Genomic DNA, 72,089 nt, shown 5'->3' on the forward strand with positions numbered 1-72,089 from the left:
TGGGTTGTTTCTATGACTCGTAGGAACTTCGAAGACTCTCAACTTCCCTCGTAGATGTGACCTTCCAGTTCAGAAATTTGACAAAGTATTAGGTGCTTCTAAGAATAGTTTCTATGGGTCGTAGTCATCTCTATAGGGCATCCTGTCAACTCGTAGTCAAGGTACTGAGGCTTGTATTTTTAGAATTTAGGCAAAGACTCTATGACTCATTCCTACGACTCATAGGAATGGTTACGGTTTGTAATGGTAGCTCGTAGGGAGGCTTCTCCAAATCAAAATTTCACAAAGTGTTGGGGAGGTCTACAAACCGTTCCTATGACTCGTAGAACAACCTACGAATCATCGACCTTCATCATAGTTTTTTTTTTAGTCCAATTCATCAATCTTTCTCATTGTTCCCGGACTTAGTCTAGGCTAGAATAACACGGGGTGTTACATTTACTATATTATGGTTGCCTGTTTTATTTTATATAATCAGGTATGAGGTTGTGTATGATCAAGTGGAGAGTAGTTGTTGCATTGTTAAGTTGGGATTTTGTGACTTAGAGTATGATTATGTTGTGGCTCTATTGTTGTAAGTGATAATGAGGTTCTGAGGGATAATGTTAGAGCTTCTGACTCTGTGCAAGACACTATGGCGAGGTAAATCCCGTTATGGTAGGGCCTTTATAGTGGGTTAGGTCCCTCATAGTGGGCTAGTATCAAATTCAATTTAGGGGAGCTTAATCATTCTAGTATAGCAATCTTGAAAGTGGGTTACTAGATAGTCAAGGGTCGGGGTGTTGGCGTGAGAGCTTGAGTAAGAGTGGTAGACCGGTTAAACAAATATAGTGGTGGTGTGTATTCAAAAACTCATCTATGTGATAGAAGGGTTAGGCTATGATCGATGGTAGAGTTGGCAGTGGATTAGGGTAGGATGCTGGATTCAAGTGTACTAGTTACGGTTAAGGTAATCGGGATAGTAATAGTATGTGGATAAGAACTGAGTGGTGCATTTTTTATTGCATGCTTTCTTCTGAATATTTACTTTATATTATGTGATGGGTTTCGGATCGACCAATGATGTCTATCAATACGTGTTATTTGTATTGATACAACTCTTGCTATGTCACATGGCATATTCTGGTTGCAGGATTAGTGATATTTCATTGATGAAGATGATGATGATCTCCGACAGCTTCTACTCTTCTTTTCTTATGGTGGGAGTTGTGTCTTATTTTATTTATAAATTGTACTCTTAGAAACTCTTGTACTTGTTTAGACTAGTTCCTTGGGAGGGTTTTCAGTGTATTTCACAACTATTTTTAATTATCAAAGAGATTTCTTATGTTTTCTTAACTTTCGCATTCACTTGGTTTCAAAATTAGTGTAAGGGTTCTCCTATCTAGGTGTTAGAGTAACTGTCCGCACGGCCAGGTGGGTTGAATCGTGACAGACTTACACCTTGTGTCTCAGGACTTACGCTTTATCCCGTATTACATAAAATGCAACGTCTCGCCTCACTCCTCGTCTTTTAAAACACTGATTAGTATTTATAGTAATGTCATAGCAATATATTATCTTGTCCATAATACATAATAGATTTTTCTTTTTTTCTCTACGAGTATATATCTTTTTTTATTTTTTTAATTAAATTAATCTTTTATTGAATTTTTTTTGTGGATCTTTCTCTTTAAAATTAGCTATAATAGAGAATTTGTGACCAAAAATTAAGTTGTCAATTATTTTATTTTATTTTAAAAAATGGAAGATAACTATTGCTTATGGAAAAAAATAGGAAGAGAGAGAAAAGTTTATACTAATATATTTATGAATAACAAAATATATTTCTACAATTGTTGCATTACTAAATTTTTTTATGAAATATTAACTATCCAAATTATGATTAGAATCTTGATTTAATCAATTACATTTGAGCCATTTATTTATCCATATGTCATGTGCCTTCAATTCAAGCAAGACTTGGAAACAATGGATAGAAAAGAGATATGGAGAGGAGTCGGATCCATCCTATCCTACCCCATTTAGGATTTCCAAATTTTTGCCCTACCCAACTCTATTTTTGTTTTCTATCAATTTTTTCTCTTCATTCTTTTATTTTACAATGTTCTAATTTAACTTTTTGATTTTGTAATTTAATATTTTGGAAATAATCGAAGTAATTGAATAGGAGGATTACTATAACTATAGCCATTAATAAATTTATCAAAGACGAAAATGATTTATTTGATATTATGGATCACTGGTTATCTTTTTTCAATGTAAGGCTTACTATTCATATGTAACTGTAATGAAATCAAAAATTTCTACAAGAATTAAGTTGCCCAATTTAATTGTTACTTATGTACACGAGCAGAAGACAGGCTCTACTATCGAAAAAAATGGCACGGTCATACATACAGATTTAATGTAAAAAAAGAGTAGAAATCATGTAGCTTTTAATATTGAAATAGGATTGGTCATAAGAAACCACAAAGTTCATATAATCTTCAAACCCTAACAATTAGTAGAGAGTCACAATCTTTAATTTCAGCAAGGAAGTAGTAAATCCGAAGATTTAGTCACAAAGACTTTAATCTCAATGACCTATACATAGTTTTAACTTTTAAATATTTGAATCACTGTGAAATTATTAATGATAATAAATTGAGTCCCTATAAAACTTGTTATTATGGTATAATATAATAAGTGGATGTTATTTTTATGTGGGGCCCACTCAAAGTGGGCAAGTTGCCCACTAGTCTTTCTCTTCTTTTTTTTGCTATAAAATGTCATACTTTGGCAATGAAAAAAAGACAAACGAATTCTGATCTTTTTTCCTCATTTGCTCCTTTCTATTTTCTCTTACTCTCTCCTTCTTAGTTTGCTAAGTTAGTTTATTTTATAACACGTTATCAGCACGAGCCTCCATCACCTTGAACAATTTTAACAAGGTAACAAAACGGTAAGATTTTTATTTTCTTAAAATGTTGAATATCTTTAAACTTGAATTTGTTGCTCTTGACATATCTGGAAAAGGCTACTCATCATGGGCACTAGATGCCGAAATACATCTAGAATCAATGGGTCTGATAGACACCATCAAAGATGACAATATGACATCTAGTCAAGACCGTGCCAAAGCCATGATATTTCTCCGCCACCATCTTGACGAGGGGCTAAAATTACAGAATCTCACATTAAAAGACCTTCTTAAACTGTGGAAGAATCTAAAATAAAGATATGACCACCTGAAGTTGGTCATCCTTCCACAGGCACGTCATGATTAGCTTAATCTGAGATTAATGGATTTTAAAAATATAAACTGAATATAGTTCTGCCTTGTTTAGAATTATAACTCAGATAAATTTATACGGAGAAGAAATCACTGAATAAAACAAACTTAAAAAAACAAACTCCACATTTTCACCCGTGAATATGCTCCTGCAGCAGCAATATCATGAAAAAGGGTTTAAAAAATATTCTGAATTACTTTCTCACCATCTTCTTGCTGAACACCACAATGAACTGTTAATGAAAAATCATGATAGTCGGCCCGTTGGTTCTTTGCCACTCCTTGAAGTGAATCAGACAAACTATAATCAATGAGAAAGGGGTCATGACCCCATTCATTATCGTGGTTGAAGAAAAAAAATAATCATGAAGTTTGGCTGGCACCAAAAAATGATCAGTAGTATAAAAAGAAGAGTGAAATGCAAGAACCTATACCAAAGAAAAATTCAGAAAGTATATGTCATAGATATGGAGGTATGGGGCACTGGTCACGGACATGCCGGTCATCAAAATGTCTGGTTAAGCTATATCAGACATCTTTGCAGACGGCAAAAAAAATCCAGAGACAAACTTTATCTCTGAAGATAATATTGAGCTTATGCATCTGAATATAGCTGATTTCTTTAATTTTTGAGAAAAAATATGAATATTGATAAGCCTAATAATATTTAAATAATTTCCCTTTTATTTGTCTATACTAAATGATATGTTTGTATTTTTCTAATCCATGTAAATAAATAAAATTTATATACTGAGCCATGATTTAATTATAATATTTACCTTCTTTTTTTTGAAGAAAAATATGGATATGGCTCAAATTTTATTTGGATCAATGATCAATCATGAGGATATTTGTGTAATTGATAATAGAATGATTCATGCCTTTTTTAAAGACGAGAAATATTTTTTCTACTTGCTTAGAAGAAAAGCAAATGTTACTACAATTTCTGGTAATTCAAAAATTATTGAAGGCTCTGGAAGAGCTATTATATTTCTGCCTAAGGAGACAAAGATTTTTATAAAAGATGCACTATTCTCTTCTAAATCCCTAAGAAACTTGTTAAGTTTTAAAAATATACGCAAAAATGGATATCATGTTGAGACACAAAATGAAATGAACATTGAATACCTTGGTATAACCAAGAGTGTCTCAGGCCAGGAATATATTTTGAAAAAATTACCAACTTTGTCGTCTGACCTATATTATGCAAAATTTAGTGCAATTGAAGTACATTTGATCGTAAACCAGAAGTTTACTGATCTAAATACATTTGTGCTATGGCATGATCGAATAGGTCATCCTTGATCAATAATGATGAGACAAATTGTTGAAAATTCAATTGGACATCCATTAAAGAATTTGAAGATTCTTACGAATCATGAATTTTCATGTGCTGCTTGTTATCAAGGCAAATTAATTGCCAGACCATCAACTCTAAAGGTTGGCATCGAATCTCCTGGCTTTTTAGAGCATATACATGGGGATATATGTGGACCTATTCATCCACCTAGTGGATTGTTTAGATATTTTATGGTCCTAATAGATGCATCATCAAGATGGTCTCATGTGTGCATGTTAGCATCTCGCAACCTAGCGTTTGTGAAGTTGTTGGCACAAATAATAAGATTAAGGGAGCAATTCCCAGATTATTCAATTAAGGCTATTCGCCTTGATAATGCTGGAGAATTTATATCCCAAGATTTTGATGATTATTGCTTATCAATTGGGATAAAAATTGAACATCTTGTTGCTCGTGTTCATACTCAAAATGGCCTTGCAGAGTCATTTATTAAGTGTCTATAATTGATAGAAAGACCTCTACTAATGAAAACAAAATTGTCGATTACTGATTGGGGTCATGCTATCTTACATACAACAACACTTGTACTTCTCAGACCAACAAATTATAATAAATACTCTCCGTCACATTTATTATTTGGTCATAAGTCAAATATAGCCCATCTTCAAATTTTTGGTTCTGCGATATACGTGCATGTAGCACCACCACAACGTACAAAGATGGTCCCTCAACGAAGGTTGGACATATATGTTGGGTTTGCCTCACCCTCCATAATTCGCTACCTTGAATCGTTGACAGGAGACTTATTCACTCCTCGATTTATAGATTGTCGATTTGATGAAACAACTTTCTTGCAATTAGGGGGAGACAAAAAGGAACCCAGAGGAGAAATTGCATGAAAAGTTTCATCACTATCTCATTTTGATCCTGTACCCGCACATGTGAGCAGGAGGTCCAAATGATCATCCACTTACAGAAAATAGAAAATCAAATGTCAGATGCATTTACTGATTTCAAATAGATAACTAAGTCACATATTGCTACAGTGAATGTACCTATCCGGATTGATGTCCCAAAAGGACAATCTACTAGTATCATAGCTTTTGAATCTCAAACACGCCTGAAGCATGGTAGACAATTGGGTTCAAAGGATAAAAATCCTAGACAGAGAAACGTGGGGAATAATAAAGATGATCCTACAAAAGAACCTCCTGAAGAAGGTCAAAATTTGAGTAATTATGATATTCCTGGAGAAATCAGTGAATCTGAGACTCAAGTAAACGAAGAACTTTCAATAAGTTCTACCGCTAATGAGATAAATTTAGATCAATCGAAAATTACGGTGGATAATATTTTTGCATATAATGTTGCACTTAACCTCATGCAAGATAGTGAAAGTCTTGAGCCTAAATCCGTCGAAGAATGTCGACATAGATGTGATTGGCCAGAATAGAAAAAGGCAATTCAATCAGAATTAGACTCACTTGCTAAACGTGAGGTTTTTGGACCAGTAGTACAAACCCCTGAAGATGTAAAACTAGTTGGCTATAAATGCATTTTTGTGAGAAAATAAAATGAGAGAAATGAAATTATAAGATACAAGGCACGCCTTATTGAAAAAGGATTCTCTCAAAGACCCAGGGTTAACTATGAAGAAACACATTCACCTGTTATGGATGGAATAATTTTTCGATATCTCATCAGTTTAGCTATACAAAATAATCTTGAAATACATCTAATGGATGTAGTTACAACTTATATTTATGGTTCACTTGATAATGAAATTTACATGAAAATCCCAGAAGGATTAAAATTGCCTAAAGCATGCACAAAGTCTCGGAGATGTACTTAATCAAATAGCAAAGATCATTATATGGTCTGAAACAAGCAGGGCATATGTGGTATAATCTCCTTAATGAGTACTTGATAAATGAAGGTTATATAAATGATGTCATCTGTCCATGTTGTTTTATTAAGAAAACGGAAACAGAGTTTGTTATACTCACCGTCTATGTTGATGACATAAATCTCATTAGAACCCTTGAAGAGGTCCAAAAGACGATTGAATATCTAAAGAAAAAAATTGAGATGAAAGACCTTGGAAAGACAAAACTTTATTTGGGTCTGCAAATTGAATATTTAGCAGACGGGGTCTTTGTCCACCAATCTGTCTACACTGAGAAAATCTTAAAATGATTTTACATGGACAAAGCATATTCATTAAGTACTTCAATGGTTGTTTGATCACTTGAAGTGGACAAAGATCCATTTCGACCTCCAAAAAAGAATGAAAAACTTTTTGGACCTGAAGTACCATATCTCAGTGCTATTGGTGCACTTATGTATCTTGCTAATGCAACCAGACCTGATATAACATTTTTTGTTAATTTGCTGGCAAGGTATAGTTCATCCCCAACACGAAGACATTGGAACGGTATCAAACATATTTTGTGATACCTAACGGATACTATTGATATGAGTTTGTTTTCTACTAACAAAGGTTGTGCAGACCTTATTAGTTATGCAGATGCAGGTTATTTATCAAATTCACATAAAGCTCGATCACAAACAGGTTATCTATTTACACACGGAGAAACTGCTATATCATGGCGATCTACAAAGTAGTCTATTGTTGCTACTTCTTCAAATTATGATGAAATAATAGTAATTCATGAAGCAAGTAGATAATGTGTGTGGTTGAGATCAATGATAAAGTTTATCAAAGAAAGATGCAGCCTGGACAATGATGTCAAAGTACCCACAGTTATATTCGAAGACAATGCTGCGTGTATAGCTCAATTAAAAGGTGGCTTCATAAAAGGAGACAAAACGAAATATATTTCACCAAAATTATTCTTCACACATGATCTCCAGAAGAATGGTGATATTGATGTACAACAAGTTCGTTCAAGTGATAATCTTGCAGATTTATTCACAAAGGCATTACCAACATCAACTTTTGAGAAGCTAAGATATAAGGTTAGAATGCGTCGTCTCCAAAATATCAAATGAAGTTTTCATCAGAGGGAGTAAAATACGCGCTGTACTCTTTTTTCCTTAATCAAGGTTTTGTCCCACTGGATTTTCATGGTAAGGTTTTTAATGAGGCAGAACTCAAGACGTATTACCAGATGTGTGCACTCTCTTTTTTCTTCACTAGGCTTTTTCTCACTGTTTTTTTTTTAATAAGGTTTTAACGAGGCACAACATCTATGGATATTGAAAATAACTATATATATATTTGTTCTTTCACTAGAATTTTTCTTTTATATAGACATCCAAGGGAGAGTATTATGATATAATATAATAAGCGATGTCATTTTTATATGGGACCCACTCAAAGTGGGCAAGTTGCTCACTAGTCTTTCTCTTCTTCTTTTTTGCTATAAAATGTCATACTTTGGCAATAAAACAAAGACATACGAATTCTGATCTCTCTTTCTCATCTGCTCCTTTCTATTTTCTCTTACTCTCTCCTTTTTATTTTACTAAGTTAGTTTATTTTATAACACTTATCATGTTTTTGTATTACAACAATTAAAAAATTAGCTACAAGCAATAGCTAGTCATAACTTACAAAAATTAAGGCATAGTTGGCAAAACCCACCACCTGCCCTACCCTATATTAAATTTTCAACAAAATTAATATAGCCCCACCCCGCTTCTTTAAGTCTTCCCCTACCCTACCCTTTCCCGTCTGAATATGGGGCGCATCTCCATATACCAATTTACTTGACTCATTTATCTTCTTCTTAATGTCAAAAGTTGGTAAGTTGCAGGTTAACAACAAATGCTGACTAACACAACAATTTGCAATTGCAATTGCAAACTTTTAGTGGCACAATTGTTTGACTAATTGTGGATGGTGCAACGCAAATTTCACCTAAAAAATGAGCTCTTCAGCTCCTCATTTAAACACACCCCACAGAAAAAGAAAAAATATATATAGAGCTGAGAGGTATACCATAAACTATATAAGAAAATAGTCTGTGAAGAAAAAAAATAGAATGAGCGATACTTTTAGTGAGGTGAAAAATCAAAAGAGGGTTATTTTTTTGAGTCTGTAGTAGTCACTTTTAGTACTGTACTCATTATTATACGGTGTAAAATTTATTGTTATAGTAATATCAGTTGCTCCTCTTGACCCATGATTTTTTCTTTATTTAAAAGGGTTTTCACGTAAAAATTCTTAGTGAATATTTTCCTATTTTATTCCCATTATTTTTTACCATATATATTGTGTGTTAGTCCATATTTTTCAACAAAATGGTATCAAAGCTTTGGTTTGCAATACCTATATTTTTTAGAAAAATGATGGAAGTCAACACAAGTAGAATAGTTATTTTGAATGACGTTAATTATGCCATTTGGAAGGGAAATGGAAGATTTGCTTTATGTTAAAAAATTTATTAACCAATCTTTACCATATAAAGCCTAAAAATAAAATAGATGAAGAGTGAAATTAGTTGCATAGACAGGTTAGTAAATTTATTAGGCAATAGGTTGACGATAATGTGTTGAACCATATTTTTGGAGAGACACATGCTCGAACCCTATGGGAGCATCTTGAAAGTTTGTATGCTCGGAAGACTATGAATAACAAAATGTTCTTAATAAAGGAGATGCTAAGTTTAAAATATCATGACGGTTCTCTGATGACAGATCATCTGAATAATTTTTAGGGAATCATGAACTAGTTATTTGCTATGTGCATTAAATTTGATGAAGAAATTCAAGGATTGCTTCTACTTGGTTCCCTATCAGACTCTTGAAAAATATTTAGAACTTTATTATCAAATTCTACTCCGGATGGGATAATTTCTATGGATTTTGTCAAGAGAAGTGTCTTGAACAAAGAAATGAGAAGAAAATCTCAAGATTTTTCTTTGTCGAAAGTCCTGGTGACTGGACCTAAGGGGAGAAACAAAAAATGGTTCTCAAAATAAATAACATAACAAAAGAAAATCTAGAGACAGACTTAAAGATATTGAATGTTATCACTGTGGCATGAAATGGCACACAAATAAGTTTTGTCGAAAGTTGAAGAAGGAGAACAAAGACAAAGAGAACAATAAAGAAGATGATAATGAAAATTGTGTAGCCATCATCACAATCATAGATCTTATTATCATCTTTGATGCAGATCTTATAAATATTTCTTGTGATAAATCAAGCTAAGTTGTGGACACTTGTGTTGCATCTCATGTGACATCAAGAAAATATTTTTTTCTCTTCCTATACTTTTAGTGAATTTAGAACCTTGAGTATGGGTAATGCGACTGTATCTAGGGTGGTTGGTATTGGTACAATTTATTTGGAAACTAGTGTTGAAACTAAATTAGTTTTGTAAAATGTGAAACATGCACCTTATGTTCGTTTGCACCTGATTTCTATTGGTGTTTTGAATGATGAAGAATATGTTAGTACCAATGGTGATGGAAAATAGAAACTCATTAAGGGTTCCTTGATTGTGGCTCATCGTAATAAACATTGGGTCTATACTGGGCTACGACTTCTACTTGTGCTATATGGTGAATATAGTTGAGAGCGATAACTCTTTACTATTATTGCACAAGAGGCTTAGCCACATCAGTGAGAAATGACTTAATGTTCTAGCCAAGAAACAATTATTGTCCAGATTTTCAAAGTGCTAAATTAGAAAAGTGTGAGCACTGCTTGGGTAGAAAACAAAATAGAGTTTCTTTGAAGTCTTAACTTTCCTTCAAGAAAGACAGAGTTGCTTGAGTTGGGGCACTCTGATTTATGTGGTCCAATGAAGACAAGGACTTTGGGTGGTGCACTCTACTTTGTCACTTTCATGATAATTCCTCAAGAAAACTTTGAATCTATGACTTGAAGACTAAAAATGAAGTGTCAGGTGTCTTTAAGTAATTTCAGGCTTCAGTTGAAAGAGAAACTGGAAATAAGTTAAAATGTATTCGTACTAACAATGGGGGTGAATATTGTGGACCGTTTGATGAATACTCTAAGCATCAGAGTATTAGACACTAGAAGACTCCTCCTAAGACTCATCAACTTAATAGTTTGGCAGAGAGGATGAACATGACCTTGATGGAAAGAGTTAGATGTTTGTTTTTTGAAGCAAAGTTGCCGAACTCCTTTGGGGTGAGGCCTTATTGACCGTTGCACATGTTATTAACTTATCTCTTGTTGTTGCTTTACAAAGTGATGTTCCAAATAGAGTTTGGTATGGCAAGAATATATTTTATGATCATTTGAGAGTATTTGGTTGGAAAACTTTTGTACATGTATCGAAAGATGAGAGGTCAAAGTTAGATGCCAATACAAGGCAGTCCATCTTTATTGGTTATGGCCTTGATGAATTATGTTACATGCTATAAGATCTAATTGAGAAGAAGTTTGTGAGAAGTTGTGATATCGTCTTCATAGAGAATCAAACTATTGAAGATATTGACAAAGAGGTGAAGCTAGAATCTTCAAGTTTTGATGGCGTAGTTCATCTTAATCAAGTTCCTCATACAAGTGTGCATGATGTTAGTAGGCTTGATGATCATGGTGATGCCTAAAATCATGTTCTAAATCAACATGTTGATGTTGATAATAACAATGATGTTGTTATTGATGATACTTCTACTCATTAAGTTGTGGACGAATCAAATATTTCTCTTAGGAGGTCCACACGATAACATGTTTTCTCTTCTCGTTATTCACCTGATGAGTATGTGCTACTTGCTGAAGGGGGAGAACATGAATGTTATAAGGAGGCCATGGAAGATGAGCACAAATATCAACGAATTCAAGCCATGCAAGATGAGATGAAATCTCTGCATTTGAACCATACTTATGAATTGGTGAAATTGTATAAGGGCATAATAGATTTGAAGAACAAGTGGGTGTTCAAAGTTGAAGTTGAAGAAAAAAACTTGAAGTCTAGGTACAAAGCTAGATTGATTGTTAATTTGATCAACGGAATGGGATTGACTTTGTCAAAATATTTTCTCCTATCATGAAAATATCCTCCATTTGTGCATTTCTTAATTTGGTTGATAGTCTTAATTTAAAGATTGATCAGATGGATGTGAAGATGGCTTCTCTTCATAGTGACCTAGAATAAGAAATTTATATGGAATAATTTGAGGGATTCAAAATAAATGGTAAAGAAAATTTTGTGTGCAAACTGAAAAAGAGTCTTTATAGCCTAAAGCAAGCTCCTAGATAGAGGTATAAGAAGTTTAATTTTTTTATGAGGGAACAAGGCTACAAGAAGACCTCTTCGGATTATTTTATATTTGTACATAAATTTTTGATGATGACTTATCATCCTCTTACTATATGTGGATGATATGTTGATTGTGGGTAGGAATACTTTCAAGATTGACGAGTTGAAAAAAGTGTTATGTAAATCTTTTTCTATGAAAGACTTAGATCATACCAAGAAAATTTTGGACATGAAAATTACTCATCTCAGAGATGAAAGGGAAGATTTATTTGTCACAAAAGAAGTACATTGAACATGTACTGGAGCACTTCAATATGAATAATGTTAAGCCTATTAGCACACCTCTTTCTGCTCATATGAAATTGAGCAAGAAGATGTGTCCTACAGCTAGAAAGAGAAAAAGATTATGGCCAAAGTTCCATATTCCTCCGTCATTGGAAGTTTAATGTATGTAATGGTATACACTAGATCTGATATTGCTCACACAGTTGGTGTTGTTGGTACGTTTCTCGACAATCCAAAAAGAGCATTCGGAAGATGTGAAGTGGATAATCAGGTATCTAAGAGAAAGCTCAAGTGAATGTGTGTGTTTTGGAGGATCAAATCCAATCTTGAAGGGCTATACAAATGTTGATACGGCGGGTGACCTTGATAACAGAAAATCCACTACTGGATATTTATTTACTTTTTTAGGGTAGAGATATCATTGCAATTGAAGTTGCAAAAGTTTGTTGCATTGTCTACAACTGAATCTGAGTATATTGCGGCTACTAAAGCCGGCAAGGAGATGATATGGCTCAAGCAATTTCTTCGAGAGCTTGACTTGCATCAGAAGGAGTATATTGTCTATTGTGACAATCCAAGTGTAATAGACTTGAGCAAGAACTACATGTACCATGCAACGATAAAATACATACATATGACATCACTGGATTCAAAAAAAGATAGAAGACAAATCTATGTAGGTTGAAAAGATATTTACAAATGAGAATCCTGCAGATATGTTGACCAAGATAATAACAAAGGACAAGTTCGAATTGTGAAAGAACTTGTTGGCGTGCAATCAAACTAGAAGTTCGGTATTATCTCCTTCCAGTGAATGGTGGAGGGGGGGGATTGTGAGGTCCATATCCATATGCCATTTTACTTGGCTCATTTGTCTTTTTTTTAATGTCAAAAGTTGGTAATTTGCAGGTTGGCAACAAATGTTGACTAACAAGCAATTTGCAATTGCAATTGCAAACTTTCAGTGGTACAACTTCTTTTACTAATCGTGGATGATGCAATGCAAATTTTACCTATGAAAGAAGCTCTTCATCTCTTCATTTAAACACATCACACAGAGAAAGAAAAAAATATAGAAAGCTGTGATGTATACCATAAACTATATAAGAAAATAGTTTGTGAAGAAAAAAATAGAATGTGAGCGATATTTTTAGTGAGGTAGTAAATTAGAAAAGGGTTATTTCTTTTGAGTGTGTAGTAGTCACTTTGGGTATTGTACTCGTTATTATATGGTCTAAAATTCATTGTTACAGTAATATCAGTTTGTCTTTTTGGCCTGTGATTTTTTCCCTTATTTAAAATGATTTTCACATAAAAATTCTTGGTGTCATTATTTTCCTATTTTATTTCCATTATTTCTAACCATATATATTGTGCGCTAGTCAGCATTTTCTCAACGTCGGCTCCAATTGTCATCTCTACTTACAAACTTGTCTGTAGTCACAATAACCAATATTTACCTGAACAATATTTATAACTTTTACATCTCAATTTAAACCAACAAAGAAAAAACTAACACTAAATGGAAAATCCTCATTCTATAAAGAAAATAATATGGTAAAAGTTTTACCAAGAAAAGAAAACAAGATGTCCCTTCTTGGAAAAATAAAAATAAACCTTCTTAGGAAAGGAAACAAGAAACAAGAAACAAAAAGTCCTACTTTTAAAAGGAATTAACCTCACCTTGGTCTAAACAAGACACTATTTGCATGAATCATCAAAGACTCTCTAAACATCTCTATTTACAATTATGTTTGTCTCTCTCAAATATGGGGGTCTCTGCAGCTTTGGAGAACATAGCAAACCTCCTTCATTGATGGCCTACCAGAAGGTGATGCTCCAGTACACATCACTCCTAGTTTAAAAACACTTCTCATTTGTTCCAAATTACTTGCTTCCATGACTTCTTCATCGAGGGCCTCGAGAATGGAATTCCCCTCTCTGTAACACTGTTCAGCCCATTGTGCTAGATTCATTTGCTCCTCCCTGACAATGGGTCCTCTCCCTGTTGTCAATTCTAAAAGAACCACTCCGTAGCTATAGATATCAGTCTTTACGTTCACTTTGAATGTCGAGGCATACTCTGTTAGACCAACTATTAAAATTTCGTATATTAGAATTGGATTAAAAAAATTGAAAATAGACAGTTTAGCTGTAATGTACCTGGTGCAATGTAACCAAAAGTTCCAGCAACACCAGAAGCTGTCTCAGGATCGTCATCCCGCCTGGCTAGTATTTTTGCTAGTCCAAAATCTGCTAATTTTGCATTGAATTCGGAGTCCAGAAGGATATTGCTGGACTTAATGTCTCTGTGAATGATGGGTCGTGTGCAATGATGGTGCATATAGCATAGTCCTTGAGCTGCACCAATGGCTATATTTAATCTCTTTCGCCAATCCAGGGACGGGGTACTACTTTGACCTGGTGATGCTGTTCTTTTCTTTCCATGAAGCCATTTGTCGAGGCTTTGTTTCTCAAAGTATTCATAGACTAGAAGCTTTCTGTCTGCACTTGAGATGCAACACATGAGCTTGACAATGTTGTTGTGTCGAATGCTACCAAGTGTTCTAACTTCAGCCAGGAATTCCTTTTGTGGTCTTCCACCTGATTTTTCCCCATGCCCTATGCTTTTAACAGCATAAGTATTGCCTGTTTGGTCGATCACAACTCGATAGACCTTCCCTGATCCTCCATTTCCTATTATGTTTTCGTCTTTCAAGCTAGACAAAATGTCCTCTGTAGTTACTTTCAACTTTTGAAATGAAATGAAGTTCATGTCATCTTTGGCATTCTGCTTCTTTGTTTTTTGCCAATGCTTTCTGACCATGTAAAAGATCCATATTAACTGTATAGCTATACCAACTCCTACAATAGGAATAATGATAATCAAGTGCTTTGGTCTCGAGGAATTTCGAACCTCATGACCAGAGGAGCAGCTTGGTAGGCCGAGAATGGATAAGTTCTTGGCTGTAGAACAAAGATTGGACTCGTCAAAGCAATTCTCTTCGTATGTTAACTTGACATATTCAGCAGAAATTCTTCCTGAGAATTTGTTGGAACAAAGCCTTAAAGTATTTCTTGGCTTAAGATGTTCTATACTTTTTGAAATGTCTCCTGCTAACTGATTATAAGACAAATCCAGAGCATCCAGTCCAGGTAAATACCTAAATCCCTTTGGTATAGAACCAGTCAATTGGTTATGAGAAAGATCCATATCGTACAAACTAAACAAGTCCATTTCATCAGGTATCACACTGGACAAGTAGTTGGAACTTAGCGACAGGTGACGCAAATAATGCAACTGGAACAAATGATTTGTAATTGAACCACTTAGAGAATTATGTGACAAATCCAATTTCACAAGATTTTTCAAGTTTCCAATATCTACTGGTATCGAACCGTTCAAGAAGTTCTCAGAGAGATTAAGAATTTTTAGTTGGGATACTTGTATTTGTTTTGGCATCTCACCAGACAACATGTTACCATTAAGATACAAATTGAGTAATTGTTTCATCCGAAACAACTCACCTGGAATCCGGTCGCTCAAAGAATTATTGGACAAGTCCAAATGTTGTAACATTGAGCAATCCTTCAGGGTTACTGATATAATTCCTGAAATGTTGTTGTTGGAGAGATCAATAAAGGTAAGGTTCTTGAGCTCACATATTATTGTTGATGGAATTGTTCCAGTAATGTTTTTTCCTCCAAGATGTAGCTCTGTCACTACCCTGTCATCGATGCATGAAACTCCTGACCAATTACATGCTGAAGAATTCATATTCCACGATTGGAGAAACTCTGAATCACTCCAGTGTTGTTTCAATTTGAGCAACACGGACTGTTCCAATTGTAAATTTTCTTGGAATGACGGGCTAATTAGGACGAAAAAAATGAGGAAGAACATTTGCATTTTGTTGATTCTTCCCATTGTGTTTCTTTTCATTTGGCAGTTAAGTTACTATGAATGAATTTAATAAAGAGCTCATACTACGACAATAAATAAAGGTGATTCAAGTCAACGTACTTATTTATCTTTCAAGTAACTTCAATTTTAAGTTATTTAGGGTGTAAGCTGCACTGTGCTTTCCTAATAAATTAGTGTGAAAGAGTATCAAGCAGCAATTATTGACTAGTTGTCTCCTTCTGACCAACTCCAGCTGCCAATTAACATTCAGTATGAGTTGTAAATCATTGGTTCATAAACTCTGTTTGGATGGTTCTTAATACTTATTGTATTGTGTTGAATTATATCGTATTATATTGTTTTAATGAATATTATGTTTGGATAAATTGGATTTTTTTTGTCACTACATAACGTAGAACATCAACAATTGAAGAATTAACCTATACGAAAAATAGGATATGCAGTAGAACTACTATAAAGGAAAAAATATGATTATTTCCCTAAATATTATGTAAATAAAAGTGAGAAGAAGAAAAAAAAAGTGACGATACGATGCAAATAAGAATGGACTTAGTAGAGAATAGCAGAAGAAAAGTATAATTGGGAGACCTTCCGCAAACCCAAGATTATTAACTAAGATCGGAAGATTCAACTAAAGAAAGAAAGCTAGAAAGGAGAATGTGTATTTTGGTAAGACAATTTTGTTATGGAAGAAGACTCTTTTATTTTTGTTGTTGGGTTTTGGGTTAAATACAAATGCCTAATGCCACCACTTCCTTAAATTGACATCACGAATGGAATATATTTAGGTTTCAAACCACGAATGATAATTCTTCTCATTCGTGCTTCACAGATAGCCTCTTTCGAATTTAATAAAGATATCTCAGAACATAAGTTCTTGAGAAAATTTGGGGCCAAACGCATAATGCAATTTCACTAAAAAAAAATTCTAAAAATAACTTACCAAGAATATTTGGGAACTTGAGGCCAAACGGGGACTTAGAATTGTTAAGATGGGAAACTAATTTGCCTAAAAAATAAACATAACTGTTAAATCAAAGATGCAAAAATAAAGAACAAGAAATGAAATTTTGGGAGAAATTTCTTCTTCCTTTTCTGTTATTTAATATTCACTATATCACATCCTTATATAGAATCTAGAGGCACAATCAAGATTTGAAGTTTATGGGTTCTAAATTTAGAACAAGACCTCAGGCTAATATACAATAACAATCAAACTAAAGAATGTATCGATATTCAATATAAATGAACCGTAATTTTAATTTGAAAAACTGATTTTGGGAAAAAGTGAAAGAAACCATATTCTCTTTTTTGTTTTAGATTAGAGGTGCTTTTTGCCTTTTTCATTTGTTAATTTTTATGTAAAATCAACCTAAAAGGGTTAAAAAATAGGAGAAAAAAACTGACAAAAGTTGATTCGAACCCACATCTCAAAAAATCTAAGGCTTTGGTAGCCTCTTCGTGACCAAGGAACTATCCACTTGTTTTTGTAAGCGCATTCGCACATAAAGTATCATGTATATTTACTAGAATTTTCTAATGCAAATATAGAATTTAAGCATAAGTTATTGGGTAACGTTGTGGCTTTGATAGAATTCATATTCTCCCTAATTAAGTGTTGGAATAATAATTCAAAGTTGGAATAGAAATCCTAAGTTGATTAGAATTTGTTATTTGCTATTTATTTAATTCACGTCTAGTTAGAATTTGTTTGTCCAAGTTCATATAGAAATAGATTTTCTAGTTCTAGTTTAATTTGATTTCTTACTATTATAAATAGGAATGTTGTTAGATTATTTTCAATACATAGAAATACACAAAAATATATAGAAAATACAAAAGACAAAGAAATACATAGATCTTGAAGTAAGATTCAAGAAATTTTGAATTTATAAATAAAATATTTTCCTTCATTAAGACTTCCTCTTTTCCGATCGTAATAGGATAATATTATTTTATTTTCCTAATTAAATTACAATTACATACATAATTACCATAAATACAATTTTTCATATTTACTTCATTAATAATAATACAAGTGTGAAATACTTGTGCACACACTAGTATTAACCGACAGAAGGTGCAACCTTTTATTCTTAAAAAATTGCTAACAAATCAGATGAACAAATATAATAAAAAGATAAAATGAATTGGTACACATCCTAATACAGGCCTCACTCCCCAATGGCGTCACATTATCCTCTTGTTTTACTTGCTCACAAGAAACGTGCACCACCAATGATTACAAATCTCTTGTTTTCTTTCACGCATGACTTCACATTTTTCTTGTGTGTTTTATCTTCTTTTTTTATTATTCATATTGACTATTGAGGGTTGGGGTTTTGAAAATAGGAGATTTATTATTTCTTTGAATATCACCTCCTATCTTAAAGTAATAACATAAATTAAAAAAATTTAAAATATAAAATAATAAAATAGACTTCTAATAACTATTTATTATAATAGACTTCCAATAATTATTTTTGTTAAGGAGTATATCAAGTCAACGCTATAAAAGGAAGGGAGGGAGTAAATTACTCGCTTGACTTGGTGAAAAGGAGACAACTCTCCCATTATTCTGACTTGATCGTCTTTCGCGTAAATCTAATTTTTGAAAGAGAAATACATTGACTTTGAATGACTATTTTATTTATTGTTGAAATATGAGTGAGTTCTTTATTAAATTCATACTGACTTGACAGCCAAATGAAAAAGAAACACAAGGTAAGCATCAATTAACATGATCCAACCAAGCTCTAACCATTTTTTTCTTCTTAATATGCAAATCTTCTTCCTAATTAGCCTGTCTTTTCAAGAAACCTTACAATTTTCGGGCACGGAACATGTAACACCCCCCAAAATTCATCACTTAGATTCGGACCCTTCTTCGTATACGTGTAGGATCGAACCCGACTATTGTGAAGTGTATGAATGAGTTAGGATGAGTTACCAAGTAATTGGAGAGCGTTAAAGGTGACGTGGGGTCATGTAGGATCCCTAGAACCAAGCTAAGCCCAAAGAATTCGTCTTGGCTAAGTTTTAGAATGAGTTCGTATAAGGGGTTAACTTCTAACGACCCTATCTTTTGAAATATGATGATCTGGGTGGCCCATGACCTATTAAGTTAAAGATCTTCGAGTCTTCTTTTCAACGCCGCCAAGATTGTAATTTTTGGAGTTCGGAGTCAAGAGTTATAATTATCCTGAGACGGACTAGTACTGCAGGAATTTCAGGCCCGGTGGCAACTGTTGGAAACCTGGGCTTGGCGCCGCAACAAGCCTCAATAGTTTGGTCCCTGGCGCGGCGCACCACTATGAGATATGCAGGATTTTCAAGCCTCTTTTCCAGAACCCAGAAAATATAGGCTTGGCACTGTAAGGGCGTGACGCGCCACTATAGCGCCATAAAATAACCTTAGTAGTTTGTTCCTTGGCGCAACGCACCACAATCAGATGTGCAAGTTTTAAGCCTACAATCGACTTGGCGCCGCAGTGGCGCAACGCGCCACTATCGCGCCAAGAGTGTTTTAGCCATTTTTCTAGATTTTCGAAGAAAGGGCAGATTGGGCATTTCCCAAATTATATATACACACTAGCCTTGGATGTTTTGGACCATTTTTTTCAATATCTCTCTCTCTCTCTCTAAAAGCCCTAGAAAATTCCCTCTCTCTAAAAGCCCTAGAAAATTCTCTCTCTTCCCCTTCAAATCCTTTTCCAACAAGGATTGTCTTCAAGAACTTCAAGATTCAAGCTTTCCATTGAAGATCCAATATCAAGGTTTTCTTCAAAGTCTTCACTAAGTTATGTAAGGCTACTCAAAGCATGGGTTGAGTCCACCCATGTTCCCTACATCTTCTTTGAGATTCATTGTTCATAAGAATGAAGTTTATTGATAGAGTTAGGTCCATATATGTAACACCCCCCAAAATTTTTCCCTAAGATTCGGACCTTTCTTGTATTTGTGTAGGGTCAAACTCAATTATTATGAAGTGTGTGCATGAATGAGGATGAGTTCCTAAGTAATTAAAGAGTGTTAGAGATGATGTGCGGTCATAAGGGATTCTTCGAATCAAGCTAAGTCCAAAAGAATTCATCTTGGATAAGTTGTCGAAGGAGTTTGTATAAGGGTCGACCTCTAACGACCATATCATTTGAAATATGATGATCTGGGTGGCCTACGACCTATTAAATTAAAGTTCATCGAGTCTTCTTTCCAACGCCACCAAGAGTGTAATTTTTGGAGTTCGGAGTCAAAAGGTATGACAATCCTATGACGGACGGGTAGTGCAAGAATTTCAGGCCTGGGCTGTGACTACAGGAAACCTGGGCTTGGCACCGCAGTGGCGCGATGCGCCACTATCGCGCCAGGAACAAGCCTTAGTAGTTTGGTCCCTAGCGCGACGTACCACTAGGAGATGTGCAGGGTTCTCAAGCCTATTTTCCAGAACCAAGAAAACTTAGGCTTGGCGCTGTAAAGGCGCGATACGCCACTATCGCGCCACAAAACAACCTCAGTAGTTTGGTCCTTGGCACGACGCACCACTATCAGATGTGCAGGTTTTAAGCCTAATTTCGACTTGGCGCCGTAGTGGCGTGATGCACCACTATCGCGCCAGGAGCATTTATAGCCTGTTTTCCAAATTTTTGGAGAAAGGGCAATTTGGGTTTTTTCCCAAATTATATATACACCATCCTTGAACTTTTTGGGACCATTTTTCAGTCCCCCTCTCTCTCTCTAAAAGCCCTAATATTTTCCCTCTCTTCTTCTTCTTCTCCAAATCCTTCTCCAACAAAGGGAGCCTTCAAGAGTTTCAAGGATTCAAGCCTTCCATTGAACACCTAACATCAAGGTTTCTTCAAAGTCTTCAAGAAAGGTATGTAAGGCTAACCTAAAATATGGATTGAGTTATTCCATATGTCCATGTATGTGTTGGATAGGAGTTGTGAAAGATTTGAACCTTTTAGGATGGTTTTCTTGAAACTTTTCCTAAACCCTAGAATATCTTTATATACTAGAAATTGATGGATGATTTCATGACTTGATTTCTTAAATAGTCAACTTTCATATTATTGACTACAATTGTATCTTTGTACATAGATTTATAGATATTGATGATATTCTTGAGTTGAGTTTTGTTGGGAGTATGGGTTCATGTTTCATTCACATGAATCCAAGTTAAGATTCCTTCGTCATAATTGTCTTGAGGTTGAGATGGGTGGTTTTGTGTATATATGTATTGATTGGAATAAAAAGAATGAATTGGTTAGTTAAGAATGTCCTTTTGCTTCTATAAATTGAACATAGGACTAAAATGAAGATTGTGGAGTAGACGTTTGATATTGATGTGATGATGATAATTGACAATAAGGTGATGATAATAATTGATAATGATGTGGATGATGATGTTGATAATGATGTGAATGGTGATGTTTTGATGATGATGTGAATGATGATGTGAATGGTGATTATATAATATATGTAGAATGATTGATGAAGAGATTATGTTGATGAGGAGGTTGTGTGATGAAATAGATTGGAGTCTAATATGATTATGTGATATGTAATTTACCTAATTTGATGTGGTTGAAGTCTTACGAACATTTTGAAAATAAATAATTTTGAAAACATTTTTGCATAAACTATTTATACATTATTTTGAATTTAAAGAGTAATTATTTTCATCTATGATTTAAAAAGAGTTTAAGTATGAGTTGAGTATTTTTACTTTTAAAAATATCGATTTTTGAGATTGAGTTAAGATTGTATAAATTTTAAAAAGAAGAGTTTGACGATTTGAGATGAGTTGATTTGAAAGAAGGTCCAATGAGGCCAGATTTGAGTTGAGTTTTGAAAAGAGTCCAATGAGACTAAATAAGTATTTTGAGTATCTTACTCACTTGCTAGATTTGAAAGCTATGCATGCTACAGAGATCAAGGGGGTTGAGTTGATGTCTTATCAACTTAAGGATATGGAAAACATCTGGTATAACTAGTGGGAACAAAATAGAGGTGAAGATGTTGAGCCTGCTATGTGGAATGAATTTGAAGGAGCCTTTCTTGACCACTTCTTTCCCAGAGAATTGAGAGAAGCGAAGGTGGAAGAGTTTGTAAATCTAAAACAAGAAAGTATGACCGTTAAGGAGTATAGTATAAAGTTCATCCAGCTATCCAGATATGCTTCATAGATAATCCCAGATATAAGGTCGAAGAGGAGGAAATTTGTCTCCGTTTTGGGAAGACATGTGAAGAAGGAGTGCAAAGAGGCATTGTTAATCGCCGACATGGATATTTTAAGATTAATAGTGTACGCTCAACAGGTGGAGGATGAGAAGAGGAAAGACAAAGAGGAGCATATGAGTAAGAAGGCAAAATCAGCAGGGCATGAGAATGAACAAAGGCAAAACAAGGGCAACAGGTCCTTCTTCTAGAAGAGGCCTTCCAACTACGCCTCATCTACCGCTAGTGCACCTATGCCGCAAAACAGGTATGATCGACAGGTACAGAGTCGCCAAAATCTCAGACTCCAGGGTTCTCAATCCTAGGCTAGCGTGGGTCAAGGTTCACAAGGGAAGCCGCCATGCGGCAAGTGTGATAAGCTCCACTTGGGGGAGTGCAGAGCGAGAAGGGTTGGTTGTTATAAATGCGGCCAAATGGACCATTTTCAGAAGGAGTGTCCAACATGGGGGAACAGAGCCCACTATTCTACCACTGCACCACCAGCTAGAGGTAATCAGAGGGAAACTACTTCAAGTACGAGCGGAGGTACAAACCATCTATATGCCATGGGTAGTCGCCAAGATCAGGAGGACTCTCCAAACATTGTGATGGGTATGATTCAAGTCTTTTCTCTTGACTATTATGTTTTGATGGATTCGGGTGCCATACTATCTTTTGTGACTCCTTACGTGGCAAGTAAATTCAATAGAATTCCTGAATGTCTTCGTGAGCCTTTCTACATAGCTACTCCTGTCAATGATTCTGTCTTAGCTGAGAAAGTCTATAGAGATTGCACTGTGTCAATCCATCATAGGGATACCTTGGTTGACTTAGTTGAGTTGGACATGGTTGACTTTGATGTGATCCTTGGCATGGACTGGATTTATGTCTGTTATGCCTCTATTGATTGTAGGACTTAGATTGTCAAGTTCAAATTCCCGAATGAGGCGGTCATAGAGTGAAAGGGTAGTCCTGTCATGCCTAAGAGTAAGTTTATTTTATACCTTAGGGCCAAAAAGCTAATCTCAAAAGGGTGTATTTATCACATTGTCCGAGTAAAAGATGACAAGGTTGAGTCTTCATCCCTTGAGTCGGTTCCGATTGTCAATGAGTTTCCCGAAGTCTTTCCCGAAGACCTGCCCGTAGTCCCCCCCGATAGGGAGATCGACTTTGGAATTGATGTTCTTCCTGATACCCAGCCTATCTCCATCCCTCTATATAGAATGGCTCCGGCTGAGTTGAAAGAGTTCAAAGAATAGTTGAAGGACTTGTTAGATAAGGGATTCATTAGGCCGAGTGTCTCACCATAGGGTGCTCCTATCCTATTCATGTGAAAGAAAAATGGGTCCCTTAGAATGTGTATTGACTACAGAAAGCTGAACAAGGTCACCATAAAGAACAAATACCCTCTCCCCAGAATAGATGACTTATTTGATCAACTTCAGGGTGCCACCTGTTTCTCAAAGATAGACCTAAGATCAGGCTACCATCAGTTGAAAGTGAGGGAGTGTGATATCCCAAAGACAGCTTTTCGGATCCATTATGGCCACTTTGAATTCTTGGTTATGTCCTTTGGGTTGACTAATTCCCCCGCAGCTTTCATGGATCTCATAAACCAAGTATTTAAACCATATCTTGATATGTTTGTGATTGTATTCATAGATGATATTTTGGTTTACTCCAAGAATAAGGAGGAGCACGCCTATCATCTTAGAGTTATCTTGTAAACTTTGAAAGACCAGGTATTGTATGCAAAGTTCTCCAAATGTGAGTTTTAGATTGCATCAGTGGCTTTTCTAGGCCACATTATATCTGGAAATGATATTTAGGTTGATGCTCAGAAGATTGAAGTAGTGAGACATTGGCCCCGACCCACATCCTCGATAAAGATAAGAAGATTCTTGGGTTTGGCTGGCTATTATCGAAGGTTTGTAGAGGGATTCTCATCCATATCATCACCATTGACTAAGCTGACCTAAAATAAGGCTAAGTTCCAATGGTCCGATGCGTGTGAGGAGAGTTTCCAAAAATTGAAGACCAAGCTAACCACTACTCCTGTTCTAACTTTGCCTGAGGGAACAGAGGATTTTATGATCTATTGTGATGCGTCTAGAGTTGGTTTGGGTTGTGTGTTGATGCAGAGGGGAAAAGTGATAGTCTATGCTTCAAGACAGCTTGAGATTCATGAGAGAAATTATCCAACTCATGACCTTGAGCTGGCAGCTGTGGTATTTGCTCTTAAAATTTGGCGCTACTATTTGTATGGAGTGTATGTTGATATGTTCACCAACCATAAGAGTTTACAATAGTCTTCAGCCAGAAGGAACTCAATCTGAGGCAAAAGAAATGGCTTGAACTACTCAAAAACTACGATATGAGCATCCTCCACCTTCTAGGTAAAGCTAATGTTATTGCTAATGCTCTTAACAGGTTGTTTATGGGTAGCACTGCCCATATAGAGGAGGGAAGGAAAGAATTGGCAAAAGAGGTACACAGATTAGCCCAATTGGGAGTTCGTATTGAAGAGAATAATGAAGGTGGAGTTAATATTCAGGATGGGTCAGCATCCTCACTCGTGGCTAAGGTAAAAGAGAAGCAAGACCAAAATCCCATCCTTGTCTAGTTGAAACAAGTTGTTCACAAGAAAAAGGTAATGGTTTTTACCAAAGGGGGAGATAATGTGTTGAGGTACCAAAATTGATTATGTGTACTAAACATCGATGATGTTTGAGAAATGATTATGGCCGAAGCGCATAGTTCCAGATACTCCATTCATCCTGGCTCTACAAAGATATATCATGACTTGAGGGAAGTTTATTGGTGGAGTGGAATGAAGAGAAATATCACGAAATTCATTTCAGGTGTCCGAATTACCAACAGGTTAAAGTTGAGCATCAAAGGCCATATGGGTTAGCTCAAAATATAGAGATTCCAGAATGGAAGTGGGAAATGATCAACATGGACTTTATTACGGGATTGCCGAGGTGCCGAAAGTAGCATGATTTGATTTGGGTGATTGTGGATTGAATGACGAAATCAACTCACTTCTTAGCAGTTAAGACTACTGACACCGCAGAAGATTATGAAAAACTATACATTCAGGAGATTGTCAGATTGCACAGGGTTCCCCTGTCTATCATCTTAGACCGAGGAGCTCAATTCACTTCCCAATTTTGGAAATCCTTCCAGAAGGGACTGGGTTCAAAGGTGAATCTTAGTACGACCTTTCATCCGTAGACAGATGGCCAAGCATAGCGTACCATCCAGACGTTAGAGGATATGTTGAGGGAATGCATACTTGACTTCAAAGGAAATTGGGATGATCACTTACCTGTCATAGAGTTTACATATAATAATAGCTATCATGCAAGCATTCAAATGGCTCCTTATAAAGCTTTGTATGGGAGGAGGTGTAGATCACCAATTAGGTGGTTTGAAGTTGGTGAGGCTGAGTTGATTGGGCCTGATTTTGTTCACCAAGCTATGGAGAAGGTGAGAGTTATTCAAGATAGGCTAAAGATAACCTAAAGCCGTCAAAAATCTTATACCGATGTGAGGAGGAAAGACTTAGATTTTGAGGTGGATGATTGGGTATACTTGAAAGTGTCACCATGAAGGGAGTCATGAGGTTTGGAAGGAAGGGAAAGCTTAGTCCTTGATATATTAGTCCTTACCAGGTTGTGAGGAGGATAGGGAGTGTCGCTTATGAATTAGAGTTCCCCTCGGAGCTAGCTGCTATTCATCCGATATTCCACGTCTCAATGTTGAAGAAGTGCTTGGGCGATCCCTCGTTGGTAGTCCTCATTGATAGTATTGGTGTTAAGGATCGCTTGTCCTATAAGGAGGTTCCGATCCAAATTGTTGATCGCCAAATTTGCAAATTGAGGAACAAAGAGATCGCCTCAGTCAAAGTCTTATGGAGAAATCAATTTGTTGAGGAAGCCACATGGAAAGCGGAGGAAGATATGAAAGCTCAATACCTGTATCTATTCGTGCCTACCGATGAGAATGTTGAAGGTAATGTCCATTTTTTTACTTGAATTTGTTTGTGCATTTTGAGTTTGGATAGTAATTATTTTGAGAATTTGATTGGTTGCATGACTAAATTCTGATTGTGATTTGTACCCCGAGTCCATCCTTGGTTTACTCGTCATTCGAGGATGAATGATCCCAAGGGGGAGATAATGTAACACCCCCAAAATTCTTCACTAAGATTCGGATCCTTCTTCGTATACGTGTAGGATCGAACCCGACTATTGTGAAGTGTATGCATGAGTTATGATGAGTTTCCAAGTAATTAGAGAGCGTTAGAGGTGATGTGGGGTCATGAAGGATCCCTAGAACCAAGCTAATCCCAAAGAATTCGTCTTGGCTAAATTTTAGAATGAGTTCGTATAAGGGGTCGACTTCTAACGACCCTATCTTTTGAAATATGATGATTTGGATGACCCATGACCTATTAAATTAAAGGTCTTCGAGTCTTGTTTCCAACGCTGCTAAAATTGTAATTTTTGGAGTTCGGAGTGAAGAGTTATAATTATCCTGAGACGGACTAGTACTGCAGGAATTTCAGGCTTGGGTAGCAACCGCTAGAAACCTAGGCTTGGCGCCGCAGTGGCGCGATGCGCCATTATCGCGCCAAGAACAAGCCTCAGTAGTTTGGTCCCTAGCGCGGCGCGCCACTACAAGATGTGCAGGGTTTTCAAGCCTATTTTCCATAACACAGAAAATATAGGCTTGGCGCTCTAAGGGCGCGATGCGCCACTATAGCACCATAAAATAGCCTCAGTAGTTTGGTCCTTGGCGCGATGCGTCACTACCAGATGTGCAAGTTTTAAGCCTACAATCGACTTGGCGCTGTAGTGGCGCGATGCGCCACTATCGTGCTAAGAGTATTTTTGCCGTTTTTCTAGATTTTTGAAAAAAGGGCAAATTGGGCATTTCCCAAATTATATATACACACTAGCCTTGGACGTTTTGGACCATTTTTTTTCAGTTCCTCTCTCTCTCTCTAAAAGCCCTAGAAAATTCCCTCTCTTCCCCTTCAAATCCTTTTCCAACAAGGATTGTCTTCAAGAACTTCAAGATTCAAGCTTTCCATTAAAGACCCAATATCAAGGTTTTTTTCAAAGTCTTCACTAAGGTATGTAAGGCTACTCAAAGCATGGGTTGATTCCACCCATGTTCCCTATATCATCTTTGAGATTGATTGTTTATAAGAATGAAGTTTATTGATAGAGTTAGGTCTATATAGGTCCTTTTCATCTATTAATCTAAATTTTATTATGCTGATGTTGTGGAGTCAAGAAAGTGATGTGCTACATGTTGGTATGAGTTGATTGAGATGAGAGGTCGAACATATATTGTTAATTTCTTAACTATGTTGATTATGATAAAGAATGTTAATTTTCTTAAATATGTTGCTTATCTTGAATTTTTGATTCAAAACCTTGGAGTTGTGATGAGTGCCAATAGATTTGTTAAATGAATAGAGGAACGATTGGATAATTTTGTATGTTGTTATAAATACATATTTAATCTACTCTTGAAAGATATGATTGGGATTGATCGGATAGTATGATTGGGAGAGGTTTGATTGTGATAGAATTGATGAGTTGACAAGGTTGTAAATGAGACTTGTCGATATGATTTGATTGAGTTGATTGGATGGAGTTTTATGAGCATTGAGTCTTGGGAGAAGTATCGAGCATTGAATTGGGTAAGAGTAAGTAATAACTCGAATCCAATAACTACGTCGCCAAACGTAGGAGGGGATTGAACCATTAAAGTTGGATGCTTCCCTAAAATTATTGTCCTAACATTATAGGACTTGGTTGGACTGGATCCATCATTTGTTGATTCATTCATACCCTGACAAAGTATGAACGGACGCAGCAACAACATCGGTTTGTTGTACTGTCACTGGCTCATAAGTGATGGTTGTCGGATAAGCAAAACTTCCATATAGGTCTTAATAGTACTCTGAGTCGGATTGAGTTGAGTTGTATGTGAATGGTCCCATCTAAACCATATTCTTGTTTAGACTTAGGACACTTGACTGAATTGGTCTTCTTTCTGAGTTGAGATTCTGAATTAGTTTGGTTCTTTCTGATGTTGTTTCATTCGGACATTTTACATACTCGTACATTCCATTTACTGACGCTATTTGGCCTGCATCATTTCATGATACAGAGATAGGAACTAGAGATCATCAACCGACGCACCATTGAAGATCTCCCCGCTTTTAGCTAGTTGGCGAGTCCTCCCAGTTTCCGGAGGATACCGAGATTATCTTTATAGCCCTATTTTGTTTTCTTTATTTTGGTTGTTGGTAGCCATAGACTTGTCATTGGCACCTCCTGGATTGTTGATAGAGGCTTCATAGACTAGAGTGTGGAAGTGTTGGATTGTTCGTTTTGTCTAGTTTTATTCTATCTAGTTATTGATTTGATAGTTGTTTGGAATTTGGCCCTATATTATGGATAGTATCCCTATGATTGAGTCTTCCGCTGGTAGAATGTGAATAAATAAAAGTGTGTCTGGACCAGGTGGTTTGCTTGAAGGATAGAAATGGCTTTCGAGTGCCGGCCATGCCTAGGGTACCCTCCCGGGGCGTGACAAAATAATCTATATTATTGAGCTTAAAACAACACTGGAGGGATTCGAGTTCTTCCGGTCATGGGATTTGAATTCTTCAGAATGCAATTGGTCATGAGTTTCATGCATCAATGAAAGGGTAGTCACAGAACTAAATCTTGGGGAAAAGAACATTACTAGAACAATTCCATCAATAATTATATGTGAGCTCAAGAACCTTACCTTAATTGATCTCTCTAACAACAATATTTCAGGAACTATACCACTAAGCCTGTAAGATTGCTTAATGTTACAACATTTAGACTTGTCCAATAATTCTTTGAGCAGCCGAATTCCAGGTGAATTGTTTGGGATGAAAACACTAGTCAATTTGTATCTTAAGGGTAACATGTTTTTCGGTGAGATGCCAAAACAAATATCAGCATCCCAACTGGAAAATCTTGATCTCTCTGAGAACCACTTGAACGGTTCGATACCAGAAGATATTGGAAACTTGAAAAATCTTGTGAAATTGGACATGTCACATAATTATCTAACTAGTTTAATTACAAGCAAGTTGTTCCAATTGAACCAATTGAGTCACTTGTCGCTAAGTTACAACTACTTATATGGTGTATTACCTAATGCAATGGCCTTGTTTAGTTTGTATGATTGGATCTTTCTCACAACCAATTGACTGGTTCTATACCAAAGAGATTTGCGAATTCATCTGGTTTGGATGCTTTGGATTTGTCGTATAATCAGTTATTAGGAAACATTTCAGGAAGTATAAAACATCTGTGGCCTAGAATTACTTTAAGGCTTTGTTTCAACAAGTTCTCAAGAAGAATTTCTTCTGATTTTGGTAAGCTAACATATGAAGTGAATTGCTTTGATGAGTCCAATCATTGTTCTACATCCAACAGGTTTTCCATCCATGGCCTACCACCAAGCTGCTTGTTACAAGAAGGGGAAGAAGGATTAGAAAACAAAAAGTTGAATCAGTGAATAAAATGTAGCCGTAAATTGCTACAAAACTACAGGGAAGAAGAAGAGAAAGCTGGAATATTTTAAGTATTCTTTTTATTTATAGATTGTTAATTATGTAGGCTACAAATATATATATATATATATATATATAGTGTGTGTATGAGTACTACAAACCACAAAACAAGTAGGAAAAAACTCACACAATACATATGTGGCCAACTAACCACCACTCTTTGTGGACAACTGACCACCACAATTTGTGGCCAACAAACGACCACTTAGTTTTAAATAAAATACTTGGTTACTACATAAAAATATCTACTAAGTAGGAGTTTCTTAGATAAATCTTAATTTCCTAACACTCTTCCTTAAGATTTTTCATTGAAACTCCCTGCAACGACCTTTGAAACTCAAACTTATTAGTGGGAAGAGCCTTAGTTAGAATATCAGCTTGTTTTTCTTCAGTTCTGCAATGCATCAACTTAACTTCCCCATTCTTCTTGGCATCTCACAAAACATGGAATCTAATGTTGATATGCTTCGTCCTTTTATGTTCTACTAGATTTGTAGCCATAGCAATGGCTGATTTATTATCTACATATATTACTATTGGCTCTTTTGGCAAAAGATCTAATTCAAATAAAATTTTTCTCAACTAAATTCCTTGATTTGTAGCAGATTCAGCGGCCACATACTCGGCTTCTATTGAAGATTGAGCTACGATATCTTGCTTTTTTGTGCTCTAAGAAAAAATGCCTAAACCAAATGAAAAGGAGTAACTAGATATGCTTTTGTAATCATCCACCCCAATCGCTATCTGAATAGCCAATAAGAGATCCATTCTCCATACTTCTATACCAAATGCCATAATCAGTTGTCCCTATAATATACCTCAACACCCTTTTAGCAGCTCCAAGATGCTTGGTGTTGGGACATTGCATATCGAGACAGTAGACTAGATGCAAACATCACATCTGGCCTGTAGTAGTTAGATATAACATGCTTCCAATAAGGCTCCTATAAAGTTTTGAATCTGCCCGTTCTTCTCCATTATACTTCATTAACTTTTCATTCACAATAAGTGGAGTTGCAACAGGTTTGCACTTATCAAGTTTGAACCTTTTTAAGAGATTCAGGGCATACCTCTTTTGGAACAAGAAAATTCCTTCAGAAGATTGAGAAATTTCCATTCCCACGAAGAACTTTATCTCCCCTAGATCAGACATTTTAAAAACTTTTAGCATCGCATTTTTAACTTCTTGAATCACAAGAGAATCTTCACCTGTGATCATCAAATCATCAACATAAACGGATATCGCAATTAGCTTTCCATCAGCTTGCCTTTTCCTTATGCAGGTTCAATGATTCTCAAACGAGGAGAGACAGCAGCTTGGCATACTTGGACCTCATCACCAAATCATCACTCCAGCTATACCAATCACCATATCTCAACACTTGCAACTACTCCTGCAGCAGCACTATTGTACCCCAGCTGCAACTCCAACTATGAGAATTCTTTAATCCTCAATCCATCAACAACCAACATTATACAACCTCTGCTTCACCAATATGCAGCACAAACTAAGCACTTACAAGTCAATAGTACTTGGTATAGCAGATGGCAAGTTTGTTTGTTTGTGTGTTGTTCTGGTTGTAGTTTCCTGTGCAAGTGTTTCAAGGATACAACTCGCACCACAAAGAGGGGTCTACTCCTAACTATAACATGCAACAAAAAGCAGCTTATTCTTATCTGCAAACAAGGGAAGACTAAAGTATGACATGCTATGACCTCACTAATACCATCCATTACTCCTCATTACCTACAGCAGCTCTATTACAGACAAGCTTCTTGGAGATAACCACCAATTGACCTCCCTAACAGCAGCCCTATTCAGAGCTACATCATCTTCAAATTGCAGCATGCAATAAGTCAATTCAAGTCCTTCCTCAACAACACCTCCAAGGCTACTGGGTGTTACAATTCAATATACTTCATCTCCTTTTATCATCGTTAGCTGATATATACTTGATCTTGATGTGGATGCACCCCTCCATGGGGACTTACTTGGTATGACAAGACTAAAAAGGACAAAGATGAAAAGAATTTTCTCATCCCATGTGAGATAGAAGTTTTGTATACTTGTTCTTCTTCAATTTAGCTATGTATGATATGTAGCATAGTTGAATAGGACTAGTGTAGGTTACTTTCTTGTTTTCTCATGGAAGGGGAGAGTCTCTCTTATTTATGCTTTCTTAGTCGATTTGTACCGGGAGGAGTCCTCTCATAGGTTTACTGCTTTCTAGTTATAGTTAGCCTTTTTTTGTACCGGAGATGAGTTAGCCGACCTTAGTAGGTTAGACGACTTATGTACCAACATAGGATCGGAGGTAAGGTTTATGTCCCCCTCCTTGTATTTTTCTATTTTGTTATTTATGTTAAGGCTTGGGGTGATGCTCAACCCCTGACTGTGCACGAGAGGTGGGAGCCTCGTGTAGGGTCTGTTCCTATAAAAAAAACTTGCCTTTTGAAGTATAAAGTAGGCTCATTTAGGCTTCGGTTGAAGCCTTGACACAGCAAATGAGTATTCAGCCTACTGTACCAAGCTCTCGGAGCTAGTTTAAGACCGTAGAGAGCCTTTTTAAGCTTATACACCTTGTCTTCTTCACCTACAACTATAAAACCTTCAAGTTGTTCAACATATATATCTTCTTCAAGAAATCCTTTTAGAAATGCAGATTTGACATCTAAATAATAGATTTTCCACTTGTACTATATTGCAAGAGCAGTTAGAAATCTTACTGTCTCATGCCTTGAAATAGGTGCGAACGTATCTCCAAAGTCCATGCCAGTTTGCTGGGAATAGACTTTAACTATGAGCCTGGCTTTATGTTTGAAGATGGATCCATCTGGTTTGAACTTCGTTCTATAGACCCATTTAACACCAATAATATTCTTTTGTTCGGGCCTATCAACCAACTCCCATGTATCATTTTTATTAGTCATGGCAAGTTCCTCCTCCATTGCGGAATTCCAAGCTTCATCACTTGCTTCTTCTTCAAAGGAAGATGGTTCCATAAGACAAAAATTGCATTGCTCATAAACTTCCGCTAGTGACCTGGTCTTCAAAATTGGAGAATCAGTTGTCAATTCAACATTTGAAAGGTGTCTTGCTTCAGTAATAGGAATGGAAGAAATATCACTCATCTGCGGATTTTGAGCTACAACTAAAGTCCTCCCATCTTGGTTCTTCACAATAATATCTCGATCCCAATTATAGTGTTTAGACTCGTCCATTGCAAGATCTCTACTAATAAGCACCTTCTTTGTACGAACATTATACACTTTGTACCCTTTTGCTGCTGTGTTATATCCCAACAAAATATAGAGTTCTGCCTTGTTATCCAATTTGCCTCTTTTAGCATCTGGAACATGTGCATAGCAGACTGAACCAAAGACTTTTAAGTGTCTAGCAGATGGCTTTATACCCCTCCATGCTTCAAATGGTGTCATGTCTTGGAGTGATCTAGTTGGTAACCTATTCAGCAAATAGACTGCAGTATTGACTGCTTCAGCCCAAAAATATTTAGGCATCTTCTTTTCTGCCAGCATGTATCTTGCCATCTACATCACTGTTCTTTTCTTCCTCTAAGAAACCCCATTCTGTTCTGGAGTGTAGCTTATAGTGAATTGTTGTTGAATACCTAAGTCTTTACAATACTTGCTTAACTGATGTGAAGTATATTCAGTTCTATTATATGACCTGATATACTTCAACTGGTAGCCACTCTCCCTTTCTACCATAGCCTTGAATTCTTTGAAAACAGAAAACACCTGAACTTTGCTACTTAGAAAAAAGACCCATGTCATTCGAGTAAGGTCATCTATAAAGAGAATAAAATATTTATTCCTACTCAAAGAATATGTCCTAATTGGTCCATATATATCTGTATGAACCAACTCTAGCTTTTCCTTCGCCCTCCAAAGACTTCCTTTAGAAAAGGATCGTCTATGCAATTTACCAAATTGACATGACTCATAAATATCTCGGCACATGTCAATTTTGGTTACATCAAGCACCATACCCTTGGATTGCATATAAACCAATGAACTAAGGTTGTAATGACCGAATCTTTTGTGCCAAAGCCAAGTATCACTCATTTCAACATTGAAAGAGCAACTTTCAGCAGAATAACATGAAATTGGAAAGAAATTTCCAATTATGCTAATTTTAGCTACTTCACAACTTTTACGATCATAAATGACACATTTTTTATCCTTTAAAGTAAGTAAGTAATTATTATGAAGTAATTGAGCAACACTCAACAAGTTTTGAATTAAGCTTGGCACATAAAGAACATTATTTATGATTTTCATACCTTCATCCGCAGGAAATTTTACGAACCCTCTACCTTGAGCTTGCACCAGTACACATTTTCCAAGCTTCACTTTGGTCCCATCAGACCTATCCAAGCTAACAAATAGATTTTCATCAATCACCATATGCCTTGTGCATGCACTATCGACGTACCAATTGCATCAATCAACATGTGATGTGTGTGAAGCCATGAATACCTCTTCCTCTGTTTTTAACTTGGTGATCTTCCGCAAAATTTACTCGTTGGAAAGACTGACCACTTTGAGTTTGCTTTTGCCTGCAATACTTCTCAATATGCCCATATTTCTTACGTGAATAGGGGACCTCTTGGACTTTTGCCAACAATTCTTCTCCAAGTGGTTTGTCTTCTTACAAATACCACAAGGTGGAAATTTACCCCTCCTCAAAAATTCACCTTGGTATCCACAAAATTTCACCTCTCTAGAGTGGTTTAAAGAGACTTTGTTTTCTTCCTTTTGTTGCCTGAATTTATGCCTTACTTGAAAGGCATCTTCTACTATCCCTTCGCTTCTCATGGTTACCCTTTGCTCTTGGATTTGCAATTTAGAGATCAGCTCAGCTATTGAAAGAGTAGTCAAGTCACAAAACTCTTCAATAGCTAAGATTTTTGATTCAAACTTTTCCGGAAGGCTAACCATGATCCTCTCTACAACCTTCTGGTCTGGAAAGTTTTCACCAAGTATCCTAATTTGGTTCACAATATCTATCAGTTTGGAAGAGTATTCTTTCACACTATCCGAATCCTTCATCTTCAAGAGCTCAAACTCCCTCTTCAAATCTAAGACCTTAACCGACTTAACTCTGTTGCTGCCTTAAAACTCCTCCTTTAGCTTATTCCAAGCTTCTTTGGTTGTCTCACAAGCCACAATCCTTGTAAACATAACTTCTGTAAGGCTGGAATGGATGCAAATGAGAGCTCTTGGAGATTTAGTCACCAACTTATCATACTTTTTTATATCATTGAGAGTTGGGTTGTCTCTTAATAGCTGGAAAACAGGTTCTCCTCTCTCAATGACATTCCACAAGTTGAGAGCCTTCAAATAGGCCTTCATTTTAATAGCCCAAATATGATAATTATCGCTAGAAAAAATCGAAGGACCTATCGTTGGTTGATTTTCTGGTGCCATGTTTTCTAGCAAATAGATTCAAGAAAAAAAATCTTAAAAAAGATGAGCCAATCAACAAAAAAATAAATTCAAATCCCGTAAGAGATGGGCTCTGATACCATGTTACAAGAAGGATTAGAAAATGGAAAGTTGAAGCACTGAATAAAATGTAGTTGTAGATTGCTATAAACCTATAGGGAAGAAGAAGAGAAAGCTGGAATATTTTAAGTATTCTTCTTATTTCTATATTGTTAATTACATAGGCTACACACACACACATATATAGTGTATGTATGAGGATTACACACCACAAAACAAGCAGAAAAAAAACTCACACAATACATATGTGGCCAACTAACCACCACTTAGTTTTAAATAAAAGTCTTGGTTACTACATAAAAATATGTACTAAGTAGGAGTTTCTTAGATAAATCTTAATGTAATGACCCTGAAGGTCATTTTTGGAATTTTTATAAAATAACCATTTTACCCCTTTCTTTAGTTGTCCCGAGTCATTTTTGATTAGTATCGGGTGTTGATTTTTAGAAAATTCTATAAAAAGTTAAGTCTTTGGAAATTTTGAATTTTCATAAGCTTTAACTATTAAAAAGTGGTATTTGGGGTCAATCAAAGCTACAGGTCTTGAAATGGAATTCCATCAATTTCAGCAACTCCGAAATGTCGAAATAGGCATAAGAGACTTTACAGAATCAGTTTTGGAGTTGTAATGAAAATTTGAGGTCTTGCGTTGAGAATTTGATGAATTTTAAGCTAAGGTTTGACTTTGGTCAAATTTTGGAGTTTTGATACTCGAAATATAATTTCGATGACTCCGCTGGGTTCAGGAGATGTTTTTTGGTCTAGAAGAAATATTGGTTGAATTTTTAGAGGTCCCGAGCCTATTTTGGTATTTTAAAGGCCTAAGTTAGTTTAGTTGCGATTTTTTGAATTCTGGATCAAGGAGACCTCGAATTCGAATTCTGATGTTTTCATCAGCTCCAAAATATCCAAATTAGGCTAGTAGCATTGTTGGTATGACTATCGAGGCAATCAATACGAGTTTGGGGCCATTTGACGCTTTTGACTTTGAAAGTTAGCCTATGGTTGACTTTGATCAACATTCTTGGAAAACCTACCCGAATGAAAATTCTGACAACACAATTATTTATGGAATATCGATTTTGGTCTAGGACAATCGTTCGTTCACTTTTTGAGTATTCTGAACTAATATCGAGGCCCGTTGTGAAATGTGGCTTAAATGACTCTTAGATGTGGGACCCATATTTTATTAAAATGATCTCATATGGGAATTCTGAATGCGCCATTGAGTCCAAAATGTCGAATTTAGTGGGGTAGCATATCTGGTTTATTTTTATTGTATTTCGAACGAATTTCGAGCACCCCGTCGGAGATTTTGGATTTTTCCAAAATCTACAAAAAAACTGCAGCAACTTTACCCTTTTTTTGGGTTGATCTCAACTTTAAAACCCTTTATCTTGGGCTATAGACCTCTAAATTGGGTGATTCAAAAGGAAAACTTGTGATATTTTTCATGGAGAACTCATTGGAGAGCTTGAAAACTTATTTGGAGCAATCGATTTAGGTAAAAATCATGATTCTATTTGCAGCAGTGTCCATTTTCGAATTGAGTTTTTGAAGAACTTTGAGAAGTTATTTTTGAACCTATATAAACCCGATTTTGGTGATTCAAGGGTCTAAATTCAAGAGAATTTCGTGAAAAATCTCTTGGTAATCTCAAAAATGTGAGGGGAAGATTCGTTTGAGGTAAAAATGCATTTTTATTTACTTAGTGAGTCTTTTTCCTAATGAAATTTTATTGAATTTTGGAAGAGTGTATCTTGGTCAATATAACTCCATTTTGAGTGATTATTGAGGCTAGATTATGGAGTTTTATGCAAGGATCATCATAGTATAATTTTTTTGGGTTGAAAGAGTGTGTGTCTTCAAAATTTGCTAATTTTGATACTGTCATTTTTGATCCATTAGTCGGAATTTATGAGTTTTGATTGCATGATCATCCCGCATAGTTTTCCACCCTGAATTATGTTATAAATATGATTTGTGAGCTCGGAGTGATGTTTGGAACCTACTTTGGGGGGTCAAATCAGAATTTTATATATGGGTCCAACAATTCCCGTTTTAGAACCCAAAATTAGTCCATCTCCAAAAATTATGAAATTAGTGTCTAAACGACCGTATTGACATCATGGTTCTATTTTTGACAACGTGATAGCATTCTGAGGTAGTTCAAAAGGGAAAAGCTCTGGCAGAGTGATTTAGAGTCACATGTTTAGCCTACAGGTAGGCTACAGTTTTACCTTTCTTTAGATTGAGATGGAATGTGTGAAAATATGTTGAAATAGTTGGAATTTGGGTTGGTTAGTTTAATTGTATATTTTAGGTGTTAGAAATCATGTTTTAGGCTTGTTATCGGGTTTTTTGGATATTTAGAAGCATGCGTATCTTGTCGTTATTTGTTAGTATTACAAGGAGAGTTGAATGAGCATATTTTTACTACTATGCAATATGTTGGCCTTAGTATAGGGTGTAAACTTGCTTTAGATGCCCTGACGTTGCTTCGGTGGACTTAGATCTTTGTAGAATAGTGTAGCGGGCTAGTGCCTGATAGTTTGGCCTTAGTTAGACATTACCCTTGCTCTTAAAAATATCCTCATCCATAAATTGGTATAATCATGACTTTTGTGATGCATCGGCTATACTAGATTTCATGAGCGTTGACTTTGGTTTCCATTCCAGTTTTGGCGGCATATCGGTTGACTCATTAGAAAGGGGATTTTTGGTACTGTTGTATTCTAGTTGAGAAGTAGAATATTTGGCATCATGGATAAATTATCTGTGAGGATTCGGGTACCAAGTCCCGACCTCCATTCTGAATTATCGGGGAGCATCTGGGTATTCAGCCCCGGCCTCTACCGTCTTGCTAGTATGATGAGCATTCGAGTATCTAATCTCAGCCTTGATCATACCGATGTATTATAATGAGCATCTGTGTATCCATTCCTGGCCTCGACTGCACTTATGTATTATGGTAAGCATGCAGGTACCCAGTCCCAGCCTTGGCCACTTTAAATATTTGGGCAAGTATTTGGGTCTTAGTCCCGGCCTCAACCCCTAAGGCAGCCCTAGTTCAATTGACTCTTGGAGATTCTAGGCTTAGAAATGATACAATACTTCGGTTTTTGATATCGCAGATTCTTTGTTCCTAGCCTTGGTAGTTATAGCTATTATGTGTACTCAGCGGGCTTATGGAGGATCATTCGGGTTTTTGTTTAACTTACGCACGAGTGTCCCAGTTGGGCTTATGGGGGTCCAGTTGGGTATAGTTAGCTGTATTTCTCATAGGTAGTACTCTTTTCCCTTTTGATGCTTATGTTGACTCCTATTTAGGCTATTCCTCTTTTTCATATTATTTTTACTCTTTCTGCTCAGTCGGCCTATGATGCCTACTGGGTACCTATTGTCTTGGTCTTCATACTACACTCTGCATCTACGTTCGTGATGCACAACCGAGCACCAGCTGCCACTGTGGATAGATCGAGCCTGTTGTAGTCAACTTTGAAGACTAGGGTGAGCGCTTGGCGTTTTTGGATCATTTTTGTCTCCTTCAGTATGGATGGCCCATCTTTTGCCTTCTGAGACTAGCCAGTTGTTGTATATACTTTTGGTCCACTTTTGAGACTTGTACTCATCTTTTATTTTATAGCAGCTCTGTACTTGTCACTTCCAGATTTTAAGAGGGATCTTTAGTTTTTTATATTATGTTTTGGTTTACTTTCACTTATTCTTTCTGCCAATCTTTATACTTTGCCACTCTTGTTTAGTTTCTACCCTAAAATTCATTATTTGAAGTTCTGGGTTGACGGGTTGCCTTACCTACTAGTTATAGTAGGTGCTAACATGACCTGAGGAATTGGGTCGTGACTAGTTGGTATCAGAGCCCCAGGTTTGTTGGTCTCACTTGTACAGAGCTAACGTCTAATAGAGTCTCGCGGATGGGTGCGGAGTCGTCTGTAACTTATCTTCGAGAGGCTACAAGATGTCATTAGGAACATTCTTTATATTGTATCATTTTGTGCAGTGTTATGTCTTATTGATTTCCTAAAATCTCATTTGTTCTACTTTTTCGCAGGGATGGTTCGTACGCACAGTACCACCGATCGTGATAACACACCAAGGCCTAGCATGCCTAGAGGCTGTCCTCGTGGGATAGGTAGGGGAGCAGCACTATCTCCCAACTCAGAGATAGAGATGAAGTTGGTAGACGAGCATCAGGACGCTACTATTCCTACTTAGCCAGAGGGACCACCACCAGTGGCACAACCATCAGCCACACCAGTTATAACCCCAGAACTACAAGCGTCGATTGTGCAACTTCTCATGGACATTGGGGTTATACCACAGGCCCCGACCCCTATAGCGGGCATACTAGCACCTCGGGATATGCTCGTCCAGCCAGCACTGGAGGTTCAGCTGCCTCCACCAGTTGTTGCACCCCCGCTAGCAGTTCTGGATTGTATTTCATAGGCTGCCACCCCTGATATTTTCTAGAGCCATTAGCGAGGATTTTATGGAGTTCTTAACTACCTGTCAAGAGCAGCTCCATTCCTTAGGTCTTGTGGAGTCCAGAGGCGCCTACTTCACTACTCACTAGTTTAGAGGGGCAGCCAGATAGTGGTGGCACTCTTATTTGCAGTCCAGGCCAACTAGGTCACCACTATTGACATGGGCCCAGCTCTTAGAGGCTTACCTGACTTGATACATCCCTAGGAGTGTTAGGGACAAACTCCGAGATCAGTTTACTTAATTGGAGCAGGGACACATGACGATTGCGGAGTACAAGGCCAGATTTTATCAACTTTCCTGACATGCCACTATGATTCTACCCATGGAGGAGGAGCGGGTATGATATTTTATGTGTGGATTGAGACCTTACCTGAGGTTGGGGATTGAGCATTTGGTTTCTGTGGGCTACTCTTTTCTGGAGGTGGTGGATCATGCCCGCACGATCGAGATTATTCATTATCAGGCCCAAAAGGGCAGCAATAAGAGACCCAGGCATCATGGTAGCTATAGTAGGTACCATTCTAGAGCTCATGATAGTTATGACAGGCCCCGCTAGCAGTTCCAGCAGGATAGGTACTAGTAGAGTCAGTCCATCTGGCCGATTTAGGCTGCCCTACTAGTAGTTGAGTGTAGTCAGCCCTGTTCGGGGGGTTCCACCGTAGGGCAGAGCTCGAGGGGATCATGTTTGTTTCCTTCCTACCAGGGATGAGTTATCACAGGTCGCTCAGCTTCAAGATACTTCGATTGTGGCTCACTGTAGCACTAGGCTAGGAAGTGTCCTGGCTAGGCTAGACCATTGGTAGTAGCACCATCTCTACTAGGAGGTATAGATTGGGGTCACGACCGCAGCAATGATGATCAGGGTTTTCGAAGAGGTCCCCGAGGAGGCAGGTCAAGTAGTAGGGCAATTGTTCGTGGAGGAGGCCGATAGGGCCACTTCTATGCTGCTCCGGCGAGGGTAGAGGCTAAGGCATCAGATGATGTTATAACAGGTACTATCCTTATTTTTTAGCAGATTGCTTCAGCTTTATTTGATCCAGGTTCCACATACTCCTATGTGTCTATATATTTTTCTCTATATTTGGGTATTCCTTATGAGTCACTTGAGGTCTCGTTGCATGTTTTTACCCTAGTAGGGGATTCTTTAGTAGTGGATCAGGTTTGTAGATCTTGTATGGTGACTATTTAGAGGCATGAAACTCGGGCAGATCTTATTTTACCTGATATGCTGGACTTCGATGTTATTCTGGGCATGGATTGACTATCCCCTCATTATGAGGTTTTGGATTGTTATGCCAAGACTATTACATTAGCCATGCCTGGTATTCCTCCGGTCTTGTGACAGGGCATTTTTAGTCACTTGCCTACTAGTATCATATCATTTATGCGAGCCCAATGGCTAGTTGCGTTTGGGTGCTTGATGTACTTAGCATATATCCATGATGTGTCCAGCGAGGCTCCTACTATTGATTCAGTCCCCGTGGTTAGGGAGTATACTGATGTCTTCCTCACTAACCCACCTGGCCTACCCCCAGAGAGAGATATTGACTTTGCCATAGATTTGGAGCTGGGAACTAAACTTATTTCTATACCACCTTACCGTATGGCCCCCGCAGAGCTTAAGGAGCTTAGCATACAGATTAAGGATCTTCTAGGTAAGGGATTTATTCGACTGAGTGTATCACCATGGGGTGCATTCGTCCTGTTTATTAACAAGAAGGATGAGACTATGGGATATGTGTTGATTACAGGCAGCTGAACAAGGTGACGATGAAAAACTGTTACCTCATGCCTCGTATCAATGATCTATTCGATCAGCTTCAGGGTGAAACTATATTTTCTAAGATTGACTTGAGGCCTGGATACCACCAGTTGTGGATCAGAGCAGCCGACATTTCTAATACTATTTTTTGGACTCGCTATGGTCACTATGAGTTTCTTGTGATGTCTTTTGGTCTTACCAATGCCCCCACAGCTTTTATGGACTTTATGACTTGAGTATTCAAGCCTTATCTTGACTTCTTCATGATTGTATTCATCGATGACATACTAGTATACTCGCGGAGTAGGGAGGAGCATGCGCAACACATGAGGGTTGTGCTCCAGACTTTGAGAGATCAGCATCTTTATGCTAAATTCTCAAAGTATGAGCTTTGGTTGGAGTCTGTGGCATTTATGGGACACGTGGTGTCCATAGAGGGTATAAGGGTGGATTCGGCGAAGATTAAGGTTATTCGTGGTTGGGCTAGGCCCACATATATTATGAAGATTCGGAGTTTTGTTGGATTGGCTTAGTATTATAGATGATTCATTGAGGGTTTCTCCACTATTGTAGCCCCATTGACCCATTTGACCCGCTAGGATGTTCCTTTTATGTGGTCCGAAGAGTGTGAGTCAGGCTTTTGGAAGCTTAAAGGGTTGCTTACCATCGCTCCTGTTCTGACTCTTCCAGTTAAGGGAGAGATCTTTTTGGTATATTGTGATGCTTCTAGTGTAGGTATTGAGTGTGTACTAATGCAGCAAGGCTGAGTTATTGTTTATGCTTCTAGATAGTTGAAAGTACACGAGCATAATTACCCCACTCATGACCTGGAACTGGCGATGGTAGTTTTTGTGCTCAAGATGTGGAGGCACTACTTATACAGAGTCTATTTCTATATATATACAGATCACCGCAACTTACAGTATATTATGAGTCAGAAGGATCTTAATTCTAGACAGCGGTGCTGGATTGAGCTACTGGCTGATTATGACATTTCTATCCTCTACCACCCGGGCAAGGCGAATGTAGTAGTGGATGTCTTGAGCCGGAAGATGGGAAGTATATGTAGTTTAGCTTACTTATCTGCTGCGGAGCGACCCCTAGCTTTGGACATCTAGTATTTGGCTAATCGGATGGTCAGGTTGGAAATCTTAGATTCCAGACCGATTTTGGCTTTTGTGGGAGCTCAATCATCTCTACTAGATCAGATTTGAGGCTACTAGTTTGAGGATGGAGCATTGGTAGATCTTTGAGAGTTAGTATTGTGAGGCAAGGGTGGCCAGGCTTTTATAAATTCGGATGGTATACTATGGTTCGATTGTCGCCTTTGTGTTCCCAAAGTTGGAGACTTTATTTAGTTGGTCCTTCACAAGGCCCACTAGTCTAGATATTCTATCCATCCGGGCACCGCGAAGATATATCGGGATTTGAGACAGCATTACTGGTGGTGTGGTATGATGAGAGATATAGATGAGTATGTATCCCATTATTTAAGTTGCTAGCAGGTTAAGGTCGAGCATCAGCGGCCTGGTAGAGTCTTTCAGAGATTACCCATTCCCGAGTGGAAATAGGAACGGATTACCATGGACTTCATGATGGGATTGCCTTGAATATCCAGAGGTAATGATAGTATTTAGGTCATCATTGATCGATTGACCAAGTCAGCGCATTTCTTGCCAGTACGTTCCACTTTTACTACAGATCATCTAGCTCAAATCTATGTTTAGGAGGTGGTCCGTCTGCACGGGGTATCAGTATCCATTATATCAGATAGGGGATCTTAATTTACTTCTAATTTTTGAAGGGACTTTCAGAGAGAGTTGGGCATCCGGGTTGATCTTAGCATGACATTTCATCCACAGACCGGCGGTCAGTCAAAGCGTACTATTCAGGTTCTGGAGGATATCCTGCGAGCTTGTGTATTAAAGTTTGAGGGTCATTGGGAGCAGTACTTGCCTTTGGCAGAGTTTGCGTACAACAACAGCTACCACTCTAGTATTCAGATAGCCCCGTTCGAGGCCTTATATGGTAAACGTTGTCGCACTCTGGTTGGTTGGTTTGAGTCTTCAAAGCCTGGTCCACACAGTACCGATTTACTTTGGGATGCTATAGCCAGAGTCTGGGTTATTCAGGATAGGCTGAGGATAGCTCAGAGTAGGCACCAGAGTTATGAAGATCGCACGCGTCGGCCCTTACGCTTCAAGGTGGGAGATCGGGTGTTCTTGTGGGTGTTGCCTTTAAAAAGCGTGATGAGATTTGGCAGGCGGGGAAAGCTTAGCCCTAGGTATATCGGGCCCTTTGAGATTCTGAGGAGAGTTGGCAAGGTTTCTTATGAGTTGTCTTTGCTACCAGTATTTTCAGCTATACACCCTGTTTTTCATGTCTCTATGCTGCCGATATATTCCAGATGAGTCTTACGTGCTTCAGTATGATTTTGTTGAGTTGGATGATTGCCTGACTTTTGTTGAGGAACTGATTGCTATTCTAGCCAGAGATGTTCGCCATATTCATTCTAAGTCCATCCCTGTTATTAAGATCCAGTGGCGCCATCGTCCGATCGAGAAAGCTATATGGGAGACCGAGTAGGAGATGCGGGAGCAGTTCCCCAGCTTATTGACCCTTCAGGTATAATTTTCTCCTTACTTTTGCAGACGAAAGTTCTTTTAGTAGTGGATGTTGTAATGATCCTGAAGGTCATTTTTGGATTTTTTGTAAAATAACCATTTTTTGGATGTGGAACCCACTTTTTATTAAAATGATCTTGTATAGGAATTCATAATACGCCATTGAGTCTGAATGTTGAATTTAATGGGGTGGCATATCTGGTTTATTTTTATTGGATTCCGAACGAATCTCGAGCACCTCATCGATGATTTTGGATTTTTCCAAAATGTACAAAAAAACTGCAGCAGCTTTACCCTTTTTTGGAGTTTTATCTCAACTTTAAAACCCTTTATCTTGGGCTATAGAGCTCCAAATTAGGTGATTCAAAAGGCAAACTTGTGAGATTTTTCATGGAAAACGCATTGGAGGGCTTTAAAACTAATTTGGAGTATTCGATTCAAGTAAAAATCATGATTCTATTTGCAGTAGTGTCCATTTTCGAATTGAGTTTTTGAAGAACTTTGAGAAGTTATTTCTTGACCTATATAAATCGAATTTTGGTGATTCAAAAATCTAAATTCAAGAGAATTTCATGAAGAATCTCTTGGTATCTCATAAACGTGAGGGGAAGATTTGTTTGAGGTAAAAATATGTTTTTAGTTACTGATTGAGTCTTTTCCAGAATGAAATTTTATTGAATTTTGGAAGAGTGTATCTTGGTCAATATAACTCCGTTTTGAGTGATTCTTTAGTCTAGATTGTGGGGGGTTTTGCAAGAATCGTCATTGTGTAATTTTTTTGGTTGAAAGAGTGTGTGTCTTCAGAATTTGCTGATTTTGATGCTGCCATTTTTGAACCTTTAGTTAGAATTTATGAGTTTTGGTTGCATTCTCATCCCGCATAGTTTCCCACCCTGAATTATATTATAAATATGATTTGTGAGCTCGAGGTGACATTTGAAACCTGCTTTGAGGGTTCAAATCCAGAATTTCATATGTGGGTCCACAATTCCTATTTTAGAATCCAAAATTGGTTCATATCCAAAAATTATGAAATTAGTGTCTAAACGACTGTATTGACGTCGTGGTTCTGTTTTTGATAGCGTGACAGCATTTTGAGCTAGTTCGAAAGGGAAAAGCTCTGGCACAGTAATTTGGAGCCGCGTGTTTAGCCTATAGATAAGCTATAATTTTACCTTTCTTTATATTGAGCTAAAATGTGTGAAAATATGTTGAAATAGTTGGAATTTGGGTTGGTTAGTTTAATTGTATATTTTAGGTGTTAAAAATCATCTTTTAGGCTTGTTATCGGGTTTTTTTGATATTTAGAAGTATGTGTATCTTGTCGTTATTTGTTAGTATTCTAAGGAGAGTTGAATAAGCATTTTTTTGATACTGTGCAATATGTTGGCCTTAGTATAGGATGTAAACTTGCTTTAGATGCCCCAACGTCGCTCCGGTGGACTTAGATCCTTGTAAAATGGTGTAGCGGGCTAGTGCTTGGTAGTTTGGCCTTAGTTAGGCATTACTCTTGCTCGTTGAGACTAGCCAGTTATTGCATATATTTTCGGTCCACTTTCAGGACTTGTACTCATCTTTTATTTTGTAACAGCGCTGTAGTTGTGACTTCCAGGTTTTTAGAGGGATCTTTAGTTGTTTATATTATGTTTTGGTTTACTTTCGCTTATTCTTTCTGCCGATCTTTATACTTCGCCACTCTTGTTTAGTTTCTACCCTTAAACTCATTACTTGAAGTTCTGGATTGATAGGTTGGCTTACCTACTAATGGGTTATAGTAGGTGCCATTATGACCTGAGGAATTGAATCGTGATACTTAATTTCCTAACACTGTTTCACTGGTGATGAGGTTTGAAAACTTTTGAGATCACAAGACTTGATTATTCCTATTATAAGAGTTGGTATAGCTATATAGTTATTATGGATCTTTTACAGAACTAGAAAACATTGGTGGAAAACAAAGAAGCAGAATGTCAAAGATGACATAAAGTTTATTTCATTTCAAAAGTTGAAGGTGACGACAGAAAACATTTTTTCTAACTTGACAGACGAAAACATAATAGGAAATGGAGGATGAGGGAAGTCTATCAAGTTGTGATCGACCAAATAGGCAATACTTATGCTGTTAAAAGCATAGGACCTGGCAAAGAATCAGGTGGAAGACCACAAAAGGAATTCCTGGCTGAAGTTAGAACACTTGGTAGCATTCGACACAACAACATTGTCAAGCTCATGTGTTGCATCTCAAGTGTAGACAAAAATCTTCTAGTCTATAAATACTTTGAGAAGCAGAGCCTAGACAAATGGCTTCACCGAAAGAAAAGAGAAGCATCACCAGGTGAAAGTAGTACCCCAGACCTGAATCGGCAAAAGAGATTAAAAATAGCCACTGGTGCAACTCAAGGACTCAGCTATATACACACAACTTTACTCGACCCATCATTCATAGAGACATTAAGTCCAGCAATAGCCTTCTGGACTCAGAATTCGATGCGAAAATAGTAGATTTTGAACTAGAGAAAATACTATTTAGGCGGGATGATGATCCTGAGACAGCTTCTGCTATTGCTGGAACATTTGGTTACATTACGCCAGGTATATTACATTTCAAATATCTAGTGTACCTCGAGAATTTCACAAAAGAATTTATCCAACTCTAATATTAAATTTTAATGTTTGGTCCTCATAGAGTATGCCTTGACATTCAGAGTGAATATAAAGATAGATATCAATAGCTTTGGAGTGGTGCTATTAGAATTAACAACAGGGAGACAACCCATTCTCAGAGAGGAGCAAATAAATCTAGCACAATGGGCTCAACAACATTACAGAGATGGGAATTTCATTGTTGAGGCCCTTGATGAAGAAATCATGGAAACAAGTAATGTGGAAAAAATGAGAGGTGTTTTTAAATTAGGATTGATGTGTACTGGAGCATCACCATCTAGTAGGCCGTCAATGAAGGAGGTCTACAACATTCTTCAAAGCCTCAGAGACCCCATATTTTGAGAGAATAGAATGTTTAGCCTTACATAGATAAACGTAGTTGTAATTTTTTTAACAAAATGAGAAAGTCGCTTCGGTAGTGATGTATACTTTAGTAATACTGTCGGAGGACAACTTTTATCCTCAGACATATCAATAGCCTCGGCTATTTTAAGTGGTTTCAAGTACAAGGGCTTGTAAGCTTTACCTTAGAATGTGATTCCTTGTTCATTATTGAGATGTCACAAGGCAAGCACTAAGTGTCTTGGCAATTAGTGTACATATATCATTTAAGAGATTAGACAGATTTTAAGTACACTGAGTGTCACGACCCGATTCCTCGAGTCGTGATCCATTAGTAGGTAAGTCAAATCGTAATCCAGAATAGCTAGTAATGAGTATATGGGTAGAGATTAAATAACAAAAAGGAAGAAATATAGAAATAATACAAGGCAAGAAAAAAATATATACATAAGCAAGATGAATCCCTCCCAAAAGCAAGATGAATCCCTTCCAGAACCTGGAAGTCACTAGCCGCTGAAAGAGTAAAGTCCCAAAAGTAGACCAAAAAAATATACAGTCACAAGGAACTGTCTCGAATACAAAAGACAAGTCACAAAATAACAGAAGAAGATGACAATGATCTAGAACGTTGTGTGCTCACCCTCACCTCCGAATCCTGGCTACTATTGGCTCGAATGAAGGCAGTGACAATTGGTACTTAATTCTGTATCACGAAAACAGATGTAGAGTGTAGTATGAATACAAATAAAAAGGTACCAATAGGCATCATAGGCCGACTGAGTAAGAAAAGTAAATGCAATAGGAAATACTAGAATAAAAACACAAACGAAGGTCAAGAACAAGAATGGTAAAAGTATGCACATGGGTGTAGAAGAACAACCAGAACCTAAGAACTAAACTCAACTGAGCCCCCATAAGCCTAGAAGGTACACCCTGCGCAAGGTGAAAACCCGGATAGACCCCCCATAAGCCCGACAGGCTATGTAGTGCGGACTCTTCATTTTTACCGCCGAACCCGTCTCGACATGAAATGAGTGCGGGTGCAAGATGTTTCTCCGATTCTGCCAACTCCGTACGGATACTTTGACCAAGTCAAGTTGGAGAAGAAGAGAGCTATTTCAATCCCTGTTAGAAGTCGACTATATTTTCTCGGATGAACTTGATAAAGAATAGCTAACTGAGAGGTCGATGGTATTTTCTCCGACATTTACTTCGATGATCAGCGACGAACTTGTAAGTCACGAGATCTCTTGATCCCACTTTTTCATAAGAACATTGCTAAAAGAACATAGAGGGGTGGAAGAGAAGAGATTTATGGGAAGAAGAAATGAACAGAGAAGATTATTTTGGCTTCCTTTTGGGAAAGAACAGAGAAGACAACAATGGAGGGACTGCGAGCCCAAATTCCTTTTCTTGTCATAATGAAGATAATTTTGATTTGGGCTTGGTGTTGGGCCATGTCTGTTTTGTATTTGCATATTATTTTTTTGGACAAAAACATATATTTCTATAATTACAATTCATATAAAATATTTATTGTTGCAGCAATTTTATCCGCAAATCTGAGCAATAATGAGGAATCTAGATATATCATGTGATTATGTTCCTAGTTTTTAGGTAAAACCTATTTTCCATACAAATTGTATCCTTATCTACTATATGCAACAAAATACTTTCATTATATAAAATACTTTTCTATACATTATCATTTGATATAATAAATTTATATTAAGAATAAATATCCCATAATATATCACAAATATAGTAATAAATTTACTTTGCCACAAATTATATTTATAGCAAAAAAAATACATCATTTATTTTAGATATAAAAATTATACCATATATATACTACATATATATTCATATAATAAATATTTTTCTTTTACAAAAAAATAATACTTTCGATAGAATAATTGGTACCATGAATATTTATCCCATAATATCATACCATTACTATAAGAACAATCTGACTCTTTTTTCATAAAAGTATATTTATACTATAAAATATATGGTATATATTTAAGATATAAAAAAAGTATACCCTGCATGTTAATAAAAGTTGTAAAAAAATATCCTACAAAATAATACTTTACATATAAATTTATACCATGAATATTTATTGCATAAATGTATACCATAATAAAATAATAATTTCTTTTATCATAAATTATATTTATACCATAAAATACATGATATATTTTAGATAATATAAGAAATTATACTATTTATGTATTACGTATAAAAAAATCACATGTAATATTATTATTAATATTAATTTTATATAAATATAAGAAGTGATACTAAAATAAAAGGAATAGTCTTTATGAAATCTTCGAATTTAGTGGCTAATGAAGATTTGAAAAAGATGGCAAATAAAGATGAGAGAGAAAAATATTTAATTAGTGACAGTTTTTATGTTTTACCGTGTTGATAATAACTGTTTAATTTTTTTATTAAAACTACTATATATGTAATAAAATCTTTTATATTTGTAATATTTAAAAAGTACTATTATTTATGTGTTTAAATTTTGAGAAAGATCTTATCATATAATTTTCCCTGGTTACTTTTGTTTAATAATAAGTGGACTTGGGTCCAACTTGAATTAAAAAAAAATTAAATTTACTCAATATTTGGGTTGTGCTAATTATAACTATTTTTTTATAAAATGAATTATAATTTTAAATTAATTAGTAGCATGTCAATTTTTTTATAATTAGTTTCTATTTTCAAATGGCTCAAAACGCGTACAAATTTACTAGGCGAACATAATTAACCCTTTTATGAAATTTCATATTCTTTGATTGTAATCTTGAAGGGGAGCCTTGGAGTAACTGGTAAAGTTGCTGCCATGTGACCAGGAGGTCACGGGTTCAAGCCTTGGAAACAGCCTCTGGCAGAAATGCAAGGTAAGGCTGCGTACAATAGACCCTTGTGGTCGGGCCCTTTCCCGGACCCTGCGCATAGCGGGAGCTTAAGTGCACCGGGTTGCCCTTTTTTAATCTTCTCGTATTTCTTTTAAATAGTCTTAATTATTACATTATTATATTTTGGCTGAAAAATATATATTACATTATTATAACTTAAAATATTTCTTTTATGTGATAATAAAATATGTAAATTTTAGTTTCAAAAAATAAAACATTTATATTTAAATATATAGTACAAAACTTAGAAGTTTGAATATCGAAAAAATAAAAAATACTATAAAATTTAGGACACAAAGAGTAAAAAAACATCAACCAAATTATAAGTTGTATCACATACCTTTGATGTTAATTTGTCACGACCCCGACCCGTCGTGACTGACACCCACTTTAACCCTCTAGTGGGAGAATCATTCTTACAGCCCAACTTACAACAATCGCAAGATGTAAACAAATTTAAAGATGCGGAAGCAGATTTAAATCAATAAGAACTACTGAGTTCCCATAAACTCAGAAAATAATCTAGTCATTAACTTAATATATGGAAAAACATCCTAGGAATTGAAAGTCATCATACCAAAACTCTAAAACTAAACAAGTCTAGAATGGAAGTGCAACTCCTAATAGAAAATCAGTAACAAATAAATCATTGTCTGAACGTTTAAGTCCTGGAAAAAGGACTAGAAATAAAGATAGAGTCCACGACAGCTTGAAAGAACAGCTCAGCCTTGAACTCGAACAAAACTATTCCTTTAGGTGAGGTCTCTCTACAGCCGGTTGAATATAATTTGTACTCAACAACAGACAAAGCAAGTATAGTATTAGTAAACAAAATCAACGGTGGACTAGTAGGATCACATTAGCCAATAAGTGGATCATGGACGAGTAAACTCAACATAATAAACACATATATACAGATTAACTTAACCAGTGTCATCTCAAACAATATTCAGCAAGGACACAGTTCAACCACCAAAAATTATATAACATCACATAAGGGTCCTTTTAATAGGACTTACAACACTCAACTTATGTCAAAACGTGACACTTAGTCCAAGGTTTGTGTCGGAATATGACACCCGATCCAAATATGTGTCGGAACGTGACACACGATTTAATTTATGTGTCAAAATGTGACACCCAATCCCAACATACAAAACAACCACAATTACATTCAGAATTCAACATTTTGTCACCAAGAACAGGTTCATCATACAACAGGCCAGAAAGTGATCAATTCACATAAAATCTAGCATATTTTCCTATTAATATACATATTTGCATATCATGAAGCAATTTAACAAATACTTGAAACACATACGGGAAACAAAACCATCACCTACTTCAAATTCGAGCTTCAACAACCTTAACATGCAAGAGCTTTCCCTTTACGAGTTCGTTCCTTTTGTTCTTGGTCTAAAAACAACAATTATATATAAAAGATCAACAAAATGGCCTAACTATCATGAAAAATGAAAAACAATTCTCATCCTCGGCCAAAGCCATTATCCTAATACCACCATAGGGCTATTTTTCATCCTTACCGAGGCTAAAACCCTCCCATAATGATCATCTATCCTAGTTTATGAGTATTAGAAATCGAAGGATGAGTTTAGGGAGTAAAATCCTTACCTTAAGTGTGAAAATCTGTGGAAAATTAATGAAAATTGCCCTAGATCACCTTCTATCATTTTAGAAATGGTTTTAGCAAAATAAAACCATTTATGGGGTTTTTCCCATCTAAATTCACGACTTTCCTACTCTGGCGGGATCCATCCTGCTCTGGCGGGATATGTGAAAATAGTGATCTTGGAGTTTGTACTCCAAGCCCCCCATTTCACAACAAACCCCTTTCTAAATACGTATTAAATTATACTCTTCATGTCAGGTCCAGTTTCGAGAGTTTTACTCGTCCGAAGGAAATTCTACGAAGTCGTAAATGCTTCGCATTGTCTTGGCTATCAGCTTATGTAATCAAATTAGAGATTCAATCCCCTACCATTCAAAAAGTCACCCTAGACCTCACCTGAGTCAAAATTCATCCAAGTTTGGCCTAGGCTAATTTTTTTGGAAGGTACTACCTGAAGTTTTTGGGACCCAAAATCCTTCCCCATTGACCTATCCATAACGACGGAGATAGGTCGTTACAATAGATACCAATTTACCTGTCACTCTCCCTGAGTGACCAACTAGGGAAAACAGGGCTAAATTAGAGATAAAGTAGTACCTGTTTCAACCAACAATTGAGGATACTTCTCTCGCATGTCCTTTTCAGTCTCCCAAGTCGCCTCCTACACCGAACGATGTTTCCACTACACTCTAACCATATTAATCTCTTTAGTCCTCAATTTTTGAACGTCACGATCAAGATTGCAGCTGGCTCTTTCATATACTAAAGGTCTTGGTCTAACAACACCAATTCCCATTTAATGATGTAATCATCATCTCCATGGTACTTTTTATGCATTGACACATACAACTCCAGGTGTACCCCAAAAAAGTTAGGTTTCAAGGTGAATCTCTACACCATTGGCCTTATACAGTCAAGAATTTCGAAAGGCCCATTATAGTGGGGACTGACTTTTCCCTTCTTACCAAACCTCATTACCTTTTAATAGGTGACACTTTTAGAAGCACCTTTTCAAAAGCTTCAAATGTCATATCACTCACCTTACTATCATCATACTCTTTTTGACGACTTTGAGCTGCTAGAAGCTTAGCTTGGATGCTTCTTAACTTATCCTGAGTATCCCTCACTAAATATACCCCCAATGGCTCTACTTCTCCATCTTCAAACCAAACTATAGGAGACCGGCACCCCCTCCCATAAAGGGATTCGAATAGATCCATCTCAATGCTGGAGTGGTAGTTATTATTGTGGGATAACTCACACAAAGGCAAGAATAGGTTCATCATACAACAGGCCAGGAAAGTGATCAATTCACATAAAATCTAGTATATCTCCCTATTCATATATACATATGCATATCATTAAGAAATTTAGCAAATACTTGAAACACATATGGGAAACAAAATCATCACCTACTTCAAATTCGAGCTTCAACAACCTTATAATGTAAGAGCTTTCCCTTTCGGGTTCATTCCTCTTATTATTGGTCTAAAAATAGTAAATATATATAAAAGATCAATCAAATGGCCTAACTATCATGAAAAATAAAATAATTCTCATCCTTGGCCAAATCCATTATCCTAATCCCACCCTAGGGCTATTATTTCATCCTTACCTACAGGCCAAAAACCTCCCACAATGATCATCCATCCTAGTTTATGAGTATTAAAAATCGAAGGATGAGTTTAGGGAGCAAAATCCTTACCTTAAGCGTGCAAATATGTGGAAAATTGGTGAAAATATTCCTAGATCGCCTTCTATTATTTTAGAAATGGTTTTTGCATAATGAAACCGTTTATGGGGTTTTTCCCATATAAATTCATGATTGTCCCATTCTGGCGGGACTCATCCTGCTCTAGCGGGATATGCAGAAATAATAAGATTGGAGTTTGATCTCCAAGCCCCCCATTTCACAACACACCCTCTACTAAAGACGTATTAAATTATACTCTTCACGCCAGGTCTAGTTTCGGGAGTTTTACTCGCCCGAATGAAATTTCACAAAGTCGTAAGTGCTTGCATTGTCTTGGCTATCATCTTACCTAATCAAATTAGAGATTCAATCCCCCACCATTTACAAAGTTATCCTAGACATCACTTGACTCATAATTCATCCAAGTCTGGCCTAGGCTAAATTTTTTGGAAGTTACTATCCGAAGTTTTCTGAACCAAAAATCCTTTCACATTGACCTATCCATAATGATGGGGACAAGTCTTTACACTAGATACCAATTTACCCATCACACTCCCCGAGTGACCAACTAAGGAAAACAGGGCTAAATTAGAGATAAAGTAGTACCTATTTCGACGAATAATTAAGGATACTTCTCTCGCATTTCCTTCTTAGTCTCCCAAGTCACCTCATCCACCGAATGATGTTTACACTACACTCTAACCATATTGATATCTTTAGTCCTTAATTTTTGGATGTCATGATCAAGGATTGCAACTGGCTCTTTCATATACTAAAGGTCCTTGTCTAACAACACTGATTCCCATTTAATGATGTAGTCCACATCTCCATGGAACTTTTTCAGCATTGAAAGATAGAACACCAGGTGTACCCCAGAAAAGCTTGGTTGCAAGGCCAATCTCTACACCACTGGCCCTATACAATCAAGAATTTCTAAAGGCCCAACATAGTAGGGACTGAGTTTTCCCTTCTTACCAAACCTCATTACCTCTTTAATAGGTGACACTTTTAGAGGCACATTTTCACAAGCTTCGAATATCATGTCCCTCACCTTACTATCCTCATACTCTTTTTGACAACTTTGATCTGCTAGAAGCTTAGCTTGGATGCTCCTTACCTTATCCTGAGAATTCCTCACTAAGTACCCCCAATTGCTCTACTTCTCCAGCTTCAAACCACCCTATAGGAGACCGGCACCCGCTCCCATAAAAGGATTCAAATAGAGCCATCTCAATGCTAGAGTAGTAGCTATTATTGTGGGAGAACTCACACAAAGCCAAGAACAGGTTCATCATACAACAGGCCAAAAAGTGATCAATTCACATAAAATCTAGCATGTCTCTCTATTCATATACACATATGCATATCATTAAGCAATTTAACCAATACTTGAAACACATATGGGAAACAAAATCATCACCTACTACAAATTTAAGCTTCAACAACCTTAAAATGCAAGAGATTTCCCTTTACGGGTTCGTTCCTCTTGTTCTTGGTCTAAAAATAGTAAATATATATATATAAGAGATCAAAAAAATGTCCTAACTATCATTAAAAATAAACCAATTCTCATCCTCTGCCAAAACCATTATCCTAATCCCACCATAGGGCTATTTTCCACCCTTACCCACAGGCCAAAACCCTCCCACAATGATCACCCATCCTAGTTGATGAGTATTAGAAATCGAAGGATGAGTTTAGGGAGAAAAATCTTTACCTTAAGATGACAATCTGTGTAAAATTGATGAAAATTGCCTCATATCAGTATAGAAATCATTTTTGCAGAATGAAACCGTTTATGGGGTTTTTCCTATCAAAATTCATGACTGTCCCACTCTGGCAGGACCCATCCTGCTCTGGCGGGATATGCGGAAACAGTGAGCTTGTATTTCGATCTCCAAGCCCCCTATTTCACAACACACCCTCTTCTAAAGACGTATTAAATTATACTTTTCATGCCAAGTCTATTTTTGGGAGTTTTACTCGCCTGAATGAAATTCCACGAAGTTGTAAATGCTTCGTATTGTCTTGGCTATAAGCTTACCCAATAAAATTAGAGATTCAATCCCTCATTATTCATAAAGTCAACCTAGACCTCACCTGACTCAAAATTCATCCAAGTCTGGCCTAGGCTAAATTTTTTGAAAGTTACTACCTGAAGTTTTCTAGACCCAAAATCCTTCCCAATTGAACTATCCATAATGACTGGGATAGATCGTTACAATAGATACCAATTTACCCATCACTCTCCCCAAGTGACCAACTAGGGAAAACAGGGGCAAAATTAGAGATAAAGTAGTACCTGTTTGGATGAACAATTAAGGATACTTGTCTCTCATGTCTTTCTTAGTCTCCTAAGTTGCCTCATCCATCGAACGATGTTTACACTTCACTATAACCATATAGATATCTTTAGTCCTTAATTTTCGGACGTATCGATCAAGAATTGCAATTGGCTCTTTCATATACTGAAGGTCCTTGTTTAACAAGATCGATTCTCATTTAATGATGTAGTCCACATCTCAATGGTACTTTTTCAATATTGACAAATAGAACACCAGGTGTACCCCAGAAAAGCTAGCTGGCAAGGCCAATCTCTACACCATTGGCCCTATACAGTCAAGAATTTCGAAAAGCCCATTATAGTGGGGACTGACTTTGCCCTTCTTACCAAACCTCATTACCTTTTAGTAGGTGATACTTTTAGAATTACCTTTTCACAAGCTTCAAATTTCATGTCCCTCACCTTACTATCATCATATTCTTTTTGACGACTTTGAGCTTCTAAAAAGTTAGCTTGGATACTCTTTACCTTATCTTGAGCATCCCTCACTAAGTATACCCCCAACGGCTCCACTTCTCCATATTCAAACCACCCTATGGGAGATTGGCACCCCCTCCCATAAAGGGATTCGAATAGATCCATCTTAATGTTGGAGTGGTAGCTTATATTGTGGGAGAATTCACACAAAGGCAAGAACAGGTTCATCATACAATAGGCCAGAAACTAATCAATTCACATAAAATCTAGCATGTTTCCCTATTCATTTACACATATGCATAACATGAAACAATTTAACAAATACTTAAAACACATACGAGAAATAAAAACATCACCTACTTCGAATTCGAGCTTCAACAACCTTAAAATGCAATAGCTTTCCCTTTACAGGTTCGTTCCTCTGGGTCTTGGTCTAAAAATAATAAATATATATAAAAGATCAACAAAATGACCTAACTATCATGAAAAATAAAACAATTATCATCCTTGGCCATACCCATTATCCTAATCCCACCCTAGGGCTATTTTCCACCCATACCCACAGGCCAAAAACCCTCCCACAAGGATTATCCATCATAGTTTATGAGTATTACAAATCGAAGGATGAGTTTAGGGAGAAATTTCCTTATCTTAAGCTTGCAAATCTGTGGAAAATTGTTGAAAATTGCCCTAGATCGCTTCCTACAATTTTAGAAATCAGTTTTGGAGAATGAAATCCTTTATGGGGTTTTTCCTATCTATATTTTTTTTTGACTGTCCCACTATGGTTGGACCCATCCTGCTCTGGTGGGATATGCGGAAACAGTGAGCTTGAGTTTCGAGCTCCAAGCCCCCTATTTTAAAACACACCCTCTTCTAAAGACGTATTAAATTATACTTTTCATGCCAGGTCTAGTTTTGGGAGTTTTACTCGCCTGAATGAAATTCCACGAAGTTGTAAATTCTTCGCATTGTCTTGGCTATCAGCTTACCCAATAAAATTAGAGATTCAATCCCCTACTATTCATAAAGTCAACCTAGACCTCACCTGACTAAATGTTCGTCCAAGTCTGGCCTAGGCTAAATTTTTTGAAAGTTACTACCTGAAGTTTTTTAGACCCAAAATCCTTCCCAATTGAACTATCCATAATGAAAGGGATAGATCGTTACAATAGATAACAATTTACCCATCACTCTCCCCAAGTGACCAACTAGGGAAAACAGGGGCAAAATTAGAGATAAAGTAGTATCTGTTTTGACGAACAATTGAGGATACTTATCTCTCATGTCTTTCTTAGTATCCCAAGTCGCCTCATCCACCGAACGATGTTTACACTTCGCTCTAACCATATAGATATCTTTAGTCCTTAATTTTCAAACATAACGATCAAGGATTGCAATTGGCTCTTTCATATACTAAAGGTCCTTGTCTAACAACATCCATTCCCATTTAATAATGTAGTCCACATCTCAATTGTACTTTTTCAATATTGACAAATAGAACACCAGGTGTACCCCAAAAAAGCTAGCTGGCAAGGACAACTATACACCATTGGCCCTATACAGTCAAGAATTTTGAAAGGCCCACTATAGTGGGGACTGACTTTGCCCTTCTTACCAAACCTCATTACCTTTTAATAGGTGACACCCTTAGAATCACCTTTTCACAAGCTTCGAATTTCATGTCCCTCACCTTACTATCATCATACTCTTTTTGACGAATTTGAGCTTCTAGAAGCTTAGCTTTGATACTCTTTACCTTATCCTGAGCATCCCTCAGTAAGTATACCCCCAACGGCTCCACTTCTCCATATTCAAACCACCCTATGGGAGACTAGCACCCCCTCCCATAAAGGGATTCGAATAAATCCATCTTAATGTTGGAGTGGTAGCTATTATTATGGGAGAACTCACACAAAGGCAAGAACAGGTTCATCATACAACAGGCCAGAAACTAATCAATTCACATAAAATCTAGTATGTCTCCCTATTCATTTACACATATGCATATTATGAAACAATTTAACAAATACTTGAAACACATACGGGAAATAAAAGCATCACCTACTTCGAATTCGAGCTTCAACAACCTTAAAATGCAATAGCTTTCCCTTTACAGGTTCGTTCCTCTGGTTCTTGGTCTAAAAAATATAAATATATATAAAAGATCAACAAAATGGCCTAACTATCATGAAAAATAAAACAATTATCATCCTTGGCCATACCCATTATCCTAATCCCAACCTAAGGCTATTTTCCACCCTTACCCACAGGCCAAAAACCCTCCCACAAAGATTATCCATCCTAGTTTATGAGTATTAGAAATCGAAGGATGAGTTTAGGGAGAAAATTCCTTATCTTAAGCTTGCAAATCTGTGGAAAATTGATGAAAATTGCCCTAGATCGCCTCCTACCATTTTGGAAATCGTTTTTGCAGAGTGAAACCATTTATGGGGTTTTTCCTATCTAAATTCATGAATGTCCCACTCCGGCGGGACCCATCCTGCTCTGGTGGGTTATGCGGAAATAGTGAGCTTGTATTTTGAGCTCCTAGCCCCCTATTTCACAACACACCCTCTTCTAAAGACGTATTAAATTATACTTTTCATGCCAGGTCTAGTTTTGGGAGTTTTACTCGCCTGATTAAAATTCCATGAAGTTGTAAATTCTTCGCATTGTCTTGGATATAAGCTTACCCAATAAAATTAGAGATTCAATCCCCCACTATTCATAAAGTCAACCTAGACCTCACCTGACTAAAAGTTCGTCCAAGTCTGGCCTAGGCTAAATTTTTTGGAAGTTACTACCTGAAGTTTTCTAGACCCAAATGCCTTCCCAATTAAAGTATCCATAATGACAGGGATAGATCATTAAAATAGGTGCAAATTTACCCATCACTCTCCCCAAGTGACCAACTAGGGAAAACAGGGGCAAAATTAGAGATAAATTAGTACATGTTTTGACGAACAATTGAGGATACTTATCTCTCATGTCTTTCTTAGTATCCCAAGTCGCCTCATCCACCGAACGATGTTTACACTTCGCTCTAACCATATAGATATCTTTAGTCCTTAATTTTCAAACATAACGATCAAGGATTGCAATTGGCTCTTTCATATACTGAAGGTCCTTGTCTAACAACATCCATTCCCATTTAATGATGTAGTCCACATCTCAATGGTACTTTTTCAATATTGACAAATAGAACACCAGGTGTACCCTAGAAAAGCTAGCTGGCAAGGACAACCTCTACACCATTGGCCCTATACAGTCAAGAATTTTGAAAGGTCCACTATAGTGGGGACTGACTTTGCCCTTCTTACCAAACCTCATTACCTTTTAATAGGTGACACTTTTAGAATCACCTTTTCATAAGCTTCGAATTTCATGTCCCTCACCTTACTATCATCATACTCGTTTTGATGACTTTGAGCTTCTAGAAGCTTAGCTTGGATACTATTTACCTTATCCTGAGCATCCCTCACTGAATATACCCCCAACGGCTCCACTTCTCCATATTCAAACCATCCTATGGGAGACTGGCACCCCCTCCCATAAAGGGATTCGAATAGATCCATCTTAATGTTGGAGTGGTAGCTATTATTGTGGGAGAACTCACACAAAGGCAAGAACAAGTTTATCATACAACAGGACAGAAAGTAATCAATTCACATAAAATCTAGTATGTCTCCCTATTCATTTACACATATGCATATCATGAAAACATTTAACAAATACTTGAAACACATACGGGAAATAAAAGCATCACCTACTTCGAATTCGAGCTTCAACAACCTTAAAATGCAATAGCTTTCCCTTTCCAGGTTCGTTCCTCTGGTTCTTGGTCTAAAAAATATAAATATATATAAAAGATCAACAAAATGGCGTAACTATCATGAAAAATAAAACAATTATCATCCTTGGCCATACCCATTATCCTAATCCCAACCTAAGGCTATTTTCCACCCTTACCCACAGGCCAAAAACCCTCCCACAAAGATTATCCATCCTAGTTTATGAGTATTAGAAATCGAAGGATGAGTTTAGGGAGAAAATTCCTTATCTTAAGCTTGCAAATCTGTGGAAATTTGATGAAAATTGCCCTAGATCGCCTCCTACCATTTTAGAAATCGTTTTTGCAGAGTGAAACCATTTATGGGGTTTTCCCTATCTAAATTCATGAATGTCCCACTCTGGCGGGACCCATCCTGCTCTGGTGGGTTATGCGGAAATAGTGAGCTTGTATTTTGAGCTCCTAGCCCCCTATTTTACAACACACCCTCTTCTAAAGACGTATTAAATTATATTTTTCATGCCAGGTCTAGTTTTGGGAGTTTTACTCGCCTGATTAAAATTGCATGAAGTTGTAAATGCTTCGCATTGTCTTGGCTATAAGCTTACCCAATAAAATTAGAGATTCAATCCCCCACTATTCATAAAGTCAACCTAGACCTCACCTGACTAAAAATTCGTCCAAGTCTGGCCTAGGCTAAATTTTTTGGAAGTTACTACCTGAAGTTTTCTAGACCCAAATGCCTTCCCAATTGAAGTATCCATAATGACAGGGATAGATCATTACAATAGGTACAAATTTACCCATCACTCTCCCCAAGTGACCAACTAGGGAAAACAGGGGCAAAATTAGAGATAAAGTAGTACATGTTTTGACGAACAATTGAGGATACTTATCTCTCATGTCTTTCTTAGTATCCCAAGTCGCCTCATCCACCGAACGATGTTTACACTTCGGTCTAACCATATAGATATCTTTAGTCCTTAATTTTCAGACATAACGATCAAGGATTGCAATTGGCTCTTTCATATACTGAAGGTCCTTGTCTAACAACATCCATTCCCATTTAATGATGTAGTCCACATCTCAATGGTACTTTTTCAATATTGACAAATAGAACACCAGGTGTACCCCAGAATAGCTAGCTGGCAAGGACAACCTCTACACCATTGGCCTTATACAGTCAAGAATTTTGAAAGGCCCACTATAGTGGGGACTGACTTTGCCCTTCTTACCAAACCTCATTACTTTTTAATAGGTGACACTTTTAGAATCACCTTTTCACAAGCTTCGAATTTCATGTCCCTCACCTTACTATCATCATACTCTTTTTGACGACTTTGAGCTTCTAGAAGCTTAGCTTGGATACTCTTTACCTTATCCTGAGCATTCCTCACTGAGTATACCCCCAACGGCTCCATTTCTCCATATTTAAACCACCCTATGGGAGACTGGCACCCCCTCCCATAAAGGGATTTGAATAGATCCATCTTAATTTTGGAGTGGTAGCTATTATTGTGGGAGAACTCACACAAAGGCAAGAACAGGTTCATCATACAACAGGCCAGAAAGTAATCAATTCACATAAAATCTAGCATGTCTTCCTATTCATTTACACATATGCATATCATGAAACAATTTAACAAATACTTGAAACACATACGGGAAATAAAAGCATCACCTACTTCGAATTCGAGCTTCAACAACCTTCAAACACAATAGCTTTCCCTTTCCAGGTTCGTTCCTCTGGTTCTTGGCCTAAAATCAATAAATATATATAAACGATCAACAAAATGGCCTAACTATCATGAAAAATAAAACAATTATCATCATTGGCCATACCCATTATCCTAATCCCACCCTAGGGCTATTTTCCACCCTTACCCACAGGCCAAAAACCCTCCCACAAGGATTATCCATCCTAGTTTATAAGTATTAGAAATCGAAGGATGAGTTTAGGGAGAAAATTCCTTATCTTAAGATTGCAAATCTGTGGAAAATTGATGAAAATTGCCCTAGATCTCCTCCTACCATTTTAGAAATCGTTTTTGCAGAATAAAATCGTTTATGGGGTTTTTCCAATCTAAATTCATGATTTTCCCACTCTGGCGGGACCCATCCTACTCTGGCGGGATATGCAGAAATAGTGAGCTTGTATTCCGAGCTACAAGCCCCCTATTTCAAAACACACCCTCTTTTAAAGACGTATTAAATTATACTTTTCATGCCAGGTCTACTTTTGGGAGTTTTACACGCTTGAATGAAATTCCATGAAGATGTAAATGCTTCGCATTGTCTTGGCTATCCGCTTACCCAATAAAAGAAGAGATTCAATCCCCCACTATTCATAAAGTCAACCTTGACCTCACCTGACTAAAAGTTCGTCCATGTCTGGCCTAGGCTAAATTTTTGGAAGTTACTATCTGAAGTTTTCTAGACCCACAATCCTTTCCAATTGAACTATCTATAATGACAGGGATAGATCGTTACAGTAGATACCAATTTACCCATCACTCTCCCCAAGTGACCAACTAGGGAAAACAGGGGCAAAATTAGAGATAAAGTAGTACTTGTTTTGACGAACAATTGAGGATACTTGTCTCTCATGTCTTTCTTAGTCTCCCAACTCGCATCATCCACCGAACGATGTTTACACTTCACTCTAACCATATAGATATCTTTAGTCCTTAATTTTCGGATGTATCGATCAAGGATTGCAATTGGCTCTTTCATATACTGAAGGTCCTTGTCTAACAACATTGATTCCCATTTAATAATGTAGTCCATATCTCAATGGTACTTTTTCAATATTGACAAATAGAACACCAGGTGTACCCAAGAAAATCTAGCTGGCAAGGCCAATCTCTATACCATTGGCCCTATACAGTCAAGAATTTCGAAAGGCCCACTATAGTGGGGACTAACTTTGCCCTTCTTACCAAACCTCATTACCTTTTAATAGGTGACACCCTTAGAATCACCTTTTCACAAGCTTCGAATTTCATGTCCCTCACCTTACTATCATCATACTCTTTTTGACGAATTTGAGCTTCTAGAAGCTTAGCTTTGATACTCTTTACCTTATCCTGAGCATCCCTCAGTAAGTATACCCCCAACGGCTCCACTTCTCCATATTCAAACCACCCTATGGGAGACTAGCACCTCCTCCCATAAAGGGATTCGAATAAATCCATCTTAATGTTGGAGTGGTAGCTATTATTATGGGAGAATTCACACAAAGGCAAGAACAGGTTCATTATACAACAGGCCAGAAACTAATCAATTCACATAAAATCTAGCATGTCTCCCTATTCATTTACACATATGCATATCATGAAACAATTTAACAAATACTTGAAACACATACGGGAAATAAAAGCATCACCTACTTCGAATTCGAGATTCAACAACCTTAAAATACAATAGCTTTCCCTTTCCAGGTTCGTTCCTCTAGTTCTTGGTCTAAAAACAATAAATATATATAAAAGATCAACAAAATGGCCTACCCCTAATGAAAAATAAAACAATTATCATCCTTGGCCATACCCATTATCCTAATCCCACCCTAGGGCTATTTTCCACCCTTACCCACAGGACAAAAACCCTCCCACAAGGATTATCCATCCTAGTTTATGAGTATTAGAAATCGAAGGATGAGTTTAGGGAGAAAATTCCTTATCTTAAGCTTGCAAATCTGTGGAAAATTGATGAAAATTTCCCTAGATCGCCTCTTACCATTTTAGAAATCGTTTTTGCATAATGAAATCGTTTATGGGGTTTTTCCTATCTAAATTCATGACTGCCCCACTCTGGCAGGACCCATCCTACTCTGGCGGGATATGCGTAAACAGTGAGCTTGTATTCTGAGCTCCAAGCCCCCTATTTCAAAGCACACCCTCTTTTAAAGACGTATTAAATAATACTTTTCATGCCAGGTCTACTTTTGGGAGTTTTACTCGCTTGAATGAAATTCCATGAAGTTGTAAATGCTTCGCATTGTCTTGGCTATCCGCTTACCCAATAAAAGTAGAGATTCAATCCCCCACTATTCATAAACTCAACCTTGACCTCACCTGACTCAAAATTCGTCCAAGTCTGGCCTAGGCTAAATTTTTTGGAAGTTACTACCTGAAGTTTTCTAGACCCAAAATCCTTCGCCATTGACCTATCCATAACGACGGAGACAGGTCATTACAATAGATATGAATTTACCTGTCACTCTCTCCGAGTAACCAACTAGGGAAAATAGGGCTAAATTAAAGATAAAGTAGTACCTATTTCGATGAATAATTGAGGATACTTGTCTCTCATTTCTTTCTTAGTCTCCCAAGTCGCCTCATCCACCGAACGATGTTTACACTTCACTCTAACCATATAGATATCTTTAGTCCTTAATTTTCGGACGTATCGATCAAGGATTGTAATTAGCTCTTTCATATACTAAAGGTCCTTGTCTAACAACATCGATTACCATTTAATGATGTAGTCCACATCTCAATGGTACTTTTTCAATATTGACAATTAGAACACCAGGTGTACCCCAGAAAATCTAGCTGGCAAGGCCAATCTCTACACCATTAGCCCTATACAGTCAAGAATTTCGAAAGGCCCACTATAGTGGGGACTGACTTTGCCCTTCTTACCAAACCTCATTACCTTTTAATAGGTGACACTTTTAGAATCACCTTTTCACAAGCTTCGAATTTCATGTCCCTCACCTTACTATCATCATACTCTTTTTGACGACTTTGAGCTACTAGAAGCTTAGCTTGGATACTCTTTACCTTATCTTGAGCATCCCTCACTAAGTATACCCCCAACGGCTCCACTTCTCCATATTCAAACCACCCTATGGGAGACTGGCACCCCCTCTCATAAAGAGATTCGAATAGATCCATCTTAATGTTGGAGTGGTAGCTATTATTGTGGGAGAACTCACACAAAGGCAAGAACAGGTTCATCATACAACAGGCCAGAAAGTAATCAATTCACATAAAATCTAGTATGTCTCCCTATTCATTTACACATATGCATATATGAAACAATTTAACAAATACTTGAAACACATACGGGAAATAAAAGCATCACCTACTTCGAATTCGAGGTTCAACAACCTTAAAATACAATAGCTTTCCCTTTCCAGGTTCGTTCCTCTGGTTCTTGGTCTAAAAACAGTAAATATATATAAAAGATCAACAAAATGTCCTAACTACATGAAACAAAAACAATTATCATCCTTGGCCATACCCATTATCCTAATCCCACCCTAAGGCTATTTTCCACCCTTACCCATAGGCCAAAAACCCTCCCACAAGGATTATCCATCGTAGTTTATGAGTATTAGAAATCGAAGGATGAGTTTAGGGAGAAATTTCCTTATCTTAAGCTTGCAAATCTGTGGAAAATTGATGAAAATTGCCCAAGATCGCCTCCTACCATTTTAGAAATCGTTTTTGCAGAATGAAATCGTTTATGGGGTTTTCCAATCTAAATTCATGACTGTCCCACTCTGGCGGGACCCATCCTACTCTGGCGGGATATGCGGAAATAGTGAGCTTGTATTCCGAGCTCTAAGCCCCCTATTTCAAAACACACCCTCTTTTAAAGACGTATTAAATAATACTTTTCATGCCAGGTCTACTTTTGGGAGTTTTATTCGCCTGAATAAAATTCCACGAAGTTGTAAATTCTTCGCATTGTCTTGGCTATCCGCTTACCCAATAAAAGTAGAGATTCAATCCCCCACTATTCATAAAGTCAACCTAGACCTCACCTGACTCAAAATTCGTCCAAGTCTAGCCTAAGCTAAATTTTTTGGAAGTTACTACCTAAAGTTTTCTAGACCCAAAATCCTTCCCCATTGACCTATCCATAATGACGGAGACAGGTCATTACAATAGATATGAATTTACCTGTCACTCTCTCCGAGTAACCAACTAGGGAAAATAGGGCTAAATTAGAGATAAAGTATTACCTATTTCGATGAACAATTGAGGATACTTGTCTCTCATGTCTTTCTTAGTCTCCCAAGTCGCCTCATCCATCGAACGATGTTTACACTTCACTCTAACCATATAGATATCTTTAGTCCTTAATTTTTGGACGTATCGATCAAGGATTGTAATTGGCTCTTTCATATACTGAAGGTCCTTGTCTAACAACATCGATTCCCATTTAATGATGTAGTCCACATCTCAATGGTACTTTTTCAATATTGACAATTAGAACACCAGGTGTACCCCAGAAAATCTAGCTGGCAAGGCCAATCTCTACACCATTGGCCCTATACAGTCAAGAATTTCGAAAGGCCCACTATAGTGGGGACTGACTTTGCCCTTCTTACCAAACCTCATTACCTTTTAATAGGTGACACTTTTAGAATCACCTTTTCACAAGCTTCAAATTTCATGTCCCTCACCTTACTATCATCATACTCTTTTTGACGACTTTGAGCTTCTAGAAGCTTAGCTTGGATACTCTTTACCTTATCTTGAGCATTCCTCACTAAGTATACCCCCAATGGCTCCACTTCTCCATATTCAAACCACCCTATGGGAGACTGGCACCCCCCTCCCATAAAGGGATTCGAATAGATCCATCTTAATGTTGGAGTGGTAGCTATTATTGTGGGAGAACTCACAAAAAGGCAAGAACAGGTTCATCATACAACAGGTCAGAAAGTAATCAATTCACATAAAATCTAGTATGTCTCCCTATTCATTTACACATATGCATATATGAAACAATTTAACAAATACTTGAAACACATACGGGAAATAAAAGCATCACCTACTTCGAATTCGAGGTTCAACAACCTTAAAATACAATAGCTTTCCCTTTCCAGGTTCGTTACTCTGGTTCTTGGTCTAAAAACAATAAATATATATAAAAGATCAACAAAATATCCTAACTATCATGAAAAAAAACAATTATCATCCTTGGACATACCCATTATCCTAATCCCATCCTAGGGCTATTTTCCACCCTTACCCACAGGTCAAAAACCCTCCCACAAGGATTATCCATCCTAGTTTATGAGTATTAGAAATTGAAGGATGAGTTTAGGGAGAAAATTCCTTATCTTAAGCTTGCAAATCTATGGAAAATTGATGAACATTGCCCAAGATCGCCTCCTACCATTTTAGAAATCGTTTTTGCAGAATGAAATCCTCTATGGGGTTTTCCAATCTAAATTCATGACTGTCCCACTCTGGCGGGACCCATCCTACTCTGGCGGGATATGCGGAAATAGTGAGCTTGTATTCCAAGCTCTAAGCCCCCTATTTCAAAACACACCCTCTTTTAAAGACGTATTAAATAATACTTTTCATGCCACATCTACTTTTGGGAGTTTTATTCGCCTGAATGAAATTCCACGAAGTTGTAAATGCTTCGCATTGTCTTGGCTATCCGCTTACCCAATAAAAGTAGAGATTCAATCCCCCACTATTCATAAAGACAACCTAGACCTCACCTGACTCAAAATTCGTTCAAGTCTGGCCTAGGCTAAAATTTTTGGAAGTTACTACCTGAAGTTTTCTAGTACCAAAATCCTTCCCCATTGACCTATCCATAACGACGGAGATAGGTCATTACAATAGATATGAATTTACCTGTCACTCTCTCCGAGTAACCAACTAGGGAAAATAGGGCTAAATTAGAGATAAAGTAGTACCTATTTCGATGAACAATTGAGGATACTTCTCTCGCATTTACTTCTTAGTCTCCCAAGTCGCCTCATCCACCGAATGATGTTTCTACTACACTCTAACAATATTGATCTCTTTAGTCCTCAATTTTCGAATGTCATGATCAAGGATTGCAACTGGCTCTTTCATATACTGAAGGTCCTTGTCTAACAACACTGATTCCCATTTAATGATATAGTCCACATCTCCATGGTATTTTTTTCAGCATTGAAAGATAGAACACCAGGTGTACCCCATAAAAGCTTTGTGGCAAGGACAATCTCTACACCACTTTCCCTATATAGTCAAGAATTTCGAAAGGCCCAATATAGTGGGGACTGAGTTTGCCCTTTTTACCAAACTTCATTACCCCTTTAGTAGGTGACACTTTTAGAAGTACCTTTTCATAAGCTTCGAATGTCATGTCCCTCACCTTACTATCATCATACTTTTTAATGACTTTGAGCTGCTAGAAGCTTAGCTTGGATGCTCATAACCTTATCTTAAGCATCCCTCACTAAGTATACCCCCAATGACTCCACTTCTCCAGCTTCAAACCACCCTATGGGAGATCGGTACCCCCTCCCATAAAGGGATTCGAATAGAGTCTTCTCAATGTTGGACTGGTAGCTATTGTTGTGGGAGAACTCACACAAAGGCAAGAACTTGTCCCAATGTCGCGCGAAGTTGATCACACATGCTCCCAATATATCTTTCAGCACTTGGATAGTGTTTTCTGACTAACCATCTGTCTGTGGATAGAAAGTTGTGCTGAGGTAAGTTGAGTGCCCAAGTCTTCATGCAACTTCCCCCAAAATTTAGAAGTGAATTGCGTACCCCGGTCTGAAATAATAGAGAGGGGCACCCCGTGCAGACTTACTATCCTTTTCACATAAATCCTTGTCAACTGTTATGCATTATAGTCCATTCTAACCGGAATGAAGTGTGATATCTTTGTCAACCTATCAACACCACCTAAATGGAGTCATACTTCCCCAAAGTCTTGGGAAGTCCCACCACGAAGTCCATGGCTATTCTCTCCTACTTCCATTCAAGAATAAGCATTCTTTGTAGTAAACCTACAGGTCTTTAGTGCTCATATTTTACTTGTTGGAAATTCTGATACTTGGCTACATATTCAGCTATGTCTTTCTTCATACCCGTCCACCAATGTATACGTCTCCAGTCTCGATACATTTTAGTTACCTCAGGGTGAATAGAGTACCGCAGACCTTGAGATTCAGACAGGATTTTCTAAATTAAACCATCTACCCGAAGAACACAAATCCTTCCCCTAAAGTGAAGCACCCCACCTACATCAAGTGTTGAATCTTAGGCCTTGCCCATTAACTTGAATCTTGGGCCTTGCCCATTAACACACTTCCTCTAATTTCATTCAAAGTCACATCTTCAAACTATTTGGTCTTAATCTCCTCTATAAAGGTGGGCCTTAGATCAACACTGGTCATTACCCCAACCTTTTCTGAGATGCCTAACATCATGAACCTGGACTCCAAGGCCTGAATTTCTCTAGCTAGGGGCAGCTTGCAAGCTCCCAAGCAGGTTAGACTGCCAATACTAACTGGTTTCTGGCTCAATCCATCTTCTACCATATTAGCCTTACATGGATGATTCTGGATAGTGACATCGTAGTCTTTGAGCAACTCCATTCACCTGCGTTGTCTCAAGTTCAAGTCCTTCTATGTGAACACATGTTGTAAGCTATAGTGATCAGTATATACCTCACACTTGACTCCATACAGATAATGCCTCTAGATTTTCAGTGCAAACACTACCAATCCAACTCTAAATTATGAGTTGAATAGTTCCTCTCATTCACCTTTAACTGCCTCAAAGCATAAGCTACAACGTTCAATTTTTAGGGTCAAAATTGGTGTTATGGTCAGAAGGGTTTTAATATTTTGAAATCTCTCTTCACATTTGTCAGTCCACTCGAATGGCACCTCCTTTTTAGTCAGCATGGTCAAGTGAGTAGCGATAGAGGCAAAGTACTTTAGGAACCGACGATAATAACTGCCCATACCCATAAAACTTCTAACCTCGGTCACGGAACTAGGCTGAGCCCAGTTCTTAACTGCCTCAATCATTTGTGGGTCAACCATTACTCCTTCTTTCGAAACAATATAGCCTAAAATGACAACTAAAGGCAACCAAAATTCACACTTAGACAATTTTACATATTTTGTCTTCCCAAAACACCTAAGACAATTCAGAGATGGTCTACATGTTCATGTTCACCTTTTGAATATACCAAAATATCATCTATAAACATGATCACAAATGAATCCAAGAATGAATTGAACACCTCATTCATCAAACTCATGAAGGTTGCAGGTGCATTGGTCAACCCAAAAGACATCACCAAAAATTCATAGTGCCCATACTTGGTTCTAAAAGTAGTTTTGGGCACATTCTCAGGCCTAATTTTAAACTGATGGTACCCAGACTTGAGATCAATCTTTGAGAAGACTAATGCACCTTACAACTGATCGAAAAGGTCATTAATACGAGGCAAAGGATATTTATTTTTAATGGTAACCTTATTCAGTTGTTGGTAGTCAATGCACATTCTCATACTACCATCCCTTTGCTTGACAAACAACACTGGAGCACCCCAAGAAGAAGCACTGGGATAAAAACATCGCTTATCAAAAAGCTCTTGGATTTGAGCCTTAAGCTCTCTTAACTCTGCCGGATCCATACAGTATGGAGAAATAGAAATTGGACGAGTACCCAGCTCTAAGTCAATGCGGAAATATATATATCTCGATTAGGAGGCATACTAGGCAAGTATGAAGGGAACACTTCTGGAAATTCACATACTATCGGGATAAACTCGATAGAAGGAGACTCTATATCCATATTCTGAATATAGGCCAAATAGGCCAAAAAACCCTGCCCTACCATTTTTCTAGCCTGGAGAAAATATATAATCTTAGATGGATTAGGCTTGTACACCCCTTCCCTCCCCGGGATCTCTAGAGTCACAGTTTTTGTATTACAATTTAGCATAGAAAAATAGGGGGACAACTAAGTCATGCCTAAGATCACATTAAAATCAGTCATGTTTAAAATCACTAAGTCAATGCAAGTTTGGTATCCCATAAATGCCACAAAACAAGCACAATAAACATGGGTGACTATGATTGACTCTCTAATAGAGGTAGAAACATGAATAGGGTAGAAGACCAACAATTCAATCAATCAATATTAATGAAATCATAAGAACATACATGAACGGGCAGAAGCAAAGCTAAGCATATACAAATAAAAAGATCCCTCCCAGAACCTAAAAGTCACATATATAGAGCTACAGCAAAAAGAGTGCAAGTCCCAAAAGTGGACTACAGAAATAGGGTTGTCTAAAAAATAAAAAGACAAGAAAAATATATATACAGAGAGAGACGGGTAAGTGTAGAATGCAATGTGCTCACTCTCACCTTCAATCACGACTGCAGTTGGCTCGAATCAATGTCGGTAGCTAGTACTCAGACCTGCCTCATGAAAATAGATGCAAAATGTAGTATGAGTACCAAAACAATAGGTACCCTGTAGGCATCATAGGACAACTAAGCAAAATAAGCAAAAGTAAACTGAAGTGCAAGAAAATAACCACAACCAAGGGCACGACAAGAAGTAAATGAAGGTATGTACACGAGCATACTCAACATATAAGAGAAAGGAACTAGCTAAATCCATTAGGATCCCATAAACCCGATGAGTACGCTCATAAGTATAAAGTAACAACTTGAACGGGCCCCCATAATCCCAACAGGAGCAAAGATAGTTGAAGTAAAAAGAACGGAGCCAATGGAGTTCTAATACTACCACCAATTTTCTAGACTTGAACAGGACCATCCCAAAAGCCTGAATCTTTAACCCAAAGCTGAGAGTAGATAAAGTATTGAACCGAAGATTCATCGGAGAATTAAGGACCCGAATCGAGATCTTGAAAGCAACCATGGAATTGAATCAGGTAACGAATAATTGTGGATTTGAGTCATGTATAAGCTGGACAACAGACTTGAACTGGTAACCGTAGCTAAGGAGTCGAATACAAGTAAGTTGGACCACATACTTGTACTAGGTACTGTAGCTAAGGATTCGAACACAAGTAAGATGGACCATGGACTTGAACTAAGTACTGTAGCTAAGGAGTCGATCGCAGGTAAGATAGACCATGGAGTCGAACCGGTAACTGTAGCTAAGGAGTCAATCACAAATAAGCTAGACCACGAAATCGACCCGGGTAACTGCAGCTAAGGATTCAATAGAATTAGGATCAGTAGTCAACCAAGCATCATAG

At 37.2% G+C, this 72,089-nt stretch overlaps 1 protein-coding gene and 1 pseudogene across 1 annotated transcript; one reads left to right on the plus strand and one right to left on the minus strand.

Annotated features, from left to right (window-relative positions):
* Positions 1-13,524: 13,524 nt before the first annotated feature.
* On the minus strand, positions 13,525-16,013 carry LOC129889288 (receptor-like protein kinase HSL1). The gene is made up of 2 exons (XM_055964531.1): positions 14,224-16,013; positions 13,525-14,143 (listed from the first exon to the last, which is right to left on the minus strand). Exons 1-2 carry the CDS (start codon positions 16,001-16,003, stop codon positions 13,824-13,826), a joined length of 2,100 nt encoding a protein of 699 aa, XP_055820506.1. The 5' UTR covers positions 16,004-16,013; the 3' UTR covers positions 13,525-13,823.
* Positions 16,014-18,725: 2,712 nt separating this feature from the next.
* Positions 18,726-47,267, plus strand: LOC129888599 (receptor-like protein kinase HSL1; annotated as a pseudogene).
* Positions 47,268-72,089: the final 24,822 nt, after the last annotated feature.

Source organism: Solanum dulcamara, chromosome 5, assembly GCF_947179165.1.
Source record: "Solanum dulcamara chromosome 5, daSolDulc1.2, whole genome shotgun sequence".
Lineage (NCBI taxonomy): Eukaryota > Viridiplantae > Streptophyta > Magnoliopsida > Solanales > Solanaceae > Solanum > Solanum dulcamara.

Excerpts from the sequence above, each read along its gene's own strand:
- LOC129889288 (XM_055964531.1), bottom strand. The coding sequence starts at position 16,003 with ATGAAAAGAAACACAATGGGAAGAATCAACAAAATGCAAATGTTCTTC. Across the intron at positions 14,144-14,223 it reads TTTTGGTTACATTGCACCAG|AGTATGCCTCGACATTCAAA; the intron begins GTACATTACAGC and ends TTGGTCTAACAG.